The following is a 72,089-nucleotide window of genomic DNA, read 5'->3' on the forward strand; positions in this document are numbered from 1 at the left end:
TAGGGCATAATACATCTTACATGATCAACTATTAAAGAATCATCTTGATGTTTAAAAGACACCTATGGTATATACGAATATTTTTAAAATTACACTAATACGATAATACATTTATATTCTATAAAAATGCATATAAATCTAGATACATATATATATTAAGAATGTCAGAAGCAAATAAAAACAACTATACAAAACTAGTGCACTGATATCAAATGAACATTAAAAGCCTGTTAATCACTCAGGCAAAATAAAATGATCAGAGCCATAACACATTCACTGATCTTTTAAAAAGGCTGCCAGGTCGAAATCGATATTGAGGCCGAGGGGGGACAGTGTCTTAAGTACATAGATCCAATAACTTTCCCTTTTAGATACTAAATTGAGTCTGTCTCCCCCCCGCCAACTGCTTTTAGGGTTATCGATTCCTACACATATCAGACCCTCTGGGTTCTGGCCATGATGTGTTTTAAAATGATTTGAGACGCTATGAGTCTCGAGGCCCCTCTTAATATTATAGACGTGTTCAGCGAACCGTCTTTTGAGGGGTCTCCCAGTGCGGCCTACATATTGCAGGCCGCATGGACATTCTAATAAGTAAACACAGAAGTTGGTCCTGCAATTAATAAAGGTTTTAATATCAAAGCTTACCCCTGTTACTTTAGATTGAAAGTTTTTGGTCTTTTTACTATGCTTGCAGCCAATGCAGTTGGTACAAGTGTAATACCCCTTTAGATCATTTAACCAAGACACATGGCGATCTCTAAGGCCATCAATGGGACAGCTGGGAGAAAGGGAAGATTTCAAATTTCTGGCCCTTCTATAAACAATTTTTGGTTTATTGGGGAGAATGGATTTCAGGATAGGGTCTTTATGGAGAATGCCCCAATGTTTGTTAAAGGTCTTAGATATAACAGGGGCCAGACCGCTATATTGAGTGATGAAAAATGGAAACTGATCTTGAGTCTTTGATTTAGGGATTTTTCCCATATCTTTAGTACATATTAGAGAAGCTCTATCTATCTTATTGACTTCTAATATAGCTCTGTCTAGTTCCTGATTCTTATACCCTCGTTCCATAAATTTAGTTTTTAGATCCTTAACCTGCTGTTGATAAATATGATCTTCTGAGCAATTTCTCCTAATTCTTAATGCCTGTCCTTTCGGGATGTTACGCAACCATTGGGAGTGATGATGACTTGATGCCAACAGATACGTGTTCGCATCCACTTCCTTATGGAAAGTTTTGGTGTGAACCATATTGTCTGTCACATATAAAGATAGGTCAAGGAAGTTTATGCTGTTTTTGTTGTCATTGAACGTGAATCTTAAATTTCTTGTATTGGTGTTCAGATAAACTTTAAACTGCTCTAGTTGGTCGATGGGCCCCCTCCAGACACACAGCACATCGTCAATATATCTTTTCCAGAGCACCAGGTTCGCCCCAAATGGGTTAGAGGACCATATATGGTCCTCCTCCCATATGGACATGAATAAATTAGCGTAACTTGGGGCAAATCTGGTGCCCATTGCGGTGCCGCATGTCTGGAGAAAGAATTGGTGATTGTAACTGAAAAAGTTATGGGTCAGAATGAAGCTGATCCCATCCAGAATGAACTTCCTCAGTCTGTCATCTACCCCACCATCACGTTCTAAAACTCTCCTAATGGCGTCTATGCCCATCTGGTGATCTATTACAGTGTAGAGTGACACTACGTCGCACGTGACCCAATGCATGTCATCTGTCCAGTCTAGATCCTGTATCAGGGTTAACACCTGTGAAGTGTCCCTTAGATAGGATGGGACTTGTACCACATATTTCTGTAAAAGGTAGTCCAGAAACTGGGACAGGTTTGATGTTAAGGAACCAATCCCTGATATGATCGGGCGGCCCGGGGGTCTAGTGAGGCTTTTATGTAACTTCGGGATGAAGTAAAACATCGGGATCCTGGGTTGTTCAATTGCTATGAACTCCATCTCCCTGATAGTGATAATTTCATCCCGAACGCCCTGATCCAAAAGTGTCTGTAGCTCTACTTTAAATGGAACAGTCGGATTTGAATCTAGCTTCAGATAAGTGCTGTTATCGCCCAGAATTCTGAGTGATTCCTCCTCATAATAGGAAGAATTCATAACAACCACTCCCCCTCCTTTGTCGGCTGCTTTGATCACTATATTTCTATTTGACTCTAGGGATTTGACCGCCTCCTTCTCCTCTTTGCTGAGATTTTGTTTTGAACATTTGAAGTCTACACTAGCTGCCTCTAAATCGGAGATGACCATCTGGGCAAATGTATCTACAAAATTCCCCTTCATTCCTTTAGGATAGAAGGTGGAGGGTTTTTTAAATGGTGTAAGGGGAGGCTTGGTAGCCACAGGGTTGAGGTTGGGTGAGATAACTGTCCTACTGACTGCATCTTTGATGTAATACTTTTTGAGAGAAATCTTTCTCAAAAAGCGGTGGACGTCAACAAAGGTGTTGAACATGTTGGGTCAACTTACAGGTGCAAAGTTTAGGCCTCGCGACAGAACGTCTAACTCTACTTGTTTGAGTGGTGTGTCACTTATGTTAAACACGTTACTCTTTACCAATCTCTCCCTTGGTCTAACCTTCTTCTTTCTCTTTCTCTTCCTTGACCCTCCTCTTTTCCCTCTGTATCTTCCACTCTCGATCTTTTCTTTTCTATCCGTACAGGTTCCTGTCTGGCTGGGTGGGCCCTTGTCCCTCTCCATCTTTCCTGCAATGGTGCTCTGCCTTGGCGCTGGTCCAAAAAAGAAATATGGTTACTACTGCTATTTTCATGGCGGCCCCCATATGTCCTATCCACTGGGGATCTGTCCCGATAATGTTGACCTCCACGGGGTTTATCAACCGGGGATCTTTCTCTGCCCTGATACCCCTTACTGTAATGTTCACCTGTGTGTTCCCTATGCTTCCAATGTTCACCCTGATCCTGCTTGGTGGGTTTCTTTTTACCTTTGCTGGAGCTAACAGGGGGGGATACTGGCCGTATTTTGCAAATCACCCTGTTCTTCTATAGTGGGCCTATCACTTTGAGTTGAATCAATTCTATCTCTATAGATATTACCCAGGTGGATAGAATCTTGTCCACTTTGTTCTCCTCCAGCAATGGTAATGGTTTTGTCTACCTTCCAATTCCTTTGTTTATTGTCATCATAATCTTTTTTATCCCTTATAAACTTTTTATGCTTTGTTAATTTTACCTCTTTTTCTATTCTGTCTATTCTCAAAGATGTTTTTTCATCTAGGGCTTTATACTCTGGTAGCTCTGTAAATGGTTCTAACTGTTCTTTAATTGTATTGATCTTACCATCCAGAACTTCCATTGTATTAGTCCTATGTTTGATGATAAGTAGCATGAGGTTAACCGAACATGTATCTAGTATACAGTTCCATTCTTTTACAAATTCCTCATCCTCATAGTCTGATGTTGGTGGTTTCTGTACTCTGAGACCTCTGGGAATCCTTTTATTCTCCAGATATTGCTTGAGAGTGTAGGTCTCCCAGATTTGTCTCATTTCTTGTGTGAGTAATTTTTCTAATGTGGAAAACTGTGTATCTAGGCTATCTTTATCTGTCTCCATACTATCAGTGGTGTCATTGAAGAAACCAGCTAAATTCTGTCCTCTCAGTGTTCTGGTAGTGAATAGTGCCATCTTAAGTGTGGTCTGCTGCTGAGGGGTTAACGGAACAAAATACTGGCAAACAAACAATAATAAGCCCTCTAAAAAGCGCTGACCTACAGAAAAATAAAAAAGTGATAACTATGATAACAAATTAAGGTGAATAACCATAAAGTGATCAAAAATTAATCAAAAGATAAAAGCAGCCTAAGGAACAAAAAATCAACAGACTATTCCAAATCTGTATAAACCAAATAAACATACAAATAAATTGTCCCAGGCGCTGTGAATAAAGTCCAATGAACCCAAATACCGTGAACCAATTGGGCAGTCTTTAGTATAGGCTTCCTATGCCAGATAGATGATCTTGATAGTTGTTGGACAGGCAGGGGTGTTGTCTGATATGATGTGCTGATGTCTCTGAAATCATAGAAAAAAACAGCAGGGCACGCACATAGCGTGGTATGTTTTTTTAAAATTACCCCCCTGCCTAGAACCCTGAAATCCTACTTACAGGATGAGGGCTCTCAAGTACAGTTGAGAGAATCTGTGCCTCACGTCTCTGTCCCTCAGAACGTCTCACGGATCCACGTGGTCTGGTCTGCAGGGGTCCCCTCACTCAGCGATAGTGGTAGTAGGGATGGTTTACTCCAACGCTCCCACAGATGAATGCGTGTGGGGGGGGGGGGGTTTGAGACGGGGAAGATATGGAAATATACTAGTGTGATAACGTACAAGGTATTTATTGACATAAAACAACAATAAAATCACACTTACAATGTGGAAAGTTGGCGAGCTCCGCTCACAATGCCGTCCGCAGCTTGTGTAGCTCCTAATGCTGCCAAGGGGAAGGTCGCCACGCGCTGCACTCGATTCCGGAAATCAGAGTGACGTCAGCAGTGGGGCAGACCGGAAATCTCCTCACACCAGGAACTACGGGTGCCCGGGCAGCTCAATTCACTAGGCTCCTCCTCCCTACGCGTTTCGTGACGAGTTGTCACTTCCTCAGGGGTTAATGGAGCCTAGTGGATAGGCTATTTATGCTAATCTTAAGTGGAGAGCCCTCCTACAAGTGGGATGGACTGGGCGTGAATAGCTATGCATTACATTCAACTGCGATCATGGTAAAAGCAGACTGGGATCAATGTTACAACATACCTTATCAACTAGGACCCTTTCATAGCATATAAATTAAAAACAGCCTAAATTTCTAGTGAATTGATTGATAAATAGGGCATAATACATCTTACATGATCAACTATTAAAGAATCATCTTGATGTTTAAAAGACACCTATAGTATATACGAATATTTTTAAAATTACACTAATACGATAATACATTTATATTCTATAAAAATGCATATAAATCTAGATACATATATATATTAAGAATGTCAGAAGCAAATAAAAACAACTATACAAAACTAGTGCACTGATATCAAATGAACATTAAAAGCCTGTTAATCACTCAGGCAAAATAAAATGATCAGAGCCATAACACATTCACTGATCTTTTAAAAAGGCTGCCAGGTCGAAATCGATATTGAGGCCGAGGGGGGACAGTGTCTTAAGTACATAGATCCAATAACTTTCCCTTTTAGATACTAAATTGAGTCTGTCTCCCCCCCGCCAACTGCTTTTAGGGTTATCGATTCCTACACATATCAGACCCTCTGGGTTCTGGCCATGATGTTGTGAGGATTCTGGAGTCACGCCGCTCACGGCGTGCTCCTCACTTACCTGCAGCTCCGTCTGGGTCTCCCGCGGCGCACGTGGACTCCGGAAGCAAGCCGCCGACAGCTGTTCCTCCTATGCGCGCGCGCACACGTCTTCCTCTCTCTTCTGCCCTCGGAGCAGGGCGTGGGTCCGCGCACGCAGCCGATGGCACTGCTTCACGGAGGCGCGGCCACACGGAGGCGCTCCCGCCTCTTAAAGGCACAACACCTCTTTTGATGGCCATCACCAAATACAGTCAGGTTGCTGGGCTTTATGGCTCCTCCCCTGGGACTCCTTCTGGACCTATACCTGCTGTAGCCTGGCCTTTCCACACACCTCCACCTTGCTGCGCTGCTATTGGATCCTCTCTCTTATATATACCTTGCAGAGTCACTGACTCGTTGGCTGAGCATAGAACAAGTTGTTCTCACCTCTCTCTGCCTCCTTATTCTATTTCGCAGACTTCCTCGTGAACTGAACCGGCTTCCGCTACGTCTTCCTGTACCTCTGGCATCCCGAACTCGGCATACGGCTACACGACTCTCCGCACCTCTGGCATCCCGATCCTGGCTTACGGTAAACGACAACATCCCTCTCTCTAACCCCGGACTTGGCTAACGGCCTCTCTACCTACCGTACCTCTCCTACCCCGATCCGGAATCCCAGACCACTCTTCAATCAAGACGTGCCCTCGTGGCTGTGGGTGGCGTTATTTCCTATCCCACCTCAGCACCGCGGTCCCGTCTCGTTTGTGGTGAGCACATCCTTACATTATGCTCAGCCCTACAAACATGGACCCCGCTGAGGTGGAGCGCACTTTAAACGCCCATACTGCTCTTTTTTCCAGACTAGAGACTTATCTAGACCAAGCAGATAAACGGACGGATACGTTGCAGCAAAGCGTCCATGCCCTTACTCTTCAGGTTCGAGCCCTCACTCAGCAACCTTCACCCGTGGCAGCTCCTGTACCGGCTAGACCTGCTCCGACACCTCCGTCTGCCCCGGAACCACGAATTCCGCCTCCCAGACACTATGCGGGGGATCCCCAAGGATGCCGGGGTTTCATTAACCAATGTCTCGTCCAATTTCGTCTCTCTCCCTCTCGCTTTGTGTCTTCTGTCTCCGGGCTTGGCTACATCTACTCCCTTCTCACCGACCAGGCACTGGCGTGGGCCTCCCCCATTTGGGAACAACAGGGTGCTATCACACAGGACAGCGATCTCTTCGTCGAGGAATTCCGAAGAGTCTTCGATACTCCCGCACGGAGGTTAACGGCAGCTTCTGCTCTTCACCACATAACCCAGGGAGATCGTTCGGTTGCCGTGTATGCAGTGGAGTTCCGCACTCTTGCTGCTGAGACAGGTTGGAATAATGAGGCCCTATCTTCTGCATTCTGGCAAGGTCTGTCTAAAACCCTAAAGGATGAGCTTGCCGCGCGAGATCGTCCCACTAACCTGGAGGAGTTGATCGCTCTGTCCATTCGTGTGGATCAGCGTCTGCTGGAGCGGAGATACGAGCGTTCTCATTACCGTCAACGGGTTTCAAGAACTCTTGCTCCCTCCTTTGTGGCTCCGTTACCTCCTTCCGGGGACATTCCAGAACCCATGCAGTTGGGAGGCAACAGGCTGTCTCCTGCTGAGAAACAGCGTCGGCGCAAGGCCGGTCTTTGCATGTACTGTGGCAATTCCGGTCACGCTGTATCCCAGTGTCCTCACAAACCGGGAAACGCCAGATCCCAATGAGATCCCGGAGAGTTTCGTTGGGAATATTGACACTTTCTCCCATCGTCCAGAACATCCTTCCCACCAGGATAATCTTGCCCATTACACTTTCTGGAGAGGGGTTTCACACTCAGGCACGAGCGTTCATTGACTCCGGTTCTGCAGGTAATTTCATTGATGAGACTTTTGCTAGACTGAACAATATCCCTTTGATCAACAGGAGGACTCCGGTAGGACTGGAGGCCATTGACGGTCGACCGCTTAAACCAGCATTTATCACGCTACAGACGGTGCCTCTTCTACTGCAGTTCGTCAACGTCCATACGGAGATCATTACCCTCGATGTAATCCACACTCCTTCTGCTGAGCTGATTTTGGGTCTTCCTTGGCTTCAACTTCATAATCCTCGCATCGACTGGACGGATCAGGAACCCATCCAGTGGGCTCCTTCTTGTGCCAAGACATGTACCCAGATTTTCCAGAGGATTGGTGGATTGTCTACCCTATCTGAGAAGATTAACTCCTTACCCTCTGTGTACTGGGAATTCCGTGATGTATTCGATAAGGCACGCTCCGAGGTTCTACCTCCGCACCGTTCTTTTGATTGTCCTATTGACCTACTTCCGGGTGCACCTCTTCCCAGGGCAAGATCCTATCCTCTCTCTCTCCCAGAGACAAGGGCCATGAACACTTACATTGCTGAGAACTTAGAGAGGGGTTTCATCAGAAAATCATCTTCCCCGGTCGGAGCAGGCTTCTTCTTTGTCAAGAAAAATGACGGTTCTCTCCGCCCATGCATAGACTACCTGGGTTTGAATAATATCACTCGTAAAAATCGCTACCCTCTGCCTTTGATTCCGGAACTCTTTGACCGTCTCCAGGGAGCAACTATCTTTTCTAAGCTGGATCTAAGAGGTGCCTACAATTTAGTAAGGATACGAGAGGGGGACGAGTGGAAGACTGCTTTTAACACCCATGACGGCCACTACGAATATCTGGTTATGCCGTTCGGTTTGTGCAACGCACCAGCAGTTTTCCAGGATTTTGTCAACGAGATTTTTCGGGACATTCTGAACTCATTTCTTATTGTTTACTTGGATGACATCCTCATTTTTTCTAAATCCACTCAAGAACACATCAAACATGTTCAACAAGTACTGTTACGTCTTCGGGAGAACCATCTTTTTGCGAAGCTGGAGAAATGTCAGTTCCACCTCAAATCAGTGGCATTTTTGGGTTACGTCATCTCGGACTCCGGTTTCAATATGGATCCAGAAAAACTTAAGGCTATTCTGGACTGGCCTCGTCCGACTACTCTTAGAGCCGTGCAACGCTTTTTAGGTTTTGCAAACTATTATCGACGTTTCATCCGCAATTTTTCGTCCACCGTATCTCCCATAACTGCCCTCACCAAGAAGGGTGCAGATCCTTCATCTTGGTCGGAGACCGCCATAAGGGCGTTTGATCTGCTAAAGAGGGCTTTTGTGTCTGCTCCCATCCTCACCCACCCAGATCCTAAACTCCCATTTACCTTGGAGGTGGATGCATCGGAGATTGGGGCTGGGGCTGTTCTGTCCCAGAGAACATCTCCCTTAGCCAGACTGCACCCATGTGCGTTTTTCTCGAAGAGATTTTCGTCCGCTGAACGGAATTATGATGTTGGGAATAGGGAGCTTTTGGCGATCAAGTTGGCTTTAGAGGAGTGGAGACATTTCTTAGAGGGTACTGAGACACCCATTACCATTCTGACGGATCATAAGAATCTCCTCTACCTAGAAGGGGCACGGCGTTTGAACGCTCGACAAGCCCGCTGGGCTTTGTTTTTATCACGATTTAATTTTCTCATCTCCTTCATTCCTGGCTCCAAGAATCTAAAGGCGGACGCCCTATCGCGACAGTTCCTGGCGGAGGACAGGTCTGAGGAGCAGCTTGAGTCTATTATTCCTTCTAGTTGTATCCTGTCCGCTAATTCGTTTGATATCATGGGCAAGATTCAATCCGAACAGTCACGGACTCCTGAGGGACTCAAGGTTCCGGAGGGAAGACTCTACATGGCACCTCAACACCGCAAGAAGGTTCTCGAGTGGTGTCATTCCTCTAAATCAGCAGGACCCCCAGGGATACGGAAGACCAACGACCTGGTTCAACGTACCTTCTGGTGGCCAGGGAGGGCTAAAGATGTGGAGGAGTTTGTCAAAGCGTGTAGTATTTGCGCTCGCAACAAGGTACCTCGGGTCAGACCTGCTGGGCTTCTGCTACCTTTACCCATTCCAGACCGTCCCTGGAACCATATTTCTATGGACTTCATTGTAGAGCTTCCAGAATCCAAAGGAAAAAATACGATTCTGGTGGTCATCGATCGTTTTTCCAAACAGTCGCACCTTGTTCCTTTGAGGGGTCTACCGAATTCCTCCAGGCTGGCAGATGTCTTCATTCAGGAGATTTTTCGTCTTCACGGAGTACCTTCTACCATTGTCTCGGATCGTGGGTCTCAATTCGTGTCGAGGTTTTGGCGTGCCTTTTCCCAGAAGTTGGGGATTTCGCTTCAGTTCTCTTCTGGGTACCATCCATAGACCAATGGGCAGACGGAGAGGGCCAACCAAAACCTGGAACAATACCTTCGATGTTTTATAACTGATACACAGGAGGACTGGGTGGATCTGCTTCCATGGGCCGAGTTTGCTCTGAACTCTCTTCGCAATGATTCTACCCAAGAATCTCCATTCTTTATAAATTTGGGATTTCATCCGTCTCGGTCACCTTTCTCTTCTCTCTCCTCAGGGGTGCCAGCAGTGGACAAGCACGTCTCTCGTCTGAAGGTCTTATGGTCTAAGATTCAGGAAAACTTAAGGGTGGCTACAGGGAGACAGAAACTCCAGGCTGATCGACTTCGACGCCAAGTGCCGGAGTTCGCCCCAGGAGACAGGGTATGGCTCTCGTCCAGGAATATCCGTTTGAAGGTTCCTACCATGAAGCTTGCTCCCAAGTTCCTCGGTCCCTTTACCATAGTTAGGAGGATTAATCCTGTGGCTTACGAGCTACGTCTTCCACCTTCTATGAAGATACCTTCGGTCTTCCATGTGTCCTTACTTAAACCAGTGTTTCGGAGTCCTCGCTTTTCCAAAAATACTTCTCCTCCACGTCCGATTATGATTCAAGGTCAACAGGAATACGAGGTGCAGTTTGTCCTGGATTCTAGAATTTCCAGAGGAGGAGTACAATACTTGGTTCACTAGAGGGGGTTCGGACCAGAGGAACGTTCATGGATTCCTCACCGGGATCTTCACGCACCTCGTCTTCTACAGGCTTTTCATCGCAAGAATCCCTCCAAGCCTTATCATGGTCGCCCGGAGGTCGCCCCTGAAGGGGGGGGTACTGTGAGGATTCTGGAGTCACGCCGCTCACGGCGTGCTCCTCGCTTACCTGCAGCTCCGTCTGGGTCTCCCGCGGCGCACGTGGACTCCGGAAGCAAGCCGCCGACAGCTGTTCCTCCTATGCGCGCGCGCACACGTCTTCCTCTCTCTTCTGCCCTCGGAGCAGGGCGTGGGTCCGCACACGCAGCCGATGGCACTGCTTCACGGAGGCGCGGCCACACGGAGGCGCTCCCGCCTCTTAAAGGCACAACACCTCTTTTGATGGCCATCACCAAATACAGTCAGGTTGCTGGGCTTTATGGCTCCTCCCCTGGGACTCCTTCTGGACCTATACCTGCTGTAACCTGGCCTTTCCACACACCTCCACCTTGCTGCGCTGCTATTGGATCCTCTCTCTTATATATACCTTGCAGAGTCACTGACTCGTTGGCTGAGCATAGAACCAGTTGTTCTCACCTCTCTCTGCCTCCTTATTCTATTTCGCAGACTTCCTCGTGAACTGAACCGGCTTCCGCTACGTCTTCCTGTACCTCTGGCATCCCGAACTCGGCATACGGCTACACGACTCTCCGCACCTCTGGCATCCCGATCCTGGCTTACGGTAAACGACAACGTCCCTCTCTCTAACCCCGGACTTGGCTAACGGCCTCTCTACCTACCGTACCTCTCCTACCCCGATCCGGAATCCCAGACCACTCTTCAATCAAGACGTGCCCTCGTGGCTGTGGGTGGCGTTATTTCCTATCCCACCTCAGCACCGCGGTCCCGTCTCGTTTGTGGTGAGCACATCCTTACAGATGTGTTTTAAAATGATTTGAGACGCTATGAGTCTCGAGGCCCCTCTTAATATTATAGACGTGTTCAGCGAACCGTCTTTTGAGGGGTCTCCCAGTGCGGCCTACATATTGCAGGCCGCATGGACATTCTAATAAGTAAACACAGAAGTTGGTCCTGCAATTAATAAAGGTTTTAATATCAAAGCTTACCCCTGTTACTTTAGATTGAAAGTTTTTGGTCTTTTTACTATGCTTGCAGCCAATGCAGTTGGTACAAGTGTTGCAATGTTTTCATTTTTCTTTGAAACACCCACACAGTATTATAAAATAATAATAATGCATACAGTATATATCAATGTGCCCACTATGATTGAAATAGATCATTTAACCAAGAAACATGGCGATCTCTAAGGCCATCAATGGGACAGCTGGGAGAAAGGGAAGATAGCTATTCACGCCCAGTCCATCCCACTTGTAGGAGGGCTCTCCACTTAAGATTAGCATAAATAGCCTATCCACTAGGCTCCATTATCCCCTGAGGAAGTGACAACTCGTCACGAAACGCGTAGGGAGGAGGAGCCTAGTGAATTGAGCTGCCCGGGCACCCGTAGTTCCTGGTGTGAGGAGAGTTCCGGTCTGCCCCACTGCTGACGTCACTCTGATTTCCGGAATCGAGTGCAGCGCGTGGCGACCTTCCCCTTGGCAGCATTAGGAGCTACACAGGCTGCGGACGGCATTGTGAGCGGAGCTCGCCAACTTTCCACATTGTAAGTGTGATTTTATTGTTGTTTTATGTCAATAAATACCTTGTACGTTATCACACTAGTATATTTCCATATCTTCCCCGTCTCAAACCCCCCCCCCCCACACGCATTCATCTGTGGGAGCGTTGGAGTAAACCATCCCTACTACCACTATCGCTGAGTGAGGGGACCCTTGCAGACCAGACCACGTGGATCCGTGAGACGTTCTGAGGGACAGAGACGTGAGGCACAGATTCTCTCAACTGTACCTGAGAGCCCTCATCCTGTAAGTAGGATTTCAGGGTTCTAGGCAGGGGGGTAATTTAAAAAAACATACCACGCTATGTGCGTGCCCTGCTGTTTTTTTCTATGATTTCAGAGACATCAGCACATCATATCAGACAACACCCCTGCCTGTCCAACAACTATCAAGATCATCTATCTGGCATAGGAAGCCTATACTAAAGACTGCCCAATTGGTTCACGGTATTTGGGTTCATTGGACTTTATTCACAGCGCCTGGGACAATTTATTTGTATGTTTATTTGGTTTATACAGATTTGGAATAGTCTGTTGATTTTTTGTTCCTTAGGCTGCTTTTATCTTTTGATTAATTTTTGATCACTTTATGGTTATTCACCTTAATTTGTTATCATAGTTATCATTGGACTTTATTCACAGCGCCTGGGACAATTTATTTGTATGTTTATTTAGCTGAATTATTTTAATTGATTCAATAAAAGGTTTATTATTCTGGTGACACAGCTGATGAAATTTTGTTCCTCTGTAGGAAGCCTGTAATATGAGTGCTGCAGAGCATTTCTCTCTCCAACCTTCCATGGATGAATGCTAGGCTATATTTCTGGAGGGTTTGCATGCATCTTTACTTTCTTTCAGAGTCTGCTCTGGAGGGTTTGCATGCATATTTACTTTCTTTCAGAGTCTGCTCTGATCTGAGAGAGTTTCAATTGCAGACACAGGGATTTGCTCTTCCTGGTGAAGAGTGCCTCTGCTTCTTCCAGTGCTAACTTCCAACTTTCCTCATTGGAGTTGTTGCTTCACCGTTACTTCTTTACTGGCCGGATCATCCATATACAGTATGAAACATCCTTCAGGTTTCTATTCTTTGTTTCCGCAGTCTGTATAACCCTCAGGGCATCCTCATAGTCCTCCTTCCATTTCTGCACTTCTGAGTTGAGACTCCAGGTCTCATGGCGTGAGACTTCTAGCTCTAGTTTAAGAGCATGAAGCTCCATCTGAGCGACCTCCATCCGCTAAACTGTGAAATTCCTTTTGAGAGATTTTTTGGTTTGCAATGTTTTCATTTTTTTAAATTTCTTTGAAACACCCACACAGTATTATAAAATAATAATAATAATGCATACAGTATATATCAATGTGCCCACTATGATTGAAATATAAAAAAGAAGAAATCCCTGTATTACAACGAGTCACTTCACATTGCAATTGCAATGCTTCTTTGGTAGCCACGTCTTTATTCAGTGAATGTCCCCTAGTATAAAAGTGTGTGCATAATGTATTTGTCTCTATGTGCCCACTATGATTAAAATATATATGAAAAAATTGAAACATACAGTGACGGCCTCCACAGACTGTACACGACACTCCCCCCTCTCCCCCAGTCCATCCTTTTTTTCTAAATACAGTAGACAAGAAAACAAAAAATTAGTGCAGTTATGTGCATACTGTATTATGGCATTGTGTGCTGTGTAGTACTGTTAAACTAGTCTATACTGGAACTACTGTATACTGTGACTACTGTTAAATAGTTTGGAACCAGATGGCTGGTGCTGCTCTCTCTCTGGAAATAAATAAATTGAGCAGTTAGGTGCATACTGTACTGTATTATGGCACAGTGTACTGTATACTGTAGCTACTCCATATTGGACTACAGTACACTGGTAGTACTGTCAAACAAGTCTATACTGGAACTACTGTATACTCTGACTACTGTTAAATACTTTGTAACCAGATGGCTGGTGCTGCTCTCTCTGGAAAGAAAAAAATTGAGCAGTTACTGTACTGTAGGTGCATACTGTATTATGGCATTGTGTACTGTATAGCTACTCCATATTGGACTACAGTATGCAGTTACTGTAGTACTGTCAAACTAGTCTATACTGGAACTACTGTATACTCTGACTACTAGGAAAGAAAAAATCTGTGCCATACTTACCTGTATCATACTGTACTTACAATACTACAGTACAGTACTTCAGTATACCATACTACCTTCCTGATGCTTGCCCATTACGCGCGATCACAATGGGCAACACAGTCGCAATATGGTCAATATATTTATTGCATCGTTCCACGGTGAGTACATCGTTCCAAAAACTCAGTAAGCATTGCGCCAACTCAACCTTTTTGGAGGGTTTCACGACTTTTCGGATATGGTCCTTCAGCTGATGCCAGACCATTTCGATCGGATTAAAGTCTGGCGATTTGTCATTGGAGGGGGAAAAAAAGGACAATTAGTTTAAGAGATACAGTACACAGTAAAAACGGTGGGAAAAAATGAGACACGGTTACCGCACTTACTCCGCTGGCGTCTTCACCCACTTGATACCCAGCTCAAGGATATGCGCTGTTGACGCGGTGTGCTTTGGATCGTTGTCCTGGTAGAAACGGTGACCATCCGGGAACTCACGTGTGATGTATTCCACAATCTCAGGCACAATTTTCTCTTGGAAGAAAGCTTTATTCATGATTCCTATAACAAGAAAAGAAAAGTGCTCAAAAAACTGCACACTAGTACAGTACAGTGCGTAAGGCAAAAGCGTGTGACATACATTCTACTGTACCTTCACAGATGACGATACATCCTGGTCCACGCCTAGAGATGGCACCCCACACATGCATCTTCACTGGGTGTTTTGGACGCGGCTTCAAAGATATGCAACCTTTTTTGTGGATTGCAAAGGTGGCAAATCTCTCCAGCGAAACAGTGTCACGGTTGTGCTTGCCACAAACCTGGGTCAGACCGCGTGGCTGAGGTGGGGTTGTATAAGCACCGACCTTAGACCGCGCAGGCTGATCTAGATTGCGCAGTTCGTAGTCGTACGTAGCAGGGTCAGGACTGGAGAAGGTAGCAACATCAGTGGACAAGCCATGGTCAGGACTGGAGAGATCAGGGTAAACGTTATCCAAGTGGAGTTTCAGCAACAGGGAGTCAGGAGTTCCCCGCTTCAGCTTAGGAGCGTGGTCGCGGGAGCGGGTTCTGCACATGCGGTGACCATGGCCCATGGTACCGGTCTCAGGAAGGGATAGACAGACCGGAGTGGGCACACCGCCTGGCAGCACCGGTAAACCAGTGCTTCAGCGCAAGAGTCAAGAGCAGGCCTGTGCAAGGAGAGAGAGAGGTACAGACCTCAGGACTCGTAGACTGGTATCTGCTAAGGGTAGGGAAGCAGACCACAGGAAACAGGGAGCTTAAGTATACACTGGAGGTGCTCCGCTTCAACACAGGAACCTGGACACGGCCTCTGCAATGGAGAGAGAGCAGCAGGCCCCAGGAACGGGTAGACAGGCCTCTGCTATAGTAGGACAGCAGGCCTCAGGAAACAGGGAGCTGAAGTACACACTGGAGTCCTCCGCTTCAGCACAGGAGTCAGGAACAGGCCTATGCGTGAGACTAGCAGCCTCAGGAACAGTAGATAGGCCTCTGCTATGGAAGCACAGCAGGCATCAGGAAACAGGGAGCTGATGTCAACATGGAGAGTACTCCGCTTCAGCACAGGAGACAGGAACAGACCTCTGCGTGAACTAGGGAATAGAACTAGAGAGATTAGTACACAGAGCCAAGATTAGGGCTTGTGGCAGAACACTTGTAACATCCAGGAAGGATTATGCTCGGCAGGAAAGCATTGTGGGAAAGCTGTCTTTAAAGGTCAGTGAACCAATAGCAGAAGGGGCGTGTGACAGCATTGCTTTAATGAGTGAACCCAGGGTGGGGCTGCAGTGAATATCAGGGGAAGTGTTCCAGGACTGCACATTTCTGTAAGGCAAGGCAAACAGCAAACTAAGGTGCGGATCCGTTACAAACAGTAGACTCGTCAGTGAAGATGCAATCCTGGAAAGTTTCTCCACTGTCGATCCATGCCTGGGCCTGGACCACTCTCTTGATTTTGTTAACGTCCCTTATCATGGGGTACGCTCTGTAATGACAAGGAATAAATAATTTTAGAGGTACAGTTTCTTAAACAACACTTTTACCTCCTGTACTGTCCAGTACTAACCTCACACGTCCATATTTCCATCCAATTCTGCGTCTCATCTTCTTTATACTGGTCTCGGATACAGTGATATTGTGTTTTTCCTGCAGAGTGTATTTGACCCTTAATGCACTCTTCTCATCATTCTCCTCGCTTATTTTGTCGACCAGAAGAGTTATCTCCCTACAATGTACAGAAAAACAACAATCCGGTATTAATTAATTAATATGCAGCAATATAAACAATATATATACTGTTGTTATAAAAATATACAGAAATAACTATAAAATTAGATAGATCTACACAATATATTGTTCTATTAATATGCAGCAATAAAAACAATATATATACTGTTATAAAAATATACAGAAATAACTATAAAATTAGATAGATCTACACAATATATTGTTCTATTAATATGCAGCAATACTGTATAAACAATGATAGATATACTGTATTATATAGTTATATAAATATACTTACGCGTTAGTTACCGTTGGTGTCCTCGTTTGTTGTTTGGTTTTTCCGTGTGCATGATAGCACACGGTGGTTGATGGCACAACGAGGCCAGAAGCAGCTAACCAGCGTTGGATATCTGCAATTCGGTGTCCGCTCGTGTACATCTCCTTAATTCTCATGCTGAGATCCTTTGAAATCTTTTTAACAGGCATTGCTGCAAGTAGAAAGAAATACAAATACAAGAATGTATATTCAATGTTTAGTCGATGTGTATTCAATGTGCAGTGAATCCACAAAATGGATGGCGTATTTATACGTTAATGACTCAGATTTGCGTACGCCCACTTTCAACACCTGTACCTCGTCGCCATGCATAAAAGGTTACACACTTTGCATAGCCCACCACTCGATGATCTTTATCTGAACTTGCCCTTGTCCAGATACTGCATTGTGCCATCTGCTTCCATGGATCAACCCCGATTCTACGGACGCAAGAAGCCACTCGCCTCTGCCGTGCCTATCACGCAGAAAAAGCGAAAGGCGGCGGCGGCGACAGCCGTTTCCAAGCCAAGGCCAAAGCGACAGGCTAAGGCTAATAAAGAAAACCTTCTGCTGACCCCAAAGGCTAAGGGTTTTAAAACACGTAAGCCTTATTATGTCAGGAAGAAATTCGGTGATGTACACACAACGCAAAACAAATGGCAGCCAACCCATCGAACCCGCAGGCCACTTCCTCGTTTATGCTTCGACGACTCTGCAGCCGCTCTCCCGGAAATCTCCCCATCTTCTCCACTACTCGTCCACGACGCTGCCGCCGCTCTCCTGGAAACCCACAGGCCATCTTCGCCACTGCTCTTCGACGATGCTGCCGCTGGTGCCCCTGAAATCCACGGGTCACTTTCTCCATCCCTCTTTGACGACGCTGCCGCTTCTCCTCTCCTGGAAATCCACAGGTCACCTCCTCCACCCTTCTTCGGTGACACTGCCGCTTCTCTCCATGGAACCCCCATCTCATCCTCCGTAGCACCCATCCACCCAGATGTCCACAGCACGCCATGCACAAGAACCAGCTCGTTAGACCGGATGCTGAATGGGATAAGTGTGGATATCCCCGGGAACTCTATTGTGCTGGCAAAGATAGTTCTGCTTCTGGAGACCATGCTAAATATGGATCAATAGATGCAGACAATGGATCAACGGATGGAGAAGATAGAGACTGACATAGCGGGGATACATCATTTGCTCGGTGTTCATGCCCCTGTATCTCGACGCCGGAGCAGGAGGGTGGCATGGATGTGATGAATGGGACCTTCGACCACCTTCCATCAGCAAGCGCACCCCCTTCACCAGAAGATTTTGTGTACATGTATGCCATTGAGGAGGAGGATATTGTGAACTAAGTGATATAAGGCGCAAACAACTATAAACAATAAAAATAGTGAATATAAAGTAAAAAGTGATGTGTGATGAAAATATTCCAACCACCCAGCTCAAACCTCACTGGTGGGACCTGTTTCACGTGTTCCAAAGATTTAAGCAATTTTCTCAAACATCCAGGGGGAGCATATGGGGAAAGAGAACAACAAGGTACACAAATATAAGTGCAGACGTTAACAAAATGTAGATAGATTGTGTCTTGGCTCGTATAGATGTACTACTCACAAGAGTTCAGAGCTAATCAAGCAGTTGGCAAATAGGGTTGCCACCCATGTAGATGGCTTAGATCTGGACCCCCCTTGTTAGAGATACTCCGTCAGCAAGGTAATGTATGCAAAATAGAGAGAGAACTACATAGTGCGATCAAAATGGTACAACTTTATATTTAAAAAACGGGTCTGTAAAATGCGCACTTACAATGTGCCAGTAAAAATCAAGCATATATCTCACAAATGGAGAAAGTAGAAGCTCCCCGAACCGGGTGTCTGGCTTTCTTCCACAGATCTGTATGCCGGTTCAGAGCCTCCCTCAAAGCGCCCGTCCAAGAAGATGACGTCACGGCTGCAGAGTTGGTCAGCTACGGGTCGCGTCTGAGCCCAAAATTGGTGGACCCGTAGCTGACCAACTCTGCAGCCGTGACGTCATCTTCTTGGACGGGCGCTTTGAGGGAGGCTCTGAACCGGCATACAGATCCGTGGAAGAAAGCCAGACACCTGAGGGAGGCGGTGAGCAGTTCGGGGAGCTTCTACTTTCTCCATTTGTGAGATATATGCTTGATTTTTACTGGCACATTGTAAGTGCGCATTTTACAGACCCGTTTTTTAAATATAAAGTTGTACCATTTTGATCACACTATGTAGTTCTCTCTCTATTTTGCATACATCACCTTGCTGACGGAGTATCTCTAACAAGGGGGGTCCAGATCTAAGCCATCTACATGGGTGGCAACCCTATTTGCCAACTGCTTGATTAACTCTGAACTCTTGTGAGTAGTACATCTATACGAGCCAAGACACAATCTATCTACATTTTGTTAACGTCTGCACTTATATTTGTGTACCTTGTTGTTCTCTTTCCCCATATGCTCCCCCTGGATGTTTGAGAAAATTGAGGAGGAGGATAACATGACAACCCCGTCAAGACCACGCCAGGAGACAACACGGCGACCAAGACAGGAGGAAAGCTTCCTCCCAGACAACCTACCCTCGCCCGCCACCACAAGCACACCCGCTCACAGAAGCACACCCGCTCCCAGAAGCACACCCGCTCCCACAACCCAACCAACACACTTGCATCGAGACGGTGCCCGACATCATCCTGCGCGAGCTGCCCCAGCCACTCAGGGTGATGAGTGCTGGTTTACCCCACAAGTATGCCATGTTAATTTTTAAGCACCACGTGTCCTACTTGGTGTACTGCGAGTGGGCCTACAAAGTGAACTATGAAGGAAATCGCGAAAAAGGGCGCTTCCTGATAATTTAAGAAAGACTACTGTGGAGGAATTGCGGTGCTTTTTTTCAATTACAGATCCTTTAATGAAAAGCATTCGAGACTGCATTAATGGCATTTTGCGCCATACAAGGCATCGGCCCTGGAAGGACAATCTGGTGGGGGTACGCATTTGTGTAAGTGTTCAACTGTTGTTTATTTTTTGTAAATGTTTTGTTCCAGTTCCCGAGGGCCGCAAACAGGCCCCGTTTTCAAAGGTTATCCTGAAAACCGGGCCTGTTTGCGGCCCTCGAGGACTGGAGTTGTGCAGGCCTGACTGACTGTTCTGTACACCATCCTAATGGAAATGTTTTGACTTGCTGTACTTTAACAAAGGAGATGTTGCATTTTGTATATTTTATGAATACATTTTTTTTAATAACAACATGTGACTGTTAACCATACTGACTGACTGTAAATGTTTTGACTTTCTGTACATAAATGTTTTCACTAGCAGTAAACCATACACCTGTTGATGTTTTGAATTGCTGTGCACTTAAAAGGTTTTTACATTGTACAGTATTTGTAAATAAATGTTTTTGTACTTACTCCACCAATAAAAGAAAATGTTGATTTGTTTTAAATTGTTCCATTGTCTCCTTTTATACTGTAACAAAATACAGTGTTTCTAGAATGTACAGTACTGGCCAGGCATACTGTACTGTATACTGTAGGCATGCTCAGTACTGTACATCACAAGAGTATTAAAACAATACATGCTGTCCGGGTATATAATACACATATGTACTGGAATACATGTAGAATAAATGCATCCTTTTTATTTTCTCGGGTTTATTATAAAGTATATATATAAACTGTAGACTCTGAGAGGGTTTTTTTAAAATCCGATTCAGCAATGTGCAGGCATTGTTACACAAAGCCATATTATCCATCGAAATCCCTCCATTTGCCGTTTTCCGGATGAGATGACAAAGTTTTCTTTTCTGAGGAAAAAATAAATAAAAGTTTTACTGTAATGGTCAGTCCCCTAAAGAAGTTCCCAGTCAGTCCCACCAATAATTTTCTTGGGGGGCGTCTCCTGTTCACATGCGCATGCGCCTACCCTCGATGTGATGACACGCATATGCGTTTCAAGAAGGTTCCAATGCGCATGTGCCTAGCGTTCCACCAATTGTTCAGTATCTACAGTACTGTACAAGCCGCTCAGCCAATGATATTGCTTACAGGAGAATCGCTTGACTTTTGAATCGCACTGATATTGATATTTTCAAAATAAAAAAAACAGAATAAAATACGGCAACATTACTCACCATAGAATTTCCCATTCAGCTGGCGCCGGGCCACTGCCAGTCCCGTATTCTTGATCATACACGTTGACAGGTGACAGCGGGACTACTACACCTGTAGTCAGCTGATGAGGCTGGAAATCGCTTAGGTACTGTACATGCAAGCTTGCTCGAAACTGTACGCGAAATCCAGAAATCCGGCTCAGGCTGCAGGTATCCGTGCGCGGACAGGCAGCAAGGGTTGCCACTGACGGTCGGACCGCTATTGGAAGCCGGTGCTGGTGCTGGCGCATTGCTTGCCAGCGACTGATGTTTCTTAGTTGGTTTTAACACGACCTTTTGCCGTCTGCATCATAGATACGGGAAAAACCCGGTGATACACACCAATACCCTCCAATAAATTCGGGATCAATACGAAAAAAACATGGATCACTACATAACATTTTCCTTATTGCACGCTTCCACACATGAGGAGCTGGCGAAAATTTGTAAAAGTCATAGTTTTCGATAAAATACTGATAAATTTGAACAACTGTTGCCATCTTATCATCTGTTGAATTAATCGCGGCCCATATTAAATAAGCGTACGTTCTGTCGGGTTTTTGGAACACGGGCTGCACTTGTACACTCATGGCGGCGGGAATCTCTGGACAATAACCAGACCAGAAACTGGTGCTTGTCTTTCTTTAATATGAAAAGCCTAACTTGATACATTATTGTAACCTCTTCCTTCAGTCCCAAGGCCAATTTACAATAGACCACTGTGGTATCTTTTTTAAACGAAAAACCTGCAAGTCGACACATTGCTGAAGCGCATGCGCATTACAATTCATGAATATCTGCCATCTGGCGGACACGCGAAGAATTGCAACCAATTAAATCCAAACCATTCTCAATAAACACATCAACCGCGCATCAACCGCGCATCAACCGCGCATCAACCGCGGCTGTGAATGCAATATGAATGCAGTATGAATGCGGCATGAAGCGTAGCATTCGAAAAAAAATCCCGGAAAAATGCGGTGATGTTGGAGAGTAAAAGGGGCTGCGACAGTATTACACCTACAGTAGTCACTTTGGGTCCAAGTTCAGCTAGATTTTGACTTAACATAACTTCAGTAGTCTGACCTTTAATTTTTTCCTTCCAGCCGGACAGGGCTTTAAGTTTCCCTCTGACCCTTGACTTCTGTGTCTCCCAGAGAGTAAAAAAAAAGAAGCATCAAGAGAAATATTTAACTAAAAATACCCTAAAAATACTGCTTGAACCCAGCAGAGATATCTTGTACTGTTTGGGAATTGATTAATAAAGATTAGTTGAGAGAACATTGGTTCATTTTGTGCTTTATGAGAAGGCCCTATAGAGTAGTCATAATTGTGGAATGCTCAGACCAAGCGGAAGACAAGATAGTTGCTGACAAAAAGTCTCCACTCAGTCGAGTATCTATCAGGATATTGTCTCTCCTAGAAAAGCTGTTAGGGCGGGAATAAAATTTAAAGTCCTTAAAATTAGAATTTATCCATCTCCATGAATCAATAATAATATTTTACAGGTGTAACATCACTATTCCCCCCGCCCATCTCCCTCCCCCCCATCCCACGGGAGATTTGTGGGTAATGAGGTGTTATGGGGCTGTGGTGCTAACCTGTTTGGGATACAGAAGTCTGAGCTTCCGCGCTTGGGGTGCAGGGTGCAGCGCCTCCACCTGTGAGTATCCCACCACAGATGGGATAATCCCTCACAGGAAACTATACCCCCTGGGAATAACCACTTGCACAATAATATAAACCATAGGAAACTTTACCAGCAGGGCATGAACATAATACTCACATCAATTGTAATACACAATGACAATCTCCTCTCCTCTTACAGGGAGACTATCAATACATCTTCACCCTCTTTCTAGGCCTGGCCCAGACATCCCCAGATGCAATGTGTCACCCACAATGTCCAGTAATGTGTGAAATGTAGGGCTACCCCCCTTTGTTGAGTTGGTGCACAGTTGGGTACCTTCCCTCTGAAGCTTGGGCAACATTGGCCTCCTCCCTTTATGGAGGCAGACGCAGTATCCCATTATGCAGGGCCTCCAGCAAAACTCCCCTCACTCCTTACCACCACCAGCAGCCGCACACGTGGTCTGTGAAGGGTAATGAGGTCCTCACTGGCGTCCGTCCTGCTCCACGTTGTCACAGGACTCTCACTACTGGGGAAAGGTCCCTAACTATGGGCCACCCTGCAATACACACACTACAATGTTTGGGGCCTATCTTGAGCCTAGGGGAAAACACTGTCCTAGCCCTGGGATACCTGACTGGCTCCCAGGACAGCCTGTGTGCTCCGCGTGCTCCTCCAGCACTGACTGTATACTGGTTAACAGTTCAGATATAACTAGTCTGTCAGTCTGCCTCCTCCAACATGGCCAACGCAGTCCCTTCAGAGTAAGGCTGAGGAGCTGCATAAGAACACCCAGGAGGTATACCCTACTACACAGGGAAAGGGAGTACCTGTAAAATTAAAAAGCATGTGCATTTTCTAGAAACAGGAACACAAGAACATGCGTTTGCAATCAAAGTGAACACAAAATAAGTATATGGAAGCGGTGTTTTCACAATTGTAATGTTTCAATTTGTAATGTTTCCTTCTGTGTCATTTCCTTCCACTACATACATTTTATGTATAATACTTTCTATTCCTGATTCTGATGTGTAAAATACTGTAGTGAACCTTTCAAAAAGAAAAAAAAAATTGTATACCTAAGAGCTATATTATGTTTGGCTGAATGCCAGAATTTAGAATGTGCTACTGTACTTGTGAGATTATACTGAAGACTATACATGAAAGAGGTTTATGGACAGAATAACACCAACCATTATATTTTCACATAATATTCCAATTCTGAGTCTCTTAGAGATAATATAATATTTAGAAATAGTAAATAGAGGAATTAAAATTACTTGTAATTACTTTTGGTTCACATCCAAGTGGTGATAGAGCCAAGCTGGGCTTGGCACAACTTTCTTGTGTCATGTACTATTTTTCTAGTAGGGTGTGGATTGTTCTTGGAAATGTACAGGGGTTGTTCTTCTTTTAACTTGACAGATTGGGTATACATCCATGAGCAAGTTGATCTTTGCAAACATTGATATACATTTGGTTTACCCACACAAAAAATAAACGAAACCCTTTGTTACCTAAGGAGCATGGCTGCAACATAGTGCAAAGTATTATTGTACTGTACAGGTGTTTTAAAACACAAATCTAAACAAGTACTGTAATGAGTAGTTCTAAAATTCATATTCTATAATTGGACAGTAACACACACACACACACACACACACGCACGCACACACGCACGCACGCACGCACACACACACACACACACACACACACACTTCTAAATTAGACATTCTATATGTAGCACCCTGCTAGGAATTTCCCTTTTTGCTTTCTATGTCACACACACACACACACACCACACACACACACACACACACACACACACACACACACACACACACACACACACACACACACACACACACACACACACACACACACACACACACACACACACACACACACACTTCTAAATTAGACATTCTATATGTAGCACCCTGCTAGGAATTTCCCTTTTTGCTTTCTATGTCAGTCCTGGCAGCTGCAGGCAGTGCTGGGGTTAAGCCCTCACAAGGCTCTGACATGTGAGTAGTTTCAATTATATTATAATTTGCACTTCCACGGCACATGTCTAGCCTTGTGTTTCTCTAGAAGTTGCTAGAGGGTCATATATCTAGTGGTGTGACTACGTGGCAACAGTTTTTCTGCCCAGATGCTGGGGCAGAGTGTAGCCACACACCTGGGTATAAAGGTGGGGATCAACCATTTTGTATTGAGACCTGACACCCAGACCAGACTCAAGGGAGGATCCCCATAACACAATGGAAGATCCCAGAACCCAGACTCCAATAACATCAGGGAGGTTTCCAGGCCATCCTGGCCTGTAAAACAAGCAGCCAACAATCTTTTATTTGTTTCAAGCATAGGGACAGTATTCCAGAGTTATGGCCCTTATATATAGGTGCAGAGAAGTATCCACAGCAAGTAGGAAATAAATCCATTGTCAGGGTTAAGTAAGGAGCTGAGGTGGATTGACCTTATTCCAATTCCAGGGTTAAGTAGGGACCTGGGATGGACTGACGTGCAATGTGAGATGAGGTATGCTGTGGTTTGAATACTGAAACTAAGTCTGTTTTCATGGACTATGCTGCTGATCAATAAAACACCAAGTTGAAAGTCCCTGGCGCCCTTTTCTTTGTCCTGCACCACTGCTTACTACAAGCCTGCACGGTTCTACTAACCCAGGGATGAAAACCTGTCCTGTTGCTACAATCAGGTAAACTGCTGAGCACTACAAGTCACTACAAGCACTGACCAGGTACAAGTCCTGTCAAAGCCACAAAGACTGATCTATCTATCTGCTTTTCCACTGTACAGCCCACCCTTCTGGCTGGGGGGAAGAGGGAGGGGTGCTACATATATTACAACTTTAACACCAATTATTTCCTTAGTTACCTTCTTTATTCCTTCTGTGTCATTTCCTCCTACTACATACATTGTATATGTAAGGGGGTCACCCCCGGTTCCCCTGATCTTCCTTTGCCCCCTGGATTACCCATGTGGCAGTGGGGGAAGGGGACGGCGACTTCTCCCGGTTGGCGCCGCCTTCTGGGCCGGCGCCATCGGGGTCCTGATGTTCGCGCATGCACGAAGGGTTGCGCATGCACAGATAGCCACGGCGGCCATGTTGTGGTTGGTGCGAGGTTCGCGCAATGCGCTGAGGTTGACAAGCGTAGCGGCAGCCATTACATGTGTTCAGGAGCTATTGAAAGTTGCGCATGCTCAGTTAAGAGTAGCGGCGGCCATTACAGCTTCAGACATGCGCAGTAAAGATCGCACACGTGGTCCCCATAAGAAAGAGCTGTACCAAGAACTACAATTCCCAGCAGCCTCTGGGGACTGCACTTTCACCCTGGTCACAGGCAGCCAGACAGCCAATAAGGCTGACAGATTCTCATGCTGCAAAGTTGCAACAATGTTGTGTGAAGACAGGGATTGTCAGTTAGGAGCTGGGATACAGAGAGGGGAGGGTGTGTTTGTGCAGGGAGGAAAGTAGCCTCCTGCACTAGGCCAGAAGTCTCCCCTAAGCCCCCAGCTAGGCCCTACTCACCTCAGCTTGTGGTTACTACAGGGACTCCCCTTAGAGTCCCAGACAGAGTCCTGTAGAACCTAGACAAGTGAGGGTCCAGCCAGGAACCGTGACTATCTTGGCACGTGCTGTGAAGGTAAAACATCCTCTATGTTAGCAGAGATAAGTGACATTATAGAGGTGGATCACTACATGCGGGAGCCACCCACCGTTGAGGCGGAGGAATCTTGGATCATCTCCTGGAGCAAGGGATTCCAAGCAAAGGTCATCTGCGCACCCGGTAGCAGGAGCACCGGGCAGGTATTATCCAAGTCACCAAGTGCACCACCTAAACACTTCATCTTAGTGGGCAGCGCTGTTCCACACGTGGGTGGGGTTGTGGGACTCTTGGGACTTTGGGTACAAGGACTTTGGGGATACTGTGTAAGGAGGTTATAGCCCAGTTAGGGGCAAGGTTATAGCTGCCAGCTAGTGGCAGAGGGTGGCATATATATCGTTGTGCATACTGATGAGGTTGCACTGTTAAAGTATGATACTCTGTGTTGTGTTGCTATACAATATGATGTGATGTGATGTGATGTTATTGTGTTATTTGCTCGTTCAGTAAACCTTTTAGCCATAACCCTGGTGTATGTGGTTTCTGGGTGGGTTCCTATGCTAGGCCCATTCTACATTCCTATAGAATCCTACATAGGTGGAGGCGCTGACCGACGAGAACGTTCCAGAGATTCACCCCAGGCTCTCACTAGCGGAGGCTCAAGCCTCCTGTGAGCCTGACAGGTATAACGCACCACACCAGGTAACATTAGGTTCCCCACACACACACACACTATATGCGATTGGGTGGGGGGGAATTCCCGTTACATATACATAATACTTTCTATTCCTGATATGTAAAATACTGTAGTGAATCTTTTCAAAAGAACAACATTGTATACCCAAGAGCTATATGTTTGGCTAAATGCCAGAATTTAGAATGTGCTACTGTACTTGTGAGAATATACTGTACCTGAAGACTATACATGAAAGAGGATTATAAAAAGAATAAGATTAACCATTAGATTGTCACATCATATTCCAATACTGAGGCTCTTACAGATAACATATTATTTAGGAATAGTAATTAGAGAAACTACAATTACTTGAAATTACTTTTGAGTTTTAGCATGAAACACTAATTCTGTCATCATAAGTTAAAACAAATGTAATTCTTGGTTACCTTAGAATATTATGTTTTAACTAAAGTAAACAAAGTTGATATTTAATATTAGCTATACCGCCATTTAAACATTAGCTATGTGTTGAGGCTGTGATGACATCCCTACCTTTGTGTTTGCAAGTTTCAAATCTGGGGAGAGCTCATTTGGTAAAACTTACTTGCCACTTTACTTTTAGTAGAGATGTTTAAACCATTCACTTTACAGTAGGTCATAAAACAAGCAAATCAGTCCTTTATTAGTTGCAAAAAAGCAACAATTCACCAAGCGTTTTCAATGCTTATTGCAATTTTATTTAATATTTGCATTAGCTAAATACTCTACAATTGCTATATTCCCTTAATACTGAGATTTTGAATAGTGCTCACACACACACACCATGTTTCACTCACTGGTCTGTGATATATCACCAAAAGCTTACTAATTGGGTGACATTATCCTTCTGACGCTCAATGAAACATTTAGAAGAGAAACTAATTTGAGAAATGAAAACGCTTCCAATGTCGCAAATGCATTTTGGACAGTTTTGCAGATTGTAATTGGCAGGTTTAGAAAGCCTAACAAGTGCTCTCAGGAGTTAATTCAATGTAGTCCGAAGAATCCATGTGGGAAGTTTTTGGAAGAAAACCCCGATTGACATCAGTAGGGGGTTTCATCTAAAAATGGTGCAAATGGCTGCTTAGTGAATTAGCACCTTAGATTTGAATTTAGTATGAGCTTAAATCTTTCAGGCAGTAAACATATTTTGCATTCCCCTTCTATATATTTAAAACAAAACTGCTGGGTTACAGTAGTCATGTTTGTACTCATTTGTTGTAAAATGTATACTTGTGACAGACCGACAAGAGCTGTTCATTGATTTAGTTGTACAGGTGCTTCTTCAGATGTAACATTGGTACTTTTATCCCCTTGGCTACCAGAGGGTCTAGCAACAAATTGCAAAACAATGCACTGCTGACAAAGAACGTAATACATCTAAGGTTCTGAGAGTATAAAACGACATGTGTTTGACATTGGAAATGAAACTGATGTAAAGAAGGTTTAGCTTACCTTTAATGATGAAATTGCACCAAAATACTGAGCACACATCCTAGGCAAAGCATTAGAAAGGAGGAGGAAGGGAAATAGTTTGGAGGCTACTTCGCAGGTTGAGCAAGGAGGTATGACATGTATAGATTTATTCTTTTGAATAATTACTGGATTTCGAAATATAATTATGAAATACTCACATTGGCTTATTCAAAGATATCATAACTAAAAATAAATCAAGAAAACCAGATGTAAACATTTATTGGAGGTTATTGGATCCATGATCTGACCTCAGTGAATTTCTTTAAGAAACTACTGTATACTCTATTAGAAGAGGCTTAATGGTCCGACTTATTATCCAGGAAGTGAAACAGAAAAGTGGAGCGCAAACAAATTAAATTAACAAGCCAGTGCAATAGAAAAAGTGCAAAGTAAAGATCTCTTTAGCAAGAGAATTGATCACTAGAACAGGACAAATATCAAGAGGTATAGACAATAAAAACAGTCTTAGTGAAACATACTGTAGGCAACAAGCCTAAGGCCTTGCCCCCGCTGCATGCTGCAGCGTCCGCTGTGGCGGACGCTGCGCTCACCAGAGCCCTCCCCGCAACGGCGCCGGGCCCGCTGCGAGGGGGGGCCGCAGCGCTCGCGCGAGAGCTACTCCTGCTCTCAATTCTATTCGTCTACTCGTCTACTCGTGTCGAGCGGCTAAGCACGCCCCCTGGCGGTTCAGCCAATGAGGGCGAACCTGCCGGGTGACGTCATGGCCGCGCCCCCGTCACTCCTCCGGCACGCCCCCCCCGGTCTCTGCTCCTGCAGTGAGCTGCAGACCGGGGAATCGCCGGAACGCGCAGTCGAAAGCGCGGGCGCGCATTAGAGCGCCGTGACCGGGGCCTTAGCCTAAGAATCCTCTCTAGTAGTTATATGTATTTCCAGCTTTATAACAGGAATTCACATCAGAGAAAAGATAAGGCAAAACAATGGTGCAGATAGTATAGGCAAATGTATTTATATGGACACGAAAGGCACAAACGCATACGCACTCACAGTGTAACAAATTAAAATTTGCATTGAGTTAGAGGTTTACACTCTCTACAGAGTGCCAAAATCTCACCTCCGTTCGACCCACACTGCGTCTCTTGTGACAGCTTGTGACGTCACATCTGGCGGGACCCAGCTCTGATTCTGGGAGATAGCTCTAGTGGCTTCAGCATGGGGCAGCAGGAAACAAGGTCTAGACGCGTTTCACTGCATCAGCGTTCTCAGAGTTTCACAATGGGAGGTGCCCTAGGGTATAGCCTTATATACCACCTATCCAAATCTAATTAAAGTGCTAACAGGTGAATACACTTAAGTGTTGGAAAGGCAATCTCTCCAATAAAAAAAACATTTGAACTTAATGCATATATATATATATATATTCTGGATAATATATGTATAAACTTTATATATATATATATATATATATATATATATATATATATATATATATATATATATATATATATATATATATAAAGTTTATACATATATTATCCAGAATCCTAAAAGCTACCATATGTCCCTAAATACAAATATTATACACATAAGATAAAAAATATTTAATACATTAAGCATAAGACATGTAAAACAAAATGTGCACTAAAAAAACAAAGATAACATTGCATCCCTAGAATTTGACATAAGCTAAACTAAATCTGCATACTAAATGATCACACTAAATATACAATGGAACATTTTACAGTTATAAATAAACCGTGTATAATAAAAACTAACAATCTTATAAAAAAAAAGTACTAAGAGACCTCAGGGGGTAATCTGTAGGGAATATATAATAAAAAGATAAAATAGATAAAAAGCAATTATTAGAATTTCATATTAGAATCAACATACTGTATATACAAAGCTACTAATGGGAATAGAAGGGTGCATCATATTGCACAAAATATTCAAGTGAGAAAGGCGCCAATACCAATATCTACATTAAGACCTCTTGGACACATAGCTCCTAGTCTATCTATCTAGAAGGTCTCGCTCGGCTACATCCAGGGTCCTATCCTATCATCCACCCTCCAATGGGATGAAACATGTTCAATACCTTTAAAACTAAGTCAATGGGGGTTGGAACCATGATGCAGATCAAAGTGCCTGGAAACACTGTGGGCCTCATGCAGTAAGCGTTGATAAGGGAATTATCACCATTTTATAGCCAAAATTGGGTTTGAGATTCAGTAAGCGCCGATAAGTGCTTGATTTCGCCAGGTTTCGGAGCCGATTATTTTGTTATGGCCAGTCAGCTGCCGATAAGCCTGTTTTCGCCACTGATCGCCACTTTTTTAAATCGTCTGGATTCAACAAAAAAAATCAGCTTATCGGGGCTGATCGGCACTACGAAATTGAGATGTTATGGCCGATTTCTCCCGCCAACTAAAGTTGGCAGTTTGGACGGGAGAACGATCGCTAAGGCTGCCGGAACGGCACTTAGAAAAAAAAAATCTTCTGTACATCAATGGAGTCAATGGAGCGGGGACGTATAACAGTATAGTACTGTTTACGTTTCATTGCTCACAATACAAACGTCATTTGCATTACAGTGTGGGGGGCATTCCCTGCATTGTGTCACGGCTGACGTGTATTATTTGCATAACATTATACTTTTACATGTTTGCAGCATTTGCGGGTCACATTACTCATCATGTGATGATGTGGCAAGGGAAAATACTATACTCAACTCTTAAAGGAGAACCTCACATCATAGCACACATTTTACTGCATTGATCGACAATTGTTTACATGATGTTACACATGTCACACATGTCACACATACACCGTATATTCATGTTCCTTTACATTACACAATGCTTGTAATGTGTCACGCATCTTTAAACGTTCATGTACATCTAAATTCTCATGTTTACATCTACGTTTGGTCCTCCCTATTTTCATGACGTCACTTATTGGACGCGCAATCACATTGCATATTTACATTATAACCGTTGCATTACAAGCACTTCAACCTAACTTATACGCACATGTACAGTAATTCATCATTGGGACACCTTGTAAACTCATTCTATAGCAACTATCCTCATTACACAAATGCATGCATATGCACCCGACTATTCATTGTTGGCAACATGTCACAATAACATGGCTAATTACACATGTTACACAAAACTTTTCCCACATCAATCTCAGCCTTTTTGTCTCATTACATGACTGACTCTTGCGTTCACAAGTTTTACATGCATTGCACATGCAACTATTTATTTGCAAGCAATGTTTCTACAAAGCATCACGTCACATCATTGGCAAATATCATCATTCCCTGCAGAATACACACAACAACTGCACACAGCTTGCCACACAAGTACTTTATTATGTTCATGTAAAACCTTGCATTTTACTATGTCACCTGACATCATTATACCTATTTAAAGGACGCCCATTACCTGCTCATTCACAGCTACTCATTTCAAAATGTTGAGATTGTTTAGGAGACGGAGGAACATTCTTTTCTATGACATGCTTGATGATGAAGACAATCATATAGGGCAAGGGAGGGACACACCGAGGGACAGTGACAGGGACAGTGACGCGGATACGACAGGGACAGGGAGAGGGACAGGCCGAGGGACAGGGAGAGGGACAGGAGATCAGAGGAGAAGACAGAGGAGACAAGTTGTGCCTCGTCCGCGTCTGTACAGGGAGAGAACCCTGTTAGATGGGATGAGTGAGGAGGAGATTGTAAGTCGCTATCGTTTGAGTTCAGCAGCAATCTTAGCTCTTTATCAGGAGATAAGGGGAGATTTAGATTTTTTCACAGCCAGAGGTCGTGCAGTCCCTGGGCTTGTTAAAATGCTGTGCTCATTACATTATCTTGCTTCCGCGTCATACCAGACAACTGTGGGCATAGTGGGCGGGGTCTCGCAATCTACATTCTCGCGGGCCTTGACCCAGTTTCTCTATGCACTCAATAGACGCGCTAGGAATTATATTCATTTTCCTACAGAGGCGACAGAGTGGCTGGAAGTCAGGACTGGCTTTTATAATATAGCAGGGATACCATGTGTGCTGGGTGCAATCGATTGCACACATGTTGCTTTGATTGCACCTAGTCAGAGTGAGCATGTGTACCGCAATCGGAAGCACTACCATTCACTCAATGTACAGGTGGTATGTGATGCCACGATGAGGATAATGCATGTGGTACCCAAATTCCCTGGTTCCAGTCACGATTCCTCTATCCTGAGGAACTCTTCAGTCTTCCATGCGTTCGAAGAGGGACATTTTGAATATGGTTGGCTGCTGGGTGAGTACACATTTACATGTTATAACACAAAACACATTTTTATTTAGGAATGTTGGCATTGTAGAATTTGATCACTAATGTAAGCTTATGTGTGCTCCATTCATTATAGGTGACTCAGGATACGGAATTAGGCCGTGGCTCTTGACTCCGGTGCTAAACCCTCAAACTGAAGCAGAGGAGAGGTACAATGCAGCCCATATATCTACAAGATCTGTTATAGAGAGGACATTTGGCCTACTCAAGACCAGATTTAGGTGTCTGGACAGAACTGGTGGGGCTCTTCTATACAAGCCTCAAAAAGTCTCTGATATTATCCTTGCCTGTTGCATTTTGCACAATGTTGCACTCAGGCACAATGTACAATCAGACCTAGCTGAGCCTTTGGTAGACGAGCATCCCACCCATGTAGCTGCTGAAAATGAACAAACAGCCAGTGGTGGCCAGACACGCCAGAATCTCATCAATTCATTTTTTTCTTGTAAGTAAAAACAGATATGTTCCAAGTTCTACTTTTATACTTACATTATGTTATCTTAACAATAATTTTTTTTATATAACCTTCTGTTAGGACACAGATGAATATGGGTTGCACACCTTTCTTTTCTCTGCTGTGTGCACAAAGGGATGTGGCACCGGTATGTTATTGTTGCACAGGTTATATAATCCCTCTTCAATTGTACTTTAGTTGTGTGTATGTGAATACAACTGGGGTAACAAAGCACTAATATTTTAGCATTGTGTTGTTCCTTATGCTAACACAATACACATATTATGCCCATACTCATTCATGCTTCTAGTATGCTTACATACAATGTTATTGGTGCAGTGTAACATGTACATCCATATGATGTGTACACCAGGCTCATTTACATTTTGAATGTCATTAAATATACATGGTGTTGCACATTTAACACCAAATACACACTTTGATGTGTTGTTTACGGTACTGAAGATGGCATGTCAATGTTTGCAATTTATATATTGTTCCTTTGCATTATAGGTATATTTGCAGTATGACTGATCATGGTATGTATATTTGCTGACATCTCTCATAAGATGTGGCTACCTCAATCTTCCTATAATTATTTGAACTAAAAACCCAACATATTGGTTTAAACACAAATGTTACATATATGTACTTTCTGTATCATGTATATGCATTTAGCTACTCTTGAGGTTTCATGTGCATTGTATTACAAAATGATTACTCACATTTCATCACATTTTATGTATGTTTCCTTATAATTTCCATTAATGTAATATAGAGGTGTTTGGAGAAAAGGGGATAACTGTACTTATTTGTTTACTTACGGGAGCACATTCATCACTAGCATAGACACACTTTTTAAGACAACTGTTTGTGTCTCTATCAATTGGTGTAGGATCCATGTATAACACCGACAAATGATAACACCAGCTTTATTATGGTAGCTTATATCATCATATTGACTATACTATGTATTTTTAAACGATTAATAAACACCGTAAACTATAGTTAGTTAGGTTAATGAAATATACACAGAAACGTACTTCATAACATGATGGTGATGTCATATTCAGAACATCATGCATTGGAGGGGACCATAACATCTGGCCAGTAACATTATTTGCTACAGTCCCAAACCATTTTATCTACATACCCATGTAACAAGAGATTTTAAATATAAATGGCTACTTGGTTGTAAGTGTCCTTTACATTGGGAGAAGGAGTGGCTCAGTGAGTAAAGACACACACTGGCACTGATAGTTTGAAGCAGGGGAGTCTGGTTCAATTCCCGGTGTGGGCTCCTTGTGACCTTGGCCAAGTCACTTTATCTCCCTGTGCCTCATGCGGCAAAAAAACATTTGTACGTTCCACGGGCCAGGGACCTCAGGCTGAAACATGTGTCTGTAAATCGCTGCGTACAACTAGCAGCCCTATACATGAACATGCTCATATTATTATTATTATTATTGTTACATAGTTTCGACAGTCATACGTTCCATTACACAATAGAATACACAAATGTGTTAGCAGAGTGGGAATGGTTGTTATATAAAAAACACACCATGTCATAAAATGTTAGTAGTCATTAAAGAACACTCAAGAAAAATTGAAGAGGCACTATTTTGCAACATCATTATGTTAATTAAGTGCTTATGCAATATAGGCATAAGGGTATCACTTTTTTAATTGTTTGTTAATAAGCGCTGCAAGCAATATAAAATTAGTTCCATATGTAGTATAGTAGTCGGTGGCTCCTCCTCACAATCATCTCATATAAAGGTAGACTCTTCTGAAATCATACATTGATCCGATTGTATCTTCCCCGACATCTCTGAAATACAGCAAACACATGATGGTCAAATATGGCACCTTACTATATATGTATCCGTGACAACGCGTTACACAGCTCTATATGATTGTGTACATACACACGTCACTCATTTATATGTTACAACTACAAGTGTACATCAGTATGTAATTTTTATTATCATTTGTAGCAGCCATAACTATGTATATGAAGTGAACGTTGCCTGTATACTGAAAAATGTGCGCGCACATCTTAGTGTGCGCACGCACTTCACGCTTGGCTCCACTAACTGTTAGCGCATGCGCAAAACAAAGCGAACGTTGTGCGTTCAATACATGTAGAAAATACCAGTAAACATCACATCTTTATTTCAAATACAATGAAGATGAAACTAAAATCATTCTAAACGAGTACATCTGTATTCTTTTAAACCAGACGTGTTTGGACAGAAAGGACGGCCGATAACACAATGCGCAAATGCAATACGTGTGACGTCATGTTAAGCCAGCGTGAAACGCACGCTAACACTCCTCCCACTCAATTAACATTCGGCTAACGCCCAGGGTACGCCTACAAACACTGAGCCGCACGCATCACACACTGCAGTTACCGTTACTATAACAAAACATGACAGCCAATAGGCTTTGAGGCGCGCACGTCGCTTGGGGGCGGGACTTACATCCGTAATCCTTTTTAAGGACGCCTTGGCCCATGACAAGGGTCCCACGTCATACGTGGTGGACCCGGTTTTCAATGTTGTAGATGTTGCATGATAACAAAACAGGTATGTGTTAGAGTTATGGAAAAATGTTGCTAATATGTTTAAAGGGATAGGAAAGTACGTATATGTATACCGTCAGCAATGTGTACTACTCTTTCAGGTTCTACTATATTGTATTAGGAAACAATTTGTTTGTGATCGCTACATGTTATGCAGTCTGCAATGTTACGCTGTATCCACGCATTGAAAGTGAAAATGGTGGTTACAAAAAAAAAAAAAATTTAAACGCAGAGTCAACGCATAACGATTGTTATATTTACCATTCTTCTAGAATTAACTCTTCGCCTGGCTGCAACTGGTCGCTCCAGAAATGCAAGGCATTTTCATCCACGCTTGACCCAACCGCTGAATCCAGTATGACACATATCTCCTCCAGGAAGCGCTCATAGGAATCGCCACTGCTTTCTTCAAATAATTGGTCGGGAGGTAGGTTCATTTCTTCGGGTTCCCATTCCAATGCATTTTCAGCTGAAAGGCTTGGTACATAATCATAGTACTTTTGTTCTTGTACAATGTGGGTTTCAGGAATGGAGGCTGCAGATATTGCAGCACGTATCGATTCAAACGGATCAGTAGTAGCGGATACATTGCTATTGCCATTAGGAATAAATATGCCTTTCACGACAATATAAGTGCCGTCTTTCAGGAGAAATTGTTTTTCCTGGGCAATCTTCCAGAAACCATAGGTGTGTTGTAGCTTATCCTGGTCACGTTCAAAAAAGTCATTACTTGATAAAGTGAATCTTATTGAGGAATTAAAATTCCGTGCATGCTTACGGTCTTGGTAATAAGGATATTTTGCTCGAATGAAATCATCGATTTGGCGTGTGCTTGCTTTCTGTCCGCGACTGTTCAAGATGGCTTCACAGATCATGTACTTATACCCTAAAAGGGGATTAATATTGGTAACGAATTCATCAGCCATGTCTGAGTAGCACAAAAGCTGTGTGCAGGTCTGTGTTATTTGCTCATCAAAATGAATGTGCTGAATGGCTAACAAACTCCTGTTTTTCCTTGTCAAGGTCATCAAAACTAACTACTTTGACTCCTTATTTCAAACGCCAATTGGCTTTGTAAATCTAATTGGGTTAACAGTTGTGGTTAGTGATATGGGACTGTGGGAGAAACATTTCTCCTTCTTTTATCTCGTTTCTGAAAAACATCCCTAGACTTTGAATTCGTTCACATAGTGTTTTTTTGAAAACTAACAAAGACCACTGTGTGAAAATAGTTCTTAGCCAGGCATATCAGTACAAACACACACCTGCAAAAAGAAATGTTTTTTCCCCGCTTACATTTCTGTGTGTATGTGAAAGTCTGGTTAACTCCCTGTCTGCATGAGTTTAAATACGTGTGTATATATATATATCTAAATATATCTCTCTTATAAAAATATATATATATTTATATATTATATTTTATTTTTTTTAATATTGCAGGAGTACACACAACATTGATGGCAGTAAGTATACCTTGTATGAAACCTATTTAAATGGTGAGAAACATGATTGAATGAAGTAATAAACATTTGTTTAAGCACAATACTGTTAGAGTCTCATACTTAGGATATTTCTCAAACATTATGCCTGTATTATTAAAATAGTGTGCTTTCACAAGGAAGCATGAAGTGTATTAGTTTGTAAAATACATGTATACCAGTTTATATAGTACTATATATATATATATATATATATATATATATATATATATATATACACACACACACACACACACACACACACACACACACACACACACACACACACACACACACACACACACACACACACACACACACACACACACACACACACACACACACACACACTCAGTGTGTGTGTGTGTGTATATATATTTTTATACATTCTGAGATGTTATTGAAACAAGAACACACAAATGATTAAAGGACAAAATTAGAATGCCCAAGCAAGGCAAAGGTAAGTAATAATTTACACATAATCCTGCTGTACACGTACAAGAAAGATGTTTGCAGTTACTTAGGTGTTTTTATAAATGCATGTGACTAATATGCATATGCAATTCTTACATCAATTAACACACCCAAATGCAATGTTTTGCTGCAAAGTCAATGGCAGCTTCTCTAAACTTTGCAACTGGTTCCAGGTGGACCATTACTGAACAGACGATTAATACATAAATATTTATAACACTATTCATTAATTGAGTGTTAACATTTCCAAAACTTCACGTGTACAAGAACATACTTGAAAGTTTGGAAACAACACAGTCTTCAGCATACATACAATAGTAATTAGATAATGTGAAGTCAACAAAACAAGGCCAAAGACATATTTTCTGAATTATAACATTTATTTTTTTTGTTCCTTTTGCGAGCGAGTAACAGGCCTGCTTGTTGTCTCTTGAATTTTCCTTTTTCTTTTGCCACCAACTTTAGGCACAGCAGAGCCACTTTGAGTGGCCTCTGGCACTTCACGGGCAGGGCTTGTGGGCAGTGACTCACCTACAGGGCTTTTGGGCAGTGACTGTTCACCTACGGGGCTTGTGGCCAGTGATTCACCTACAGGGCTTTTGGGCAGTGATTCACCTACAGGGCGTTTGGGCAGTGATTCACCTACAGGGCTTTTGGGCAGTGATTCACCTACAGGGCTTTTGGGCAGTGATTCACCTACAGGGCTTTTGGGCAGTGATTCACCTACAGGGCTTTTGGGCAGTGATTCACCTACAGGGCTTTTGGGCAGTGATTCACCTACAGGGCTTTTGGGCAGTGATTCACCTACAGGGCTTTTGGGCAGTGATTCACCTACAGGGCTTTTGGGTAGTGACTGTTCACGGACAGGGCTTGTGCCCACTGACACATGTGAGCAAGTTGGTAGACACTGCACAAGTGATGGTTGGTCTGTTTCATGTGTGTCTTGTTTTGTTTTTGTCGCCTCCTTTGTAGGTGTCTGCTGCTGAATTTGTACAGATGGCAGCGGTAGGATGTCATCAGGAAACTGCACAGCAATGTCTGCTACTTGACCGGTAACATTTGGGCCTGGTGAATGAATATCAGATGAATGTGGTGAAAACTGACCTGCATGAACAGATCCTGCCTGTGAGGTGTTGAATCGTGGTACATTAGTCATTCTCCAGTAATTAGCTTGTGTTTGCTGAACAACTAATGCTTCGAATGAGGTGTTGATTTTTTGCAACTGTTTAGGCACTTCAATGAAGACTCTGTGGAGATGTGCCAATTGTGAAACTGTTTCTTCCTGCAGTGCAATCATCCTTTCCACCACTGTCATCAGGTCAGAATGGCGACGATTTTCTGCTTCCACAATTTTTCCCTCAGAAGCTACAATTGCATCATACTGCACCGACACACTTTATTCGAGCAAATACCCGGTATGTACCTGGCAGATACCTGGAATGCGCCGCTCCTCACCTCTGACAAGCCCCGTTGCATTTGCCTTCCCAGCCTGGGTTCATGCCTGGCTGACGGGCGGCTGATCTGTTAAATGATAATGATTAGGATTTAATAGGCTGCAATGCTTCGCGTGTCTACCAGATGGCATAAATTCATGAATTGTAATGCAGTATATATATATGTACTGTGCAGTATTGCAGCCAGTGGGAATAAAATGCTTCAATCCCTGCTGGAAAATACCTCAATGCACTCGGGCAGAAAACAGTCACAAACCTCAATACACCCGGGTATACCCGAATTCGTGGGACTAGCCGAGCTCGAATAAAGTGTGTCGCCAGTGTATGTGGTATTTGCTGGACGTTTTGGCGGTAAAACAGTTTCAATTGGAACCTCTTCATGGTCACTTGCTTGTATTTGTGTGTCTATGGCGGCGGCGGCGGCATCATCATCATCATCATCATCATCATCAAAATCCTCTTCATCATGTTCTACAAATAAATGTACAAATTATTAAATGTCATGTTAATCTCTGCTGTGTTACTATGTAATTGTACTGTGTCATAAGTAACAACTAACATGTTTCCATACGTTTTATAACCTCACATTAAAAACTACCTTGACTTAAGAATAATGTTTGGACTCAGTATGAAATATGAGTGAATGAAAACTTGCTGTAAACTCACAACTCCTACATGATAGTTAACATCACTAACACAATACAAGTTGCCTTACACTTCATTTTCACTGACACTAAGTAATCCTATTTAAAGAACATGTGCAAAACAAATAATGAACATGACAACATAACATATAGAAGAGCACATATTATATGGCCACCAACTGATACACTCACCTTCTAGGTGTGTTGAGCTGGCTGACCCAGGTGAAGACACTTGTTCAGTCTCAGGTGACACATGTCCTTCAGGGGCAACTATATATAACAATAACATAAGTTTTACATTTACATGTGTAAATATTGAACAAACAGTTATTGTATGTTCTGTATTTATGAGTATCTAACAGCATCATTTCCTTAACCCAAAATGTGTGTGTGAAAGTGAACATAAATAGTTGTAATAACAATGTACATGCCTGTGTACTTAGAAGTTTTGAGTTCCCTAACATACAACATACTATGGTTCTGCAGTAATGCGTGAGGAAAAATACATTAAATTTGTACATAAAAATCATATGTTGTGTAGTGATATCAGTATCATAATGTACATAACTATCATGAGATGACCATTCACAATGGTTATCATGAAGGTGGTCATATTGCAAAAAGTGTTGTTTTTGGTAGAGGATATGTGTGGTACATTAATATAAGATGTGGCACACCTGAATGTGGCTGTGACTAAACAAGACAACACATGCAGTGTGTGATAATGTGTCGTTGATAGTAGTTCAACTATAGATATGAGTGAACTAATGTGTGACGTACGGTTTGATAAGTAATGAGTTGTTGGGGCATTTAGTAGCTAAAGTGAAGCTTTCAAATGAGTGTGATTAACTTCAGTTGTGCTAGTGAGGTTGTAAGAACGGTTTTCCCTTCCCCAAAAAGCCTAATCAGCCACACCTTTCAATTACTTGAAACAGGTGAAAATGGTGTGAACTAAGTTGCCCCTAAAATGAGGCTGTAATTAGTGTGTGTGCTGAACCCCACCCCCTCTGTTGAAGTGTATGCTGTGATGAGATATTAATTGCAGCTGCTTTAACACAATGGTAGATGAGCTAAATAGTCGTGTGCAGTTTTTAAGTTATGAAAACAATGACATAAAATATGATACGTGTGCCTCATTATGCTGTCTGTATATGACTTAAATCAAAAATGGACCTTTTCATTAACAACTATAGATGTGTTAGTGCAAGTGATGTTTGTAGGCCGTTGCATGCAATATATTTGATGCATGCTTAAAATAGGCAGTAATGTCATGTTTGTCGGAGTAAAATAAATAAAATACACAATAATATTCTACATATTTCTGTTCTGTACCTGTAGCTAGTAATAATTTCTGATTAACATGTGTTACACATGTGTACTACCCTGTTGTTCCCCATCTTCGCCCACCATCAATTGCTTCCACTGCAGCAATGCATTTTGGGAATTCACATGTAAATGAGCACGCAATGGCACGTGCTATATTAGTTACTGCTTTTAGTAGGACTACAACATATATGTCTATTTTGAGATATATATGTATACAGAATCAGACATATACATATATAGATGCAGGTATGCTTATATTGTGAAGACAGTATAAAAAGCAGTGTAACTATGCAAAATAACTGTAAGCAACGACACGCCTAGTACAGTAATATTTCTCACCTGGTGGAAATTGTGAGGGGTAAATTCCTATATCACGGTCACCAGGTAAGCCTTCCACGACGACGGGAAGTAATTTTGCCCGAAGCAGCTCCTCCAATGGACTTAATATGAGACGTTGTGGTGTGGGCCCACCTCCAGTGCCAGTAGCATGCACGCGTTGGTGTTGTATTTTCTTTTTCAATTTGGACCTAATATCATCAAATCTCTTGTGACAATTCCGCTTGTCCCTCACATGATTCCCACACGCATTGACACCAATGACTATTGTGTCCCACATTTCTTTTCTGCTTGCTGAACTTGTCCGCCCTTGAAAAACATATCAAATATATGAGGTAAATGAATAATAATATAAGCACCAGTTTCCTACACTGCTAGCTGTTCCAAGAGATAGCAAACATGCTGTTTTATGTGTAATATGTGAAGCACATGAGCATTCACTACTAAACCTATACATGTAAGCAAGGTTGCATTCATATTGTATGCAGTTATGGCAAATTGACCGCCTGTGTTTAGTTGTCCTTGTAAGGCATGCTAAAAAGCTGTGTTTCCAGACTAATTAACATAGAAAGATATTGTGAAGCCATATTTGCATATGAACAAAACTCAGATGACCTAGGATCACATGTATTTGAATAATAAATGTAAATGTACACTTACCTAGTAAATGTCCATATATACTGTCATAGTGCTCCAGAATGCCAGTGACAAGAGCTGTATTTTCCTGGTCATTGAAGCGAGGATTACGTGGCTTCTCCACACGTTTCTTCCGAGCAGGTTTAGGGTCAGAGCTTGGCTGGTGCTGACTGGACTCTCCTTCTTCCAATGGAAGAGCCTCCAAAAGCTGCCCACCAGCAAGCACGCCACCACCATCCACCCCATCAGCAACTGCGCCACCAGCAGCACTCCCAGCACCAGCACTCCCACTCCTAGCACCAGCACTCACACTCCTAGCACCAGCACTCACACTCCTAGCACCAGCACTCACACTCCTAGCACCAGCACTCACACTCCTAGCACCAGCACTCCCAGCACCAGCACTCCCACTCCCAGCAACAGCACTCCCACTCCCAGCAACAGCACTCCCACTCCCAGCAACACCACTCGCAGCACCAGCACTCCCACTCCCTGCAACACCACTCTCACTCTCAGCAACATCACTCCCCTGAACAGTACGTTCACTCCGACGCGTACTCACACGAGTAGCACTCCCACTCCCACCAGCATCACTCTTCCCACGCTTTGCGGGCATACTTCCAGCACTCACAAAAAACAGACAAGAAATGTACAGGCAATCACACGAAACACTTCCACATATAAAACAAGACAAAGATGTAAACAAAACAACAATGGACAAAGCTCACCCAATACACAACAAGTCTCTCAGTCAATATGCAAATGTTCAAACAGCCAGCTCTGTGCGTCTCTCTCTCTCTCACTCCCAACAACACAGAGAATGAATAGCAGTACACGTTGCCTTTAAATATGGCGCGCAATCCAAAACATGCTTGTTTCGCCTGATTCAGCAAGATTTGTGATTGGGCAACCTAACAGCACCCCGCCACGCACGCCGATACACCTGTGTGTGATCGGCTAATCATCGTGAGAGTGGGCGGATTTGTTTTCGGGTTGATTTTGAATGTATTCGGCACTTACTGCATACGGAGAGGAAAAAACGCCAATAACATGACTAATCGGTAAGATTGCCGATTTCACATAATCGACGCTTACTGCATGAGGCCCTGTATGTGTAAACCTTCCTTCTAATTGTAACCCATGTTCCCCCCCCCCAGGTCGCAGATTGGACCTCTAGGGTGTAGTGAGGGCTGGTTACGTGTATGTTGGTGGTGCATACCTGTGAGGAACAGGAGGGCCTGAGGCTCCTGCGTTGGTATTGGGGATAACAGGGACAGGCTTCTGGGGTATATGCCTCCATCTTCTTAGCAATGGTGCAGCGCCTCCATCTGTATAAGCCCCAGGGATATGGGGTGGAACCCTTACAGAGAATTCCCCCTTAGGGAAGAGAGATTCCAATCTCAGTCAGTTCTGGTATAAAAGCAGCGAGGTCTTTATTGTCACACCGCAGTGATACAGCACACAGCAACAGCAGCAGGGTACAGGCTTTTCCTCCCTCTCCTTCCCTCCAGAAGTACACCCTCAGGATGAGCTGTCTGGAGCTCCAATACTCCACACCTTCCACCCCAAGGTAGAGGCCCTCAGTGTGAGGCTAACTCTCCCCTCACCCTCTGCAGAGTGAGGGGCATTGGTCCACTGCACTATGGTGCTATCAGCTCTACTCAAGGTGGCTGAATCTCTCCTCTCCTCTCACTGGCATGCTCCAAGCTCAGGCTCTGCTTCAGCACTCACTAACTTCTCTCCCACTCTCTCTGCTCCCAGGACAGACAGAACTAACTCGTCACTTACAGAACAGCCCACTAAATGCCCCTCATGATGTCAGCCGGCCCTTCCCCTGTGTCTCTGGCCAGCACACAGAGTCAGGTGCCTACCTCCACCAATCCTGGCAGGGCTTGAAGCTGGGGAAACCCATGATAGCTACTGGCTGTCTGCCCTTAACAGGACTTACACCAGTAGTAGAAAGATATATAGACCCCATTTCTTACCGGGGCTACATAATATTACCTACATGTTCTAGGATTCTGACTTTTAATTTCCTAGTGGTTCTTTCAATATATTTGAGCCCACAAGGGCATTCCAATAAATAACGGAAAAAATCCATATTGCAATTCATAACATTTTTAATTTTTCCCTTTCCTCTGAATACCTTAGATTTAAAGGAGAACGTATCTTTCAAACAGAATTTACATGCTTTGCACTTGGTGCAACCATAGAGGCCTATTGGCTGATGCAGCCAAGTTTTGTAGCATTCTTAGAAGTTGTAAAAGTACTAGGAGCCAGTTTGTTTGAATGGTTCTGGGATTTTTTTAGTATTGCGTTAGGGTTCTTAGAAATTTATTTTCCCAATATTAGATCACTTCTAAGAATGTGCCAATTCTTTGCCATTATATTTCTGGGCCTGTCATTTGTATTGTGCGTTTGAAAGCTGTATTCAAATTCGTTCTAAATTTTGGTATAATACTGTAGTTCCAGAATTATGTGATGTTAATCAGATCTCTCTACGGTCCAAAAGGTTAACCTTCCTTCTTACATAATCAATAATCTTTCCATCATACTTTCTTTCCTCAAACCTCTTAACCAAAATCTCAAACTTCTCTTCTAATATCATGGGTTCCATACAGTTTATTTTAATCCATCTTAGTTGACCAAACTGAATGTTGGACACCCATCTAGGGTGATGACAGTTCATTTCTAAGATATAATTGTTGCTATCAACAGATTTAAAGAATGTTTTGGTTTTAATAGTGTTATTCCTTATCTAGATCTCTAGATCCCCAAAATCAATACTAACACTACTTGCAGTACTTTGAAAGTGAGTTTTAAATGTATTCATATTCAAATAATTGATAACATCAAGCACATTGTCGGTGGCACCTATCTAAATCTATGTACCTCTGCCAGGAGAGCAGCTCCGCTCCAAATGTTAGTCCATTTATTTATTAGACCAAATATAATTGTCTTCCCATGCCCCCAGGAAGAGATTGACATAGCTTGGTGCGAACCTGGTCCCCGTGGCAGAGCCATACATCTGTAAAAAGAAGTCTCAATCAAGTTAGTTTTTGGAATTAATTCAATGGCTTCAAGGAGAAAATCTGCTTGTTCTATTGGCATATCTTTATCTATAGATAGGATATTTATAATGGGAAGATAATTATATTTGGTCCAGACCTTGTTTCCCACTTCCCCATGCTGAAGCGACTATAGCTTTTTCCCAGCATCAGAGCTGTGTCACGAGGAATGGTGTACAGATCGGGCGGCAGTGAGATTTTGGCACTCTGAAGAGAGTATAAACCTCTAACTTAATAGGAATTGTAATTTGTTACACTCTGAGTGCACTTTTTTTTGTATATTTTCTGTCCATATAAATATATTTCATACATACTGTACTATCTGCACCATTATTTTGCCTTATCTTTCCTCTGAGGTGGATTCCTGTTATAAAGCTGGATATACAGATCGACACCAGAGAGGATTCTCAGGCGTTTCACTAAGACTGTTTTTGAACATACCTTTGGATTTTTCTGCTATTCTAGTGATCTATTCTATTGCTGAAAATATCTTTCCTTTGCTCTTTTTCTATTGCCTTGGCTTGCCATTTAATTTGTTTGCACTCCACTTTTCTGTTTCACTTTATATAGTTTTGGAAAGAATTTAGCACTTTCTTTCCTATTTGGGGTTTTGAGCTGCAATACCTGCTTATATACAGTATATATGTTTGTTTTACATGCATAGATATTATTTTTCACATGAATATTGTATTTTTAGTCTGTTCTAGACTATGCATTGTATTTTTTTAAAGATATACATTCACTTTAAGACCTCATTGGTCTATTCCACATTTTAGAGCACCTTCTCACCTTTTCTTGTCACTATTATCCAGGAAGGAAATATGAGTTTGTAAAGATTAAATCAGCGTTTATGGACACATTATACTGTATAGCTAACCAAAGGTACACAAATGTTTGCTGTCGCCACTGTAACATACAATTGCATCGGCATTTGTAGCCACACACATTGATCAGGTATTGCGTCAAATTTGTTGTTTCTTTGCCATCGTATGTCCAAGATACATGGAATGTTCTGATTCGATTACAGGACATGATGTTGGGTGAATCTTGTCATCTTGTAACGCTCAATGTTAAATTATTCAAGCATTTTACAAAAATATAGCCTCAATGCAGTATGATTCTTCTTGGATAGTAGGGGAACCCAATTTGTATCACATTATCTTCTCATTTTGTATTTTTTGGAATGTGTACTGTATTCACCCATAACTTTTTTCTATTCAATTGGAAACTTTATTTGCAACTGAGAAACATCGATGGCGTCCGTGTGAGCTCCTACTTTGCCAATTTAAATCTGGGCTGGTGGGAGCGCATGTAAGTCTTCACTGAGGGGTTGTCTATATACTATATACTGACCACAAAATATTGTAGGTAAGGTACATTGACGACATCCTATTATTTTGGAATAGAGAGACCTCACTCTTGGAGGAAGTCATACAAAGTGTTAATAGGAAAGCTTTAAATTTATGGTTGACATCATCAATTTATTGGTCTTTAGTCAAAAATATATAATGCTTTTTTGAATAGCAAAATCAATGTTTAGGTCCTATGATGTTTATCAAGATACACTATACACCATACTAAGTGCTGTATCTGCACACACTAATCACACCAATTTAAGAAAAACTATGGCAAATCATGGTAGGGGACTGCTGTGCAGCAAAGTCAAAAAGCAATCATACATTGCATCAATCAGGTGAACACAAAATGAACAAAGACTCCTGATGAAGCCCATGGACGAAACATGTTGAGTTAGGAGCCCAGATCAGCACACAGAGGAGAAGGAGGCATACGGAGGTCGACACAGTCATTCTAGCCCCAGCCAACCGAAATCTTGTGAGACGAGAGACCTTGTGATGTCAGAACAAGGAAGTGAGCACCTGGTGAGTGTGCCAGTGTTCCCCTGACATGCGAGGAGGGTGAGAAGCATTGACTGGATGCGGACCTACCTGATAAGACCCCCAAAGACTGCTGTGCATCGTCCATAGAATTTGTAGAAAATGTGAGTGTGATTGCTGTATATTCACCTACCATATACATTCTCAATTACCATCTGCACTATTGGATTTTTCTCTTTCTCCCCATCTTATGAGACCCTGAAGGAATATCCCTGCTTACAATACAAGAAATAATTGATTTACAAAGAACATCACGGTTTATATGGTTTAAATATTCATATTTATTTTTCACTATACAGATTACTTATTTGATATCACTTTTAATACACTGCGCTCCCCTTTTTTTCTCACGTTCATCTATACCACATGAACTCAGAGGTTGTTCATTTTATTAGGTTGGAGCTGCACTATGTTGATGTTTGCAAACTCAAAAACAAGGGTTCGTTTGATAATGAGAAGTTTATTGCCTGTACGTACAGCACAGAGTATGATCATACACGAAAGTTGTCCATTAGACACTCTGCCAAAAGAGTGTCCATGCAGGCTTTATATACATTTTAGATTCCTTTGTTTAACATAGGTTACTAGGCAGAATATAATGACATCACAGCATTTCCTGTGCACGAGGGGATAATCCTCTTCTAAACCAATTTATTACAGGTCTTCTTATCTATCCCAGACTGACTCCAAAGGTCAATACATCTAACCTAAACTGGTTCTTTTAATGTAAGCACCGGGTTATTTTTTCACTTGAACACAAAATGAACACCTAACATGCACAAAAAAGTTTTAAAATAAGATCGTTAGAACCCATGGGGTGTTAACTTAGAAGTTTTATTTTATTATATTTGTGGAGGTCTTAGAGTGCATCATATAGGGAACTTTTCTTCTGTTTTCGTAAATTTGGAATGTTAGTACAACAGATATGTACAGTAATGGCATGGAGTTTCAATTACCAGTGTAACCACTGCAGCGACATAATAAGTAACAATAGTCACAGTGGAATTTAACCATGTGACAAAGTGTCGGCAGCATAGAGGAGTTTCTTTAATTGCAGCGGTACTGCACGCATATTTGGAAAGTTAGATCACAAAATGAACACTACATTTTAAAAGATAAATAGATATTATGTTAAATGTTTAGGTTAGAAGGTTGAAATATATAAATATAGCATCATATAGACCAAAATTTGACTCAAAACTTTTAACTCCACTCAGAAGGGTCAGAATGTCACAAGGTGAGAGTCTCGGGTACCCAATAAAACACATTGATGTCACATACTCCAGTCTTACTCATACCCAACATGTTGATATAGGGGAGTAGAGAGGCATAGTAATGAGCATAATCATACATATATATCTCATAACATAGCAAAAGATATATCATAGGTAAGCACAATTAGCACATACAGTATATAATATTCCTTAGTCATATTACCTTAACTTTGGGAAAACAATAGACATAACACAAGCTATGTATATAGTTACACTCACCACATTTTACACATTTCATAACACACTAGGGGCCTAATGCAGTAAAGTCCCCCCCCAAACATTGCCAATTTATTTAAATCGCCATTTTTGACAGCGTTGCTATCACAGTATGCAGAAAGCCCAAAAAAACAGTGATAGCATGGCGAGTAGCTGGAGACGAGATGATCGGCCCTCTGAAAAGGGCTGACCCGGCGAGTTCTATCTGCTGCAGCGAGAGAGCGCCGCCTCTCCCTGCGCAAATCTCGGCCAAAATACATTTTTTAAATTTAACCGGGACATTTACATGCATAGAAGATACCGGCACTCCATAACGGGGTCTGTATCTCGGGAAGCAGGAGGTCCCTGGACCTGAAATCTATGCAGTTCTGCTCCGGAGACCCCATGCTCATCTACACTACTCTTAAAATGTATATTAAGATATGTAGTAAATAACCCTTATTTATTTATTTTAACACACCATTGATAACATATTCTGGCGGGGGTGTCCAGGGGTCCTCAGGTGGTCCCCATGGTTGTCTGTGGGCCTTTGGGTGGTCCCCTAGGGTGTGCAGGGGTCCTCAGGTGGTTCTCGTGGGTGTCTGTGGGCCCTCGGGTGGTCCCTGTGAGTGTTCGTAGGCCTCCAGGTGGTCCCTGTGGGTGTCTGGGGGCCCCACAAGGGGTCCCTGTGGGTGTCTGGGGCCCTTCAGATGGTTCCCATGTGTGTCTGTTGGCCCTCGAGTGGTTCCCACAGGTGTCTGTGGGCTCTCGGGTAGTCCCTGCGGGGGGACGGGGGCACCACGGGTGGTCCCCAAAGGTGACGAGGGGTCCTCAGGGGGTGTCCGGGGGCATCCAGGGGTCCTCAAGTGGTCCCCATGGGCGTACAGGGGTCCTCGGGTGGTCCCCGCTTGCCTGCGGTACCATCCCTGTTGTATAAAAAAATTAAGGTCGTCTACATTTTAATAAATACACCTCCCTCCCCCCCAAAAAACATACAGTACATTAATGTGCAAAATAACTATTATCCAGATATGGATAATAGATTATTTGCCAATTATTAAACAAAACATTAGACAGCCAGCATAAATAAAGTAAATAAAACCGTTCTACTTACCTCTGCAATTATTATGTAATATTACAATCTAAAGGCCCCTAACCCCTTAATCACCTTAGCGGGTAATAATTGCTATAGTAATTAAGGGGTTAACCCACCCTCCCCCGCTACCCACTTGGGAGGCCTAACCACCCACCCCGGACCCACTATACCCATCCTGTACCAATTGATTGGTATAGTACTACATCATACCCATATAATATGGGCATGATAAGCTACTATAGCAGTCAATGGTCAACCTAATACAAAAGCATGAATGTCCAAAATAAACAATAATAAAACAGACAGTATACAACAAGCACATAAACCCCCCAAATCAAACATTTAAAGCACTAGCCAACCAATCAATTATCTAAATAAAACCACTAGCCAATCAATTAAATAAATCACACCACAAGCCAAACAATACATCTGGTACATAAAATCAGTAACTAACACAACAGTTAATTAATACAACCACTAGGCAACACATCAATTAAACCAGTAGCCAACAAAATTAAATAAAAATGCAAATCAATCTGAAGAAAACAATTTAATCTAAACAATAAACAGAAATATTAAATATAAGTCAATAGAAGAAATGCATTTGCCAAAAAATGGCATTGGCTACCACTGTATTTATGTGTACCCTAAACAGGCACAGATTAATACATTAGCATTCAATGGGCGATGAAAAAGATAATAAATTTTTTTCAAACAAAAGACCTGTAAAAATAAAAGTACATACATTCAATATTTATCTTACCTTTAGAAGCATTGGCCATCCGAATCCTGGGGAATCAGCAAGCTCTCCTACTGTGACATCATGAAACTCAATCCAACGCCATCCACCCTAAAGATCCAGACCAGGTAACCAAATTCTTCTTTCTTTAATCTTCTATCATCTTCTTGTTTCTTCATCTGTGATTATTTCTTTATTTTCTTTATCTTCTGTCTTCATCTGTTAATCCAATAACCCCATGTTAAATCCGATGTTGACCCGTCGGCTTCTCGAGTTCAAATGAGACGTTCCGGCCTTAAATATGGTCTGTGATGTCACATTTGAGCTGCAAATGGTTCACACACCATCTGATTGGCTGTGAAAACCATGAGCATTAAAAAAAGAAATGTTTTTGTGACGTTATGTAAAGGGACTGAAGCCAGCCAATCAGAATGGGTGTGCTTCATTCCCCTTTAACATGATGTCACAAAATCCAACATGGCTGGCATCACATGGTACTTCAGCCATTCAGATTGTTAGAACTATAACCCCAATTTGATTGGTTGTAGTAGACCATGTAGTAATTTTTGGAAAAGGATGTGACATCATATGACTGTGGCCATGTGAGTTTGGTGACGTCATGTTAAAGGGGAATGAAGCACAGCCATTCTGATACCAACAGGAATGGTACCGCAGGCCAGCGGGGACCCACGTAGACCACCTGAGGAGCCCCGGATACCCACCAAACCACCCGAGGACCCATGGACAGCCACAGGGACCACCCGAGGGCCCCCCAACACCCGTTGGAACCACACAAGGGCCCCACACAAACGCATGGGAACCACACAAGGGCCCCCAGACACATGTGGGGATGACCCCAGACACCTGCAGGGACCACCAAGGGGTACCACCCGGGGACCCCTTGTGGGGCCCTGGACACCCATGGCGACCACCTTGAGGCCCACAGACATTCACGGGAACCACCCGAGGGCCCACAGACACCCATGAGAACCACCTGAAGAACCCAGACACCCGTGGGGACCACCCTTGAACCCTCACCAGCCTCTGGTATTAATTCTGTGTCTAAACAAATAAATAATGGTTTATGTGGGGGCACAGGGAATGGGTGGGTTGTGTATTGGTGTTTATTACATAGTGTATTGGTTATTCATGGCCTAGGAGGTGGGTAGTAGGGCCGTTGTGTTTTTTTTTGTTTATTGTGGGTAGCGGGGTGGGTCAAGGGGGAAGTAGCCCCAAGGAGGGGTGTTTTGGCCTACCGGGTGGATTGCGGGAGGGGTTAACCCCTTCATTATCATTGTGGTTAAAACCGCTAAGACCACCCGCAATCCCCTAGTGATGCCTAAACACCCACCAAGGGCCAAATACCACCTCCACCCACCACTGTTACCCACAATAAGCATTGTACTGGTTGTTAATCCCTTCATTGCCTTAGCGGTTAGCGGTTAGTAAATGTTTTTTTCATGCATCTGATTCATGGCGGGGGTCTCCGGTAGTGATATAAATGGATGTCAGCTCCGGAGTCTCCCTGCATCAATCCGATGCAGGAAAAATGCATTTTTGTTTCTAACTGTCGTCTTGCCGCTTCTCGGCAGCTTCTCATCACTTTCTTGACAACTTTTTCTGGTGGGATGATTTGGAGAGGAAATCTCAATTCTAGAGCGCCGATCAGCCTCAATGAGCTGATCGGGGTTACTGAATTGAGCAAGTTTGAGAAACTGGCGATCAGTGGTGATAAGTGGCTTATCGCCGCGTGTTTGGCGATTTTTTTTTCTCGGCCAAAAAAAAGTCGATTTTTCCTCATCATCGGCTTACCGTAAGGATTTTACTATTGGTTCTGAGGCAGCCACTCTACTTTTATTCACCTGTTTCATTCAGTGTGGGGGGGGGAGTTTTTTCACTGTTTTTTTACTGCTATTTTCACTATATATTGTGTTATATATTATTAGTTTTAAAGGTTATCACTTGTTAATAGGTTGAGCGCTGATTATGTGTTTTTAGTTTAATTATTATTTATCACGGCTTATCGAGATTTACTGAATCGCTGTAGGCTTTTTTGGCACTTTGCTGGCGATAAGTGGCTTATCGCTGTTTATAGCTGGAGGCCCTAGGTCATAATACCTTCGCAATTTGAATGTAGCAACAACTTGTAGGTGAATGTCCACCAGTCTGGGTGTATTTATCCAATAGTCATTTGCCAAAAAGTGTATAAGGTGGTATAGCAATGGTAAACCCAGAGGAGTTAGGTCAGATGCATCTCACAAAACAACAAGGATATAGCTTTAAACTCCACCAAATCAATTGACATAAGTCTGTGATGTTATCACTTTCACAGCTGGTTGTTTTATAGGTAGCAGCTCAAGGTTAATTCATCATCTTGCCTCCTTACATAGAAGTATTTTGGTAATATCACCACCTCGTTTGGGTCATGGTATCTGACCAATGATTATGTATGTCAGAGAAGCCAGTTGGTGACCCTGTTCCATAAAGTGTCTAGCCACAGGCTTTGTTGACTCACCTTTATTGAGGGCTAAGTGGATACTTGACCTGTGCTCATTGATTCTCTCACAGAATGTACATTGGCCATTAGTAACAAGGGGGGAGTTTGGTGTGTTTGGTGGGGTGGGGGTATGGGCTTGGGTGATGGGGGTAGTTAGGATCCCAAGGGGATTGGAGGTAGGGTATAACACCTTGTTTGCCTTAGCGGATAGCTAAGAAAAACAATGCTTTACTAGCCACTAAGGAAGTCAATAGGGTAGGTAGTGATGTTTATTTATGTATTAACCCCTTCGAGGCCTACCTTGGTAGCCACAGACATCAAAGGGGTTTAATGTAATATCTACCATAATGTTCTGTAATAATTGATATTACAGAAGCCTATGGTAGACATAGTAGTAATGTGATCGCAAGGCAGGAATTAATGCGTTATTTATTGTCATGTTAATTCCCGCATCGCGACTCAGGATAAAGTATCGCACCCGGTAAATTATTACCACAATCTTGATGACTTAAAATTGCGGTAATTAGTGGTGATAAAAATGTTTTTGTTGGGTGTGATATTAACTCGGTTTTAACAGAGTTTGGTGAGTCCTGGCTATGATGTCCAACTTAGGACTTGAGGTTCACAAAAGAACAGATGAGATTTGGTATGAGGAGAATTATCTGATGGAGATTTCATTATTTGTCCTTTTGACAATAGCAAGAAACCTAATAAAATAACAAATTAGCAGAATTGTGAAAACTGCTAATACTTTTGGGAGTGTTTGTAATAATGTAAAGAAAAGTGTGTTTAGCTGCACTCACTCGTCTGTTTTTTGGATGAGAGCTGCGGCATATGTTAGATCAATTTCTTACATTTGATGCAGTATATTATTCTTATGCTACTTCAGATTGGCAAAAAATAAAAAAGGCAAAACAAAATACAGGGGCCTATCCCACTCCTACAGTACTCCTCCCCCCAATGTCACTCACTTCCCCAAAGACAAACTAAAACAGTGATTGAAAATAAAATAAAAACTAATTAAAAGCCACACTATAAAAAAAGTTTCACACTGTCAAGACAATACAATTTGAAAGGAAAATATAAGAACAGAAAACTACTCGCTCAGAAATCGCTTCAAATGCACACTACTCACAAATACCGCCAAACACCTAGCCAAGCCTGTCTCTCCCTGACTCCCCACAGCACTGTCAAATGCTGTGTAACATTTTTAGAAGATGCAATTTGCAATAGAGAAAAGTAATTTTTTTCACACATTTCATTCAGTGACTTCTGAATATGCCAAACTGCGCGGTTTGGTAATGACTACTTTGGAACTACGAGAAAAGGGCCATAGACGGTGATACATTTCATTACAATCTGTTCACCATGTAACGCCTCCCCAACTCTTCCTACTGACACTTCCCAAGGTGCAAGCTAGGGAAGATGAGGCAAAATTGGTGGAAAATGCTTTGATACATTGGGGCCTATTCAGGTACACATGCAATTGTCGGTTTTGACACAGAGTCTGAGGAAGTCCATGAACATGTCGGGGGAAATTCCTCAGCATTGTCACGCTGTGTGAATACTACTTTATATACAGGGACCCCCGCTGAGTTAATCCGATGGGCCATCACAGCATCTATGGACAATGCTGCAGAATGTTTGCGAGATGCTTGTGAATTTTCCTCACACGCTGGCTTAAAACCGGCAATTGCATCTGTACCTTAATGCTTGTAAAGTACACTTTACAAGTTATGTTGCATGTGTAGCTATTCAAAAGGCTGTGATACTGTAGCATGTCAAAATCACTTGTAAACTACCTTTTTACAAGCTTTATCACTCTTGCTCTGACAAGCCGTGCAGTAGGTCCAAACATGCTGAAACTCACATTTTTTGGCCAGTAATTGCTATTCAGGCAGCTCCGAGAGGCAAATTGCGGCTTTAAACTCTTATTTGTTTTACTCCACCTACTGTACAGGGTGGCAAGATAGGAATTACGATTTGCATCAGACAGAGTATCATTTATGTTTACTACAGTAGATAGATTTGAAGTCGGGGGTTTCCGGAGCTGACCCACATTAATATCAGCTCCCAGAGATCCCCTGCTTCCATCCTATGTAAAAAAAAACAAAAAAAACTGCAGAGCTTCATTACCTTAGTGGCTAACTGCTAAGGTAATGAAGGCGTCAAACAACAGAAAACTTTTTGTTGTTGGTAGAGGGGGTGGGTTAAGGTTGTTGTTGCCCCATGGTGGGTGGTTAGACCTCCCAGTAAGGTTGTGGAAGAGGTTAACCCCTTCATTACTTTAGCGGTTACTACTGATAAGGTAATAAAGTGGTTAATCCTCCCGCTACCCACTCGGGAGGCCTAACCACCCACCCCAGAGCAACTACCCCCTTCATCCACCCTAAATAGCACCAACAAACCCCATGCTACCCACCCATGAGGCCTAACTACCCTCCCAGGGCAAATACCTCCATGACCCACCCCTCTACCGCCATCACCACACATAATAATGGACAATAGCTCTATTAGCCAAATATGGCTAATAGCGCTTTTACCCCTTTGTGATGGAAAAAAAAGAAATAAACACAGTAAAATAACATACATATTACAATACAAGAAATTCTTTGATTGTCACCGTGGTTGCCTATGCTCTCAACGAGGGCACAGATAGCAACATTGGAAATCAATGACCACCCGATAGTCAGCCATTGTGTATCTTACCCATGCCAAGATGAAGGCTCACCCTTCTCATTCAACAGTGGCACCAATCAACTCTTAACCAATGAAGCAAATATACTGACCTTGAAGTTCAGATTGATGCGCAGAAGCCCACGATTCTCCAATGCTTGAAGAGAAGTCACCAGTGAGTAGATCTTCATTTCATCTTTCTTTTTTTCTTGGTTCTCTTCTTTCAACAGCTTCAGCAGATGTTGAAAGATGTCTTCTTCTTGTCAAATGAGACGTGACAGGCCTTATATAAGGCCTATGAAATCACGTTTCACGGACACATGGTACATCCACCAATCTGATTGGTGGATGTACCATGTGTCTACGCATTAAGTTTGGCAGAGAATAACTTCTCTACCAAACTTGATGGAATCCTAGGGTACATCTACCAATGCGATTGGTGGATATACCATGTGATGCCTTTCCTTTTTGGATGATGTGACATCACCTTAAAGGGAGGGAAGCACCACCAATCAGGTACCATATGCTTCCCTCCATGAAATTAAGGTGGTACAGGTCCGGAGACGCCCTGCTTTAATCCTATGTTATTAAAATAAAAATAAATACAGCACTATCACCTGTAAGAGCTGTGCAGGGAGATGCAGTTTCTCTCTGCGTTCTCTCTCTGCACTGCTCTTTCAGACTGATGGAGGGAAATCAAACAATATTGACATTTTGCTTGTAAAAAACAAGAAACAAAGAAGTTCAGAGCAACATCCAATGTGACGAAAATACACAGTGAAATACCTATATATGTCTTGAAAAAAGGGGTCATTTAGTTAACCCTTTGGCCAAAGCTTATAAGCCTGCGAGCCACTTTCAAGGCATGATCATAATATCGCAGGTCCTAAACAATAACTGATTAAAATCCTTATTAACCTCTATAATTAGGGGAAGGATGGTCCTGGCATTGAACCTGTCGCAACCAGCTGCATGAAAAGAAAACCTGCTTACTTGGACAGAGGGGAGGGGCGAGCTTTAAATCCTGGGTGGGAGGAGCCCCTAACCTCCAAAACAGCTGAGACAAAGTGTCTGAGACGAAGGGGAGGGGCGAGCTTTTAACCCTGGGTGGGAGGAGCCCCTAACCTCCAAAACAGCTGAGACAAAGTGTCTGAGACGAACGGCTTAAATGTCATGTCATTGAGTGTCCTAAAATTTGTAAAAGAGGGGGAGATAGTTTGAACCAAGTCTCTAAAAGGGAATCCTATTGGATTTTTGAGTTAAAAACAATGAGTCCTCAGGGACTCAACATAGAATTTGATTTAAGCAAACAAACAGATATAGGCCCTCTAAAAAGCGCTGACCTACACACAAATTAAAAATAGGTGCAAATGGTGAGACCAAAAATATAGTGATTGACAATATAAATGATAAGTGATTAAAGCAGCCTAAGGGAACAAAAAACAACAGACTATTCCAAATCTGTTAAAACAAATGAACATACAAATTAAATGTCCCTGGCGCAATTTAAAAGTCCAAGATACCGTGAACCAGCAAGGCAGTCTCTAGTACAAGCTTCCTTAGGCAGATTGATGGATTGCTGATTGGGTTCCAGACGGGGAGGGTGTCCTTAATGTGATATTCCACTGCTTCTGAAATAACAGAAAACAACAAGGCACGCCAATTGCGTAGTATGTTTCATCAACCTGTCCCTATCTAGAGCCACAGAATCCTACTCACAGGATAAAAGCTTGTAAATTCAGTGGAGAGAATCTGTAACACACTTCCCGTCTCCTCAGGGCATCTCACGGACCCCACGTGGTCTGGTCTGCGGAGTCCCCCTCAGTCAGCGATGGCGTTGATAGAAGTATACCAATCCAGCGCTCCCACAGATGGGGGGGGGGGGGGGGAATTGAGACAATACTAGTGTGATACTGTTACAGAAATTTATTGACGAATAAAATGCTAAAATCACACTCACATAGTTTGGGGGTAATAGATACCTCTCACGGATGCCGTCCGCAACCTGAAAAACTCCTAGATCTGCAAAGGAGAGGATCACTGCACGCTACACTCGATACCGGAAATTCGAGTGACGTCAGCGGTACAGCAAACAGGAACCCTCCTCGCGTCAGGAACTAAGGATGCCGGAACGGTTCAAAACACTAAGCTCCTCCTCCCTACGCGTTTTGTTACTCATGGTCACTTCCTCAGGGGATAATGGAGCTTAGTTACTAAGATATTTATAGGCAAACCCTGAGTGGAAGAACCTTCCTATAAGGGGAGGGGCTAGAGATTGGAGCTAATACCATACATGCGTCCGCAATTAGATTAAAAAGCAAACGGGGTCAAAGTATTAATATAACATACACAATCACCTAGATACCATGAATTACATATAAATAATAAATACATTTGGATTATACAGTGATAATTAAATAATCTTTGATTAAAAAATGATTAACAATAAAAGATACAGATAAAACTATATAGAACCGAACACTAAAAATGTATCTATCGTATACTGGTTAAAACGCCAGCTGACCAATGTGGAGTGGTCGATGAGAAACGAACTCAGTTCACAGTTCATAGGAGCAACAAGCAGTTCTTCTCATAGGATGAACTTGATCCTGCATATATAAAATATCAAGCAGAGAGAGAAAACATTGCGCAGTATATTTGAACAGACAATGGTTATTCCAAAAGCTGAGTTATCTAGAATGCCTACTTACTAGAAGTGGCTAGATCACATGCAGGGGAGAGAAACTGTTCTTTAAGCCGTCCTGGTCCCGGAAGCCTCGGTTATGGCACGAACCCCTCGTGGTATCCTTGGCCTCCGTAGGTCCTGAAAAGCTGTCTCTTCAAATCCTGTCTTTAAGGAATCCTGCACCTTTTTCTCCGTTAGGGAACAGAAAAAGGACAGAAGATTGCGCAGCACAGTAAAAACTTTAATGACGCCTTCCTAAAAACACAAATAAAAATACTCACAAGAGAAGGTGAGTATAAATACAATACAGAAGTGCTCGGCCCAGCACACACAACACAGCCGCCTCAGTCACTGAAAGTCCGTTCCGGTACTGCGTGTACCTCGCGTGTATCCGGCGCAGATTGGGGGATCCCCTTACGAAGTGACGTTCCCCGTCACGAAATGCGTAGGGAGGAGCCTAAGAAGCAGTGTCCCAGACATCCCGGCTGCCAGTCAAACTGAAGACGGTGACGTCACCCAATCTGCGCCGGATACACGCGAGGTACACGCAGTACCGGAACGGACTTGCTCCTATGAACTGTGAACTGAGTTTGTTTCTCATCGACCACTCCAGGTTGTAAATTTGGAACTATCATTTTATCACAATCATTTGGGACTTTTTCACACATTTATGCGCCAGGTTATGTATCTATTTTTGTGTTTATATATTATGTTTTGAGATATATGAGATGTCTCAGTAGATTACCAGGCAGCTTAGTTTTTTAAGCGCACAGCACTGTATTACACTGGCGACACAGTTTATTGCACTGCGGCCAGATCCGCAAGCCGGGAGATTTCCCGGCTTGCTAGTGGCCGCCCCTCGGCGTGCCGCGTGTCACTGACGCGCGGTCACGCGTCATCGGGAGCGTGCGCTCCCTGCACGCACGTCCAGGGCTCCCCGAGGGAGCCCTGGTGTCCCGCGATGTGGGGGACGGCGGCAGGGGGTTCCGGGGGACCCGGCGGACCTGGCAGCAGGAGGGAGAGCGCACCGATCGGAGGGCTCTCTTCCGCTGCTTCGGCGCGCGCCCGTCACCCTCCGGCGCGCGCCAGGCTACTGCTGCGGCCGAGAACGGGCAAATGCTCGAATAAACTCGGCCGCAGCAGTATTAGGTTTAGCGCTTGTCACAGTATTTTTGTAATTATTGCCAGCTGACCAATATAGCGTAAGCAGTGACATGATTTTCAGGAATCTTTCAAAAAGGCCGCTAGGTCGAAATCGATATTAAGGAAAAGGGGGGACAGTGTTTTGAGCACATATATCCTGTAGCTCTCCCGTTTGGATACCATATTAAGCCTGTCTCCCCCACGCCAACTACCTTTTGGATTATCGATTCCTATACATAACAGACCCTCTGGGTTCTGGCCATGGTGTATTTTAAAATGATTAGAGACAATGTGAGTCTCGAGGCCCCTCTTGATATTGTAGACGTGTTCAGTGAACCGTCGTTTGAGGGGTCTCCCTGTCCGGCCTACATATTGCAGGCCGCATGGACATTCTAATAAATATACACAAAAATTGGTCCTGCAGTTAATGAAAGTTCTAATATCAAAGCTTACTCCTGTTACATTAGATTTAAAAGATTTTGTCTTTTTACTATGTTTACATCCAATACAATTGGTACACGTATAGTAGCCTTTGAGATCATTAAGCCATGTTACATGGCGATCTCTAAGGCCATCAATAGGGCAACTGGGAGATAGGGAGGACTTTAGATTCCTAGCCCTTCTATAAACAATTTTGGGTTTGTATGTTCATTTGTTTTAACAGATTTGGAATAGTCTGTTGCTTTTTGTTCCCTTAGGCTGCTTTAATCACTTAAAATTTATATTGTCAATCACTATATTTTTGGTATCACCATTTGCACCTATTTTTAATTTGTGTGTAGGTCAGCGCTTTTTAGAGGGCATATATCTGTTTGTTTGCTTGTATTTAGTTCCGTTAATCCCTCAGCAGCAGACACACTTACAATGGCACTATTCACTAACAGAACACTGAGAGGGCAGAATATAGCAGGTTTCTTTAATGACACCAATGATCCTATGGAGACAGATAAGGACAGCTTAGACACTCAGTTTTCCAAACTAGAGAAATTGCTTACACAAGAAATGAGACAAATCTGGGAGACCTTTACACTCAAACAATATCTTTAGAAAAAAAGGATCCTCCGAGGACTCAGTGTACAGAAACCACCCACATCAGATTATGATGACGAAGAATTTTTAAAAGAATGGAATTGTATACTGGATACATGTTCAGTTGATCTCATGTTACTCATTATTAGACATAGGACGGTTACAATGGAAGTTCTGGATGGGCAGATTAATTTAATTAAAGAACAATTGGAACCATTCATGGAACTTCCAGAGTACAAAATCCTAGAAGAAAAAACATCTTTAAGAATTGATAAAATAGAGAAAGAGGTTAAATTAACTAAACATAAAAAGTTTATAAGGGACAAAAAAGATTATGATGAGAATAAACAAAGGAATTGGAAGACAGATAAAACCATTACCATTGTTGAAGTAGAATCAAGTGGGCATGATTCAGCTCACTCAGTCAGCACCTCTAGGGATAGGATTGATTCCTCTAAGAGTGATAAAATGGACAAGCCCACTTTAGAGAATAAAGGGGATTTGCCAAAACAAGATAGCAAACCCACTGTCAACTCCAGCAAAGGTAAAAAGAAATCCAATAAACATGATCAGGGGGACCATCGAGAATATAGGGAACACCCAGATGAGCAACATAATATGGGATATCAGTGCAGAGACAGATCCCCGGTTGATAAACCTTATGTGGGTCACCATTATCGTGACAGATCCCCAGTTGATAGAGCATATGGGGGCCGTCATGAGACAAATAACTTCAACCGTAATTCTTTTTTGGACCAGCGCCAGGGTCGAGCACCACTACAGGAAAGATGGAGAGGCACAAGGGCCCACCCAGCCAGACAGGATCCAGTAAGGGTAGAAAAGAAAAGACCAAGATTGGAAGATGCAGAGGGAAGAGAGGAGGGACAAGGAAGAGAAAGAGAAAGAAGAAGGTTAGACCAAGGGAGAGATTGGTAAAAAGTAATGTGTTCAATATCAGCGACATACCCCTGAAACAAGCAGAGTTAGATGTTCTATCTCGGGGTTTAAACTTTGCCCCTGTCAGTGGACCCAACATGTTTCACACCTTTGTTGATGTCCATAGATTTTTGAGAAAAAATTCTCTCAAGAAGTATTATATGAAGGATGCAGTTAGTAGAGCGGTTATCTCACCCAATCTAAACCCTGTGGTTAGCAAACCCCCTCTCACACCCTTCAAAAAACCATCTACTTTCTATCCTAAAGGAATGAAGGGGAATTTTGTCGAACTTTTGCTGAGATGGTAATTTCAGATCTAGAAGTGGTAAGTGTAGATTTCAAATGTCACAAACAGAATCTCAGCAAGGAAGAGAAAGAGGCAGTCAAATCCCTAGAGTCAAACACTAAAATAGTGATCAAGGCAGCCGATAAAGTGGGGGGGGGAGTGGTTGTTATGAATTCTTCTTCTTATGAGGAAGAGTCACTCAGAATTCTGGGTGATAGCACTACTTATTTGAGGTTAGATTCAAATCCAACCATTCCATTTAGAGAAGAATTGGTGTCACTTTTAGATCAGGGTCTCCGGGATGAAATTATCACCACTAGGGAAATGGAATATTTAGTTTAAAGCATAATATTCATCTAGTAATAATCCACATATTAGGTAGTTATTTTGTTAAGGAGTTAATATTTAAGTGTAAAGTTTTGATTTATAGTAACATTTAGTCTGGAGATTCCTGTTAGTATATAATTCTGATTAGATATGTCTAGCATGTTAAAGTGGCTAAATTGTTTAATATGATTGTTCATTATTGGTGTCCATGTAACATTTATTTACTAACCAATCATCTGGTGCTCTGTGGGGTATAAATAACCATTCAAGACTGCCTTAATGCATATCCCTGACGAAGAGACCAGTCACTTTGCGTCTAGAAACACGTAGGATTTGTGGCACAGTGTGGACACCGTAGTGGAATTAGAGCCGGTGACGTCATCAGGAACAGCACAGTGGCAGACGATTCAGAGGAGTTGGCGCCACGAAGCAGACCAGTTGACTGAAACCAGCATCCACAGACGGCGGAGATCCAGCAGCGCTTGTGAAATTTTCCACATTAAGGCTCAAGACCTAGCCACTTGATGTGAGTAGGTTTTCAATTTTTACCCACGGCGGAGGAGTGTATGAAGGAAGTGACCGAGGTCATCACCATTTTTATTGTGTCATCATTTGTGAGCACGTTTTGTGCATATGCAAGTGTATAATTTTATATTTTTTGTCATACCATTTTTAATGGAATAAATGTGTTTACCTTTGCAAGTATACCTAGCTTTATCAGTACTTGTCTCTAGGTAATGCACTATGGTAGTGTATATGTTTTTTTGTCTCCTTTTCCTGAGGTATACATCATTCAATCAATTAACCAGCTTCTTTGACCTATAAAAAGGGAAGATCCAGGGCATCCGGCAGGAACCTGACGAAGCATCACTGCGAAACGCGTAGTTCCCTGCCGGAGCCCATTACCTGAAGGACCCAGCCAGCCTGTTGACATCCGGTAAGCCCTCCCCTTCCGGTTCCCGCCATCGGACGCGGTCACGGGGGATACACCGGTCGGAGGAGCGCCATCGGACGATCAGGCTGCAGCTGGGCTATTGCCAAAGCTGTATTGTAAGTGTTTTTATTCTTTCTGCTGTATATTACTTAATAAACTCACCTTAACCCACTCACCGGTCTCGGCCCTTTTTTCTTTGAATCGGGCACCCGGGAGAGAAGCCACTTACATACCACCTCCATAAGGAGGAGTAGGCAGTCACCCCTACACCAGAAAACTCCGTTTTACTTCATTTACCAGCACCGCATACCACCTCCAGCAGAAGGAGGAGGAAACCACTGCTTCTGGCAAACACTCAAATATAACGATTACTGCCAAACAAGCATCACCACTTTTGCCAGACAGCAGGCTGTTTTTTACTGTTTTTTACTGCACAAGCAGCATCACTTTTCCTGTTTGGCAGCAGGCTGCACACAAGCGCGCCAATCACCGGCCCCCACAGTCCCTCTATATATATTTTTATTTTTATATTTTCTATGTCCCATCCCTCACACCACCACCAACCACAGAAACCTTTTTTTCCATTGAAGTATTTTTACTTAGACATCTGCATCCAAGCCCCAATTCAGTCTTTTAACAAAGTGTTTTAAAAGATTTTTTATCCAAGCATTTTTTATCCAAGCATTTTTTATTCATTTTTTATTAAACAACCACATTATACTACTGGTTAAATGTTTTGTATGGCTTGACACTAATCACGTGTCCCTCATTTTCTCTTTTCATCCTGTGAGCGAAAAACCCGTGCGCTGACCAATCCACCGATTCTACTGTCATTACAAGAAGATTCCGGGCTTTATCTTCTCTACAGGTCCAGCTGCAGAAAACAACAAGGGCAAGTATACACTACCCCTTATTTGGTTACACATTACAACATAGGCCACACCACAAGCCTAATAAATAAGGGAGCGCCCCAGCCTCTTTTCCTTTTTGCCATACATCATTCAAGCCTTTCCATCCCAGATCCATTGTGCTCTATAAGATCCTCAGCACCAGAGAGGTCTGTTTTTGTTTGCATGTTGAATGCATACTTAATAAATATTGACTGTTTCGTTTGTATGTTTGTATTTATTTTTGTCCTGTACTACAATGATGACTGTTAACCTATTTATACTGTGCAGTACAGCTATTCTTGATTAATGAATTTATCTATCTATCTATCTATCTATCTATCTATCTATCAATCTATCTGTAGCCATGCTGTAAAAATGGCATACAGTTCTCTCTCATGCTGACAGAAAGCCTGGTAAGTTACAGGATTGTCAGCATCAATCATGGAGGTTTGCCCTCACACCCTGGTGGGGTGTCATATGTATTCAAGGGGAGTGGTAACATGCTCTGAGTCCACCGTTAGTGACATCAGAGATGTGCCTGTTTCCTGAGGTATATAAGGCACAGCACTGCCCAAAGTTAGTGTGTTCTACATGACTAGGTTCAGAGTTAAAGGTCAAGGTGACCACTAGTGTGCTACCTAGTGGTTGAGTTCTAGTTCAAGAGCCAGCAGCAGTAAGGCTGGCTGAGCCTACACTGTGTCCAGGGATCTGGCACAGGTGGTGATCTCCCTGAGGGGAGAGGTGATCCAACTCCATTGGGATGGCAGACCTTTTGAAGGGAAAGTACGGGACAAGATGAGCGGCTGAGCTGCCAGCTGCGAGGGGCAGTCTGCCTAACCGTCAATAAAGATGTGTGAGTCCGGAATTACTCTGCAGAGGAAGGCACCACAGAGGAGTTCCTCATCAGAACCATCTCCTTGCGGACGCAGAGATCCTGATGAGGTGGAGGCGCTGCACTGTATGTAGGTAGGACTCGCACGCACACTACCTCAGCGGCCTGTCTGGGTTGACATCCCCATCCCCATAACACATCCCCATAACACCATCATGCGGGAGACTCAGGAGTCCTGTTGCCAACAGGTGCACTACCAGACACTACCATGTAATGGGGACCAGTTAGACCACAGGGGCCAATGTGAGATTGGGTGGGTCAGCCAGGTCAGAAACACGTTACATATCTATCTATCTATCTATCTATCTATCTATCTATCTATCTATCTATCTATCTATTCCTTGTATTCAATTTTTGTTTGTTAGTTGTATTATGATATTTGGGGGTCAAAGAATGTTCAGTCCGCGCTCTTTCTTCCTATGGATGCAGAAAAGTAATTTCTCTCCTTCCTCTTGCAGCTCCTGTGATTCGAAGTGTCTCCCCCCACTCCAAAGAAGGACTCCGGTGGAAGACTCCAGCGGCAGAACCAGGCAACCAAAAAAAAAGCACGGTTGCGCACCAAGATAAGTGTATGATAGTATAATATAACAACAATAATGTCAAAACTTACATATAAGTAAAACTTAATTCAAGTCCAGGTCTAGGCAATATCTTCATCCTTTAGGCTTCACCATAGATCAGACAAGGGAGCGATGTCCAATTCTTTTCGGGTAACAGTCCCACACGCTTGGGCTGTCTCCATGGCAGTCACTGTAGTAACACCACCGCGTGTGTAGGCGTGGAAATGAACCAAGCGCCACTTAAAATTGCGCATTATGGAACACCTAAGAAATAGTGTCAATATTCCTAAATTGTTAGCTTCAGCCAAACCGCTTACACATCTTTTATCTCATTTTAAAGATGTTCACCAATGTAGCACTAGAGGAGTCAAGTATATGGGTATTGAACATATAGTGACCAATATTAGAGCTGGCGATAAAGACCTTCAAATTGCTAAAAGAGAGCAGTTCTGGATATTCACCCTTCAAACCAAATACCCTGGGGGGGTTAAATGATTATGTAGAACTGACTCCATTTTTGAGGTGAATGTCCCAGCAAAGTAACCCTATATAAGTGGAATCTGTCATTTAATATATGTGTAGATCCTTATAGGTTTGGATCTTTGGGCGAAACTTCTGTGACTTTACATTTCAACTTTTTTTCCTTTTTCCCTATTCCCCTTTTTTTCCCTTTTTCATCTATTTTTCTTTCCTTTTTTTCTTTCCCCAACCCCTTCCCTTTTTTATGTATTATTTATATGTGTTATATGTATTTTTTGTCATTTATGTTTTTCAGATGTTTTTTATACAATGTGTTTTTTATAATGCTGTTTATATTATCATATATGATCATGTTTTTATTGTTTTATTTTTACACTTGACCAGTATGGACACCTGTGAGTGCGATATTATATACACAAAAGGACACTAGATGGCGATCAAACACAATCTATCACAAAAAACATGCAGTGAATAAATATAGTGACTAAGATAAATCAAAAATAAATATAGTGCAATAGTGATGTAGGAAAAAACTCAAACCCTGAGAGGACTGTTTCAAGGTCCACAATAAGCACAAAAGGAAAATCAGGGGAGCATCATTCCCTAAAAGGAAAAAATAATACTACCGTAGTGCAATTAACGTAATAACAGAACACTCTAAATGGCAGAGCTCTCATAAGAGCATACAAAGCTAAATGGTACAAAAAATCTTCATCCACAAATTAGCAGTAAGGAGCAAAAATAGGAGGTAGGTGAGTCCAGAAGAGAGACACAGATCCAAAAATTAAAATGCCAAACATTTATCCGACAGTGATAAAATTGGAGGCTTACGAGATTCCAAAAGAATTACAGCATGGGTGTTTAGGTAAAGATGTTCGACGAGTCGCGATCTCGTGATCCCCGCACACTGCTGCCGCATTCACCGGTCTCCGACCTGCACTGCTGTTTGGAGCCGATACGTCACTTCCGGTTTTTCGACACGTGTAGTAGACGTCACCGGAACTCCACCACAGACTCTCTCCCTCTGGATCTAACACTAGGGGTTACGCTCTACGCGTTTCGCCGTGCGTGATGACGGTTAGTGCGATATTATATGTCTATATTTGATTAATTTGACATTTAATTTTGCCATCAGATTGTAACCTTCACTATTTAGAAATTAATATTATCAATTACTATTAAAAGGGGTTATCATCCCATTACTTCAATAATTAAGGTTGCAGATTAATTTATGACAACAAAGAGGAGTGTTTAAAATCCATGAATTCACCTCTTCTAGCTTCATTATTGGCCTGTTTCTTCATAGGAACAACCATGATGTAGCATGAATGACATATAAAAGACCCCTCGCAGGTGCCCAGGTTAATGCCTGATGAAGTATACCTGTTATATGAAATGCGTCGCGAATTGTGAAACCAGCTTACCTTAACTCTGGTGGCTGGCATACACCAAGTGTATTCATTCCGGTCGCGATCCCTCAAACGAACTGGCATCTACGGACGGCTATATGGGGCTTCATTTCCACGCATGCGCACTTGCGCTACACACCACACCGACACACGCAGAGGTGTTACTGCAGTTACTGCCATGGAGACAGCCCCAGCGCGCGGGACTATTACCCAAAAAGAATTGGACATCGCCCCCTTGCCTGATCTATGGTGAAGCCTAAAGGATGAAGATATCGCCTAGAGCTGGACATGAATTAAGTTTTACTTATATGTAAGTTTTGACATTATTGTTGTTATATTATACTATCATACCCTTACCTTGGTGCTCACCTGTGCTTTTTTTTCCTGTATTATGATATTTACCTAATTTTTTGTGTTCTTTTTTGTTACAGTTTTTCAGTCACTTTGCCGATTGTTCACGTTATTGACTTTTTCTTCGCTTTTTGTTTTTAAGTTGCTTCGATACTATACATCTGTATGGATGTGGCAGGACTCAGGAGCGTGGTCTACTGTACCTATGTGTGTCTCTGAGATCGTTTATTGCTTGGCACTTACAGCAATACCATTGGCTACCTACAGTATACCACTAAAGCAATGGAGTGCGGACACTGTGCCTGTCCCACAAGCTGCTTGTGTTGTAACATTTTCCAGGTCCTCTATCTCATCACTTTAAACAACAATATCTTGAATTTGCTGCACAAATCAGAGAAATGTACTGATGCACTAAGATGTACAAGAACTGCTAGAAGGGGTGACCTGCATTACTTAGGGAGGTGGTTGACCAAAAGAGAGTTCTTTATGTGAGAACTTAACAATTATGACACACGTTAATGTATTAACAATAATAAAATAGGAAATTTGCTCAAAAGTGTTGACATTTTTATTTGCGTAAAAGAACATTATATTGTTTGAACATGTTTGTAATAATAAATTAATGATGAATGTTATACAGAAGTAAAAAATATACTTTCTAAATACAAAAATAGGAGAAACATTTAAAAAATATATATTATCACATTGAGAGGCAATGGGGGTTATTAATTAATCTGTGATAGTGCAGATTGGGTATTAACGCACAGAAAACCATGGAATTTTCTATGCTATAGGGCCCACTTTTAGTTTAATTAATAATCCCCAATGTGTTTGGAGTCATATAATAAATTACTTGCTTCTTGAGGCACAGTTTTCAATGCGTTGAATAATTTCTCTGCATAAAAGCAGTATTTTCTCCCAAGCACAAGGACTGTTTGACTGAAAAATAAAGATTAAGGTAAAATGTTAATATAATAATGCACATCAACTTTCCAGTATGTTATTTAAAATAATATTTGCACACAGTAAAAATTTATGTGAAGGTAAAAAGTAATATAATGCTTTAATATTGCTGGAATGGGGGAACATTCACAAAAAATTCAATTGTATTATGAAATAAAATCATATACATTAAGATTTATAATACGTAAATAATATCGATACAAACAACTGTTTAAAAAAAAAACTGGGGGAAACCAATACAAAATATACTGCACCAGATTTGGGGGCTTATTCTATATCAGCCAAAGAGGCTAATCTGACCCTTCCCTACCGAAATTTACCATTGACAATTTGACATTGACAAGACCATCTGGCCGTAAAGAGGGTAACAAGGAAATTAATGTATTTCTTTTTTTAACCCTGGTGCTGCATTTGAACCAGCCGTGCTCTAGATTCTTACCAACAGGACTTTCATCAATAATTCCCAGAGATTGGAAGCCTTATAAGAAGATGACCTTTTATAAAAACTGATGAGGTACCTGCATAAGCCTATCTAGATCATAATTGTTGTAGTCCGCTTTTTAAATTCTATGTATTCATTGGGGGAGATTCATGAAATTGTGGGAGCCAGTGGCGCTTTAAGTGCCATGGATTTGAATGGCAGTGATTGCATTACTGCAGTGCTGTGTCACGGCACTTGCAGCTTAAGCCATTGGTTTTGCATTACCCATTTCTGTACTTTGTAAGTTCATACTTACTTTTTCTGCTAAGAAATGATTCATGTTTGTGAAGCATTCTTCTATAGATTCATGGACTCCTGTTTTTGTAAGCGTAACCTTTGCATAATAAAGAAAGCGATGGTTAGATACAAACCTGAAAATCTTTAAGACCAAATATGTACTAAAGCGATACACTAGCTTTGTAAACTCCACTTTACCTGTATTTTGCTTTTACCCATAGACCATGACTAATTTTAAACAGATTAAATGCAGTGTTTACAATTGTATGTAATTGTGTTACTGAAACTTGTAGATTTGAAGTAAATGTCATGATTTTATTCACATAAATATTTAATCAAATATTTGATGCAATTGAAATAACAAATTGACATGCAACCTGGAATAGTCCACATGTAAGTGAGTCTTTAGGCCTTATTATATATCCACTGAAGTGACTGTTTGGGCCAGTTCAGGCTAAATACCCCCTTTTACGAGAGTGTGGATATTTGACTGAAAATGGACCAGACTGCCTCTTTGACGGATATAGAATGACCCATTTGGTATTGTGTATTCCATGTGTTTGTGCAAGCTTTATGATTTGAACATTTTAATTATACTTTTAATTTAAAATAAAAACGCTAACTGGAGTAAGCAAATCACAAAAAAAATCAACATATTATTCAGAGAAGAAAACAGTTGTAGTCATGATCACTTACTGTCTCGGTTAGCATATGATGTACTTCGTGAACACTTATAAGAAAACTTGAGATTTGGGGAAATGGAGCTTCCACTTTACGAAACACCTGCATTATTTCTTTGAGTATATGAGAAATTGCCACTCTGTCATACTTAACCTAGAGTAGATGAAAATACAAAAATGCATACATAGTGAAGAACAGCAGACAGCTTTATATTACACATACATTCCTGATGAATGGCCTCTTTATTTTCTTTCTTCTTAGACCGCATGGGCTTTTATTCTATAACATGCAATAGTCCCGATCGGATGCTATCACATGAACATCCACATTGATTTCAGTCGAGCTTTCCATGCAATCGTGCTTTATACAATAAGGAAAACAGACATTTACCATATGTTAACTTTAGCTGTACTCTTATGCTTTATTAATAACAATGCTATGTGTTATTTGAAAAGAATGAAGCCTAACCCTGTATAGTTAGCAGGAACACATATCTAGTACATACTTATAACAATGGTACCTCAAATGTAGTAAAACAAAAATGTATTATAAATCTTAGAGGGTGAATGTCTCACACAAAGTAAAACTGGAGAACATATGAGGCATTTTCTTCTTGTGCCTCTTTGTCTCAATGCGCTTTGCTACAGCTTGAGCACCACTTTGAGATCTAGGGAGTTTCAACAATAGACATTAGTGGTAATCATATACTGTATCAAATATTTCACTATTTTGTTCTATTTTTCTCTTTTTTTTCCAGCACAAAGTCTTCTAGGTCTGGGGGGGCACCACATGAAAGAGACTTGACTAACAAAATATGTACGTGTTGAGCATGAAACCCATTTTTCATTGTCTTGATACATCTCCTCCATGATGTCTACATTATGGGCCCTACAGTGGTTTGCTATACCAACAGGGATCACTATGGGTGCCAAAGGGTCATTGTATATTGTCCCCTTTTATTTGAATGGGGTTTTTTGTCTGATGACGATGCAATCGGCCCCTTTGGACAATATAGAATTGTTTCTCACATCATCTCTGTGTAAGGATTTTAGGATACAATTTCAAATGTAATCTGTTTTTTCAAACTTACTTTATGAAGCATGTGTTTTGGCTCACAGATGACTGGACTGGTAGAAGTCATGCAATCCAAGGAAAAATCTATATCCTAAAAAAAAGAAATATGTATATATTGTGATACTACTCAACAAACTGTAGTAGAATATATGATTAAAACAAAAAATTTTTTGTTAAGTTTGTGTTTTGCAATATACAGTATCAACCCATGGAGGGAATTCTACCTAAATTATGAAAAGCATTTATACTGTATGTCCTATGGGGGCACTAAACACCGGAATGACCTTAGAAGAAAGACACAAGGGCATATACTTTCAGGACTATGTATAAAAGGATGCTATAAAGAGTATTGCTATAAAATTGAGGATTAGGGAGGCATATAGGAGTTTCTGTAAATATCAAGGGCTGAAGATAATTTTTAATCCTGACTCATGTGCCTCACCTTAAGATGTGGGAGAGAAGTTGTAGGGAGGAGTTATTAGATGTATCTATTATAATAATAAGTATACATTTCTGCTTTAGTGTTTGCCAAAAACAAATTCATACTACTGTACGTGTGTCAACATTTTTTGTTAAGTCTTAACTGGCATAAACTTCTCTGATTGGTAATCGGAGTCAAATTCAAGAAACTTTATTTTTTTTAATTTGAGAACCTACTGTAGGTTCACATGTCAATATCGTTATTATTATATTTCTATTATCTTCTGTTTAACTTTTTTCTCTGATACTCACCATTATGACCCTATCCATAGTACAAAACATTTTGTCCTGTACATATTTCTAAAGCGGAGCTTTAAAGTAATATAAGAAATGTAATTGATATTAATACGCACCATTTCGTATAAATCTCTCAGTAGAGTATGCCATGGAATATGTCCAAAGCACACAGAATGCCCATGATGACAAATCACTTTTGATACAAAACAAGACGTAGCCAGGAACAGAAGGATTTTTGATGTAAACATTTCCTAAAGAAAAAAAAAAAAGATTGAGGTTGCCAAAATGCCCAATTATTGCTGTGGAAAACTGCACATAGATGTATTGAAAACACATTATTACTGTTTAGTTGTTACCCTTTTTTTCTAGATTTTTCTATTCTAATTACTACAAAATTTTAGGAACACAATTTATTGTAGATTCGTGTATATATTTCCAATGATTAAGCCTTTTTATCTGAAGTAATCTAATTTGTTCCTAAATGAACAAATTAGATTATTTCACATTAAAAATACTATTAGTGTAGGTGGGTTCGATCAGATGCTCTTTTA

General features: G+C 42.2%; 1 protein-coding gene across 1 annotated transcript; it reads right to left on the bottom strand.

Annotated features, from left to right (window-relative positions):
* Nucleotides 1-13,036: 13,036 nt before the first annotated feature.
* On the bottom strand, nt 13,037-41,694 carry LOC142488279 (uncharacterized). The gene is made up of 4 exons (XM_075588652.1): nt 41,390-41,694; nt 39,917-39,994; nt 39,357-39,551; nt 13,037-13,203 (listed from the first exon to the last, which is right to left on the bottom strand). The coding sequence occupies exons 1-4, from the start codon at nt 41,664-41,666 to the stop codon at nt 13,037-13,039; spliced, it is 717 nt and encodes a 238-aa protein (XP_075444767.1). The 5' UTR covers nt 41,667-41,694.
* Between the last annotated feature and the right edge of the window lie 30,395 nt (nt 41,695-72,089).

This window comes from Ascaphus truei, chromosome 2 (assembly GCF_040206685.1).
Source record: "Ascaphus truei isolate aAscTru1 chromosome 2, aAscTru1.hap1, whole genome shotgun sequence".
Classification (NCBI taxonomy): Eukaryota; Metazoa; Chordata; class Amphibia; order Anura; family Ascaphidae; genus Ascaphus; species Ascaphus truei.

What these genes read in the sequence shown, in the direction of transcription:
- LOC142488279 (XM_075588652.1), bottom strand. Translation starts at nt 41,666, where the DNA reads ATGTGGGACACAATAGTCATTGGTGTCAATGCGTGTGGGAATCATGTG. An exon ending in CCCCTCACAATTTCCACCAG is followed by an intron (nt 39,995 to 41,389) that starts GTGAGAAATATT and finishes TGTTATATATAG; the next exon opens with TTGCCCCTGAAGGACATGTG. An exon ending in CAGCTCAACACACCTAGAAG is followed by an intron (nt 39,552 to 39,916) that starts GTGAGTGTATCA and finishes ATTTATTTGTAG; the next exon opens with AACATGATGAAGAGGATTTT.